This window comes from Bufo gargarizans, chromosome 6, assembly GCF_014858855.1.
Source record: "Bufo gargarizans isolate SCDJY-AF-19 chromosome 6, ASM1485885v1, whole genome shotgun sequence".
Lineage (NCBI taxonomy): Eukaryota > Metazoa > Chordata > Amphibia > Anura > Bufonidae > Bufo > Bufo gargarizans.
The window spans coordinates 29987481-30059569 of record NC_058085.1 but is presented as its reverse complement, the minus strand read 5'-3'; the positions used below and the strand labels follow the sequence as shown (position 1 = coordinate 30059569).

The 72089-nt window shown below is 44.6% G+C and overlaps 2 long non-coding RNA genes across 2 annotated transcripts; both read right to left on the bottom strand.

The window, feature by feature from the left end:
* Positions 1 to 20153: 20153 nt before the first annotated feature.
* LOC122942533 lies at positions 20154 to 35565 on the bottom strand. Its single transcript, XR_006390584.1, has 2 exons — positions 35536 to 35565; positions 20154 to 20273 (listed from the first exon to the last, which is right to left on the bottom strand). It is a non-coding gene; the product is annotated as an uncharacterized LOC122942533 (long non-coding RNA).
* Positions 35566 to 36810: 1245 nt separating this feature from the next.
* LOC122942530 lies at positions 36811 to 66834 on the bottom strand. The gene is made up of 3 exons (XR_006390581.1): positions 66729 to 66834; positions 36996 to 37139; positions 36811 to 36868 (listed from the first exon to the last, which is right to left on the bottom strand). It is a non-coding gene; the product is annotated as an uncharacterized LOC122942530 (long non-coding RNA).
* Positions 66835 to 72089: the final 5255 nt, after the last annotated feature.

The window sequence follows — 72089 nt, the reverse complement described above, 5'->3', positions numbered from 1 at the left end:
TATTGTTTCATAAATGCTTTTAATGTGTAAAACTGAAAAAAAAAGACATTAGGTATCACCATGCCTGTAACTACCTGCTCTATAAAAACATCACATAATCTACCATCTAAAGTCAATGCTGTAGAAAAAAATAATTAAAACTGCCTAAACAACAATTTTTTTGTCACCTTGCCCCATAAAGTGTAATATTGAAATGATCAAAAAATATCATATGTACCCAAACGTAGTACCATTAAAAACATCAACTCTTCCTGCATAAAAACGAGCCCCTGCACAAGACTATCAGCAAAAAAATAAAAATAAAATGGCTTTCAGAAAATGGAGACACAAAAACATGTCATAGGGTCTGAAAACCAGTCCAGCTTACCTTCTGCGCCCTGCCGTGTGCCTTTACAGCAGTTTACAACAAATGGTATGTTTTTGTAAATTTCAAAATTAGGGTAATAGATACAGAGTTTTTTTTTTTGCTGTTAACCCTTGCTGTGTTACCAAAAAATTGATTAAAATGGAAAATCCTCCCAAAAAGTAAAATTTTGAAATTTCATCTCCATTTTCCTTGAATTCTTCTGTAGTGATGAGTGGACCAGTGGATATTCGAGTTCGGCCGAACTTTGTTTCAAAGTTTGGTTCGGGTTCCGAACTTGACCCCGAACCCCATTAAAGTCAATGGAGACCTGAACTTTGGGGCTGAAAAATGGCTGTAAATAAGTCATAGAAAGGTTTAGAGGGCTCCAAAAGTGGATCCTTTTGCAGCCCTCTAAACCTTTCTATGACTTATTTACAGCCATTTTTCAGCCCCAAAGTTCAGGGGGTAAAAACAGTACAATTGCCCTGCAAACAAATGTGGATAGGGAAATGACTTAAAATAACATAAAATACATACAAATACAAAATAATAATCTTGAACCAGGAGGCAGAGGTCCAAGTGGAGTAGAGGCTGTAGATGTTGCGGTGTAGGTGGAAGAGGTGGAGAAGAAAGCCAATGCTGTTTTTGTGGGGGTCTTTTTCTTAATTTTTTTTATTTGTTGGTTAATTCTGTCTGTGACCCATAGCTTGAATCAGGAGGCGGAGGTCCAAGTGGAGTAGGGAGGTGAGGAGGCCGTAGACGTGGTGGTGTAGGTGGAAGGCAGGGTTTTTTGGCTTTTTTTTTATTTGTCTATTAATTCTGTGTGTGACCCATAGCCATTTTCTTGGGGGGTATACTTCTCTAGTCTGCCAATATAACAAATAATAATCTTGAGCCAGGAGGTGGACATGACAGTAGAGGCGGAAGAGGTAGCCAACATTTTTATTTTTTCTTACATTTATTAATTTTTTGTTGTTTGTGGAGACCCAAAACATTGGGAAAAAGCAAACAAAATGCACAAACTGCGCTGGAGTTGTGAGAGATTTTATTTCTCTATATACGGATGTAGCAGGGTTAACACTGATGCTTTATGAGACATGTTATCTAAACTAAATGCAACTAAATGCGTTAAGCAATTGCTTTTAAATGACTTTTGTTTCATAATAACGCGATGAGTTAAGACATTTGAGTTAAGTGTGTGATACCCCTGCTACATCTATATATAATGTGAACATCCTCTATTACTCTTTTCTGTCTACGAGATGGCAGCAAAACAGGTTTAGAGCCTTGTGTGTATTTATTTTGCTTTAAGGACACTGTGTGGGGGAGGGGGAGTTCGGTTGCTATTTTTAAATGTCCCAATCAAATTAGGGATAAAGTTGGCTACTCCCTTTTTGTCACAGAGCCAATAATCTTTCTTTAAGGACCACCCTTTTTGTCTACCTCACATCTCCTAAATAAGTGTATGTTACTTGAATAAAGGGGGGCATATTTTCCATGATACCAGCCTGTATTGGTCTCATTGAGAAAGCTGTATGAGCTCATGCTTAATCCTAATTGATTTGGCACCACACAATGAAGAAGAGAATCGCATGAATTGCGATAATTATTGGCGTCCCTGGTTGGGGAAGACAGCTTGCGTAATTTCCGATTCAAACACCATGCGAGGACTTGTGCAAAACCATCAGACGAGGTCACAAGCTGTAGCGAGGTAAGAATCTTTATTCTTACAAAACCTTCTCTGAACCTTTTGCCCAAGTACATTCTCAAGAGTTGAATTGGTGTTATCGCCATAGCAGGGTTCAAATTATAGCTGATTTGTCCTTTAGAACTAAAGAACCCATTTTAATATTCCTTCTTTGTGGGGCTTTTTATGCTGTATTGACGTGCTGGAACAAAGCGGAAGTTGTTAGATAGTTGATAGTTGCATATCCTGTGACGTAGAATTAGATCCCAGTCAGACTCTGACAAGAGTTTTTGGAAAAAGGAAGGATTGTATTCCCAAATCGGAAGAATCTAGATTAGGTAGATTTTAAGTTCCCCTAATCGGAAGAATCTAGATTATATAGTTTTGAGTTCTCCTAATTGGATGAATCTTTGTTTGATTAATTTATTTTTTATTTTTTGTGAATTCCCAATTAGGAAGAATCTAGGTTAAAAAATGTTGTGGTTTCCCTGACTAGGAAGAATCTATAATATTAATAAAATATTAACATATAAAATGGGTAACTCTAATATTGCAGGACATGATGAGGAGATGTTAACAGCAGCTCAGCTGATGAGAGAAAGAGAAGTGGAAGTTTCAGTAATTAAGTTAAAATCGTTCATGTGTGCAATTGGTATGTCAGAAACCGGTAGATTAAATGAAAAATTATGGAAAAATATATTGCAGGAAAAAGGGAGATTGGTTGAGAGATAATAATAGGCTGATGCAAGCAGAGTTATGGTGGAAGTTGTCCACTTATGTGACAGATGGAAAGTTGAAAGAAGTTGAGAAAAATTGACAATGATCCTATTTTAAGATGGAGGATTTGGATGTGGTAGCGAGCAAAGAACAGGACAGTCTGCCATGTGGCATCCCTTCCCCCACAACATCTGCTGTAACCTCCAATAGTAATTGTGGGTCTTGTAGTTCCACAAAAACTCCTATTGCTCCTTATGTCAACCCCTTCTATGCACTCTGTTCTGGAATGTGCTCCTTTCCAACAGGAACACCTCCCACCGTGTTTTCTTTCCTCATCCCCCGAAACACTCTCCCTCCTCAGGAAACCAACTCCCCACGTGGGGGATGGGAGTGTGTCTGCAGGCACAAAAATGCTGAAACTAGTAACGTGTGTTATCTGTAGATCTCAAAAACAGGGCAAAATTCCGGTTATAGGTCCCAGTACTGGATTATATCCAGTGATGTCTGCAAATAACCCTTCCCAATTAATATGTCCCACTAGTTAAAAATGTGCCTGCGGTGATTGCCCCTATGATGCCCACTGGAAGTGTCCCAGACCAATCCACTCAATCTAGGGCTGCTGTCACCACCAGACATCTGAGAAGCTCTGACAGACGTCCTTCAGAACCTCCTCCTTGAGGTTCCTTTTGTTTTGCTTTCATTTTCTCATCTCGTTAGCCTCTCTCAGCTGTCATGTAGTTGCACTGATTGCATCCCTTTAAATCCCTTCCCATACTGCATCAATTTGCGGTTTATATTCCTTCCTGGAGTGTGTGCATGCTGATGCTACTACTGAGTCTTCTACAGATAAGTTTTGTTCATTCATTTGTGTTTTCCTGTTTGCTGGATCCCAGGTGACCCTGACTCCCTCCGTATCAAGTGTAGGGAGCCGGTGGTCTCTGCTCTTTATCCTGAATTGGAGGCAGAGGTTCAGGCAGCCCAGTCAGAGGCTCCTGATCTTTGTCCTCCTGGGAGGTTGTTTGTGCCTCTCGCTTTAAGACACAAGATTTTTAAGGAACACCACGATACTGTCCTTGCTGGGCACCCGGGGGCAAGAGCCACAGTGGATCTCATCGCTCGGAGATTCTGGTGGCCGGCGCTTCGTAAGTCGGTTGAGGGTTTTGTGGCAGCCTGCGAGACCTGCGCTCGTGCCAAAGTCCCTCATTCACGGCCATCAGGTCCTCTCCTTCCCTTACCCATTCCTTCCCGTCCTTGGACACATCTGTCCATGGACTTCATTACGGACCTGCCTCGTTCCTCGGGGAAGACTGTGATTCTGGTGGTGGTGGACCGTTTTAGCGAAATGGTGCATTTCATTCCTTTTGCTGGCTTGCCCAATGCTAAGACGCTGGCGCAGGCATTTATTAATCACATTGCATGGTATTCCTTCAGACATAGTCTCTGATAGGGGCACACAGTTTGTTTCCAGATTCTGGAAGGCTTTCTGTTCTTGCTTGGGGGTTTGGTTGTCATTCTCTTCTGCTTTCCACCCGCAGTCGAATGGTCAGACAGAGCGCGTCAATCAGAATCTGGAGACATATCTGCGCTGTTTTGTGGCGGAGAATCAGGAGGATTGGTGTTCTTTTTTGTCCCTTGCTGAGTTTCCTTTAAATAACCGTCGTCAGGAGTCCTCTGATAAGTCACCATTTTTTGGTGCATATAGGTTTCATCCGCAGTTTGGGACATTCTCTGGAGAGGTGTCTTCTGGTTTACCTGATGAGGACAGATTCTCCTCGTCTTTGTCATCTATTTGGCAAAAGATTCAGGATAATCTAAAGAGCATGAGTGAGAGATATAAGCGTGTGGCGGATAAGAGACGCGTGCCTGGTCCGGACCTGAATGTTGGTGATCTGGTGTGGTGGTCTACTAAGAATATCAAATTGAAGGTTCCCTCCTGGAAGTTGGGTCCTAAGTTTATTGTGCCTTACAAAATCTTGTCCGTCATCAATCCTGTTGCCTACCGTCTTGATCTTCCTCAGACTTGGAAGATCCATAATGTTTTTCATAAGTCCTTATTAAAACCTTATGTCCAACCCATTGTACCCTCGTCTTTGCCTCCTCCTCCGATTGTGGTTGATGGTAATCTTGAATTTCAGGTCTCTAGGATGTCAGTGTCCCAGGAGGTGAAAACTTCACTTGGTTGGTGGCTCAAGACCAATAACCTGGAAATGGGAGTTCCTTGGAGGCAGGAGAAGGTGGTTTCTCTCACAACAGACGCCAGTTACAGAGGCTGGGGAGCTCTTATGGCTTCAGAAGCTTTTCAGGGGATCTGGTCCGGAGAACAGAGGAGGATGTCTTCCAACTACAGGGAGCTTCGGGCAATATGGGAGGGCCTCTAGTCAATCCAGGTCCAAGTCAGGAATCGCCACGTCCTGGTCCATTCAGACAACTCTACAGCCGTGGTATTTATCCAACATCAAGGAGGAACAAGACACGGTCACCTTCAGAAGCTCTCAAACCATATCTTCCTTTGGGCAGAAAGGAATCTAAAATCCCTGACGCCAGTACATCTGAAGGGTTCCCTGAATCTCCAGGCGGATTACCTCAGTAGGCAAAGTCTGGATCCAGGCGAATGGTCCTTGTCCCAGTCGGCTTTCCAAAGAATCCGGGATCGATGGGGGGGATCCCGTCCTAGACCTGTTCGCCTCAGGGAAGAATCACAAGGTTCAGAATTACTTTTCTCTCAATCCAAGAGATCCATGTGTGGCAATAGACGCTTTTACTCAGGATTGGACTTCGGGTCTGGTCTATGCCTTCCCCCCGATACCAATGATTCCAAGGGTGCTCCAAAAGTTCCAATCCGAAAGGTGCAAGCTAATCCTGGTTGCCCCATTCTGGCCCAGAAGGGGCTGGTTCAGGCTCCTGAGGTCCCTCAGCCTGAACGATCCTATCTTGTTCCTCCCGGAGGAGAGCCTACTGAGGCAGGGTCCCATCTCTCACTCCAATTCTAACCTCTTCAAACTGTCCGCCTGGATTCTGAGCAATCCCTCCGGTTAAGATAAGGTCAGTCTGAAAGGGTGGTCGGTACTCTCTTACTTAGCAGAAAATCCAACATCTCTAAAGCATACCTCAAAGTCTGGAGGGAGTTCGCCTCCTGAGGCGGGGTTAGGTTTAATCAGTCCTCTCATGATATTACTCTTATCCTGGAATTCCTCCAGGATGGGTTGGATTTGGGCCTCACTCCTAACACACTGAGAGTCCCAAGTGTCGGCCTTGGGAGCCCTATACAATACCTGCCTTTACGAGGTCTCCTGGGTGGCGAGATTTTTGAAGGCAGCAGATCGACTAAATCCCCGTATCAGGAATATGGTTGCACCCTGGAACCTGAACACCATCCTGTCGGGTCTGTCGGATGCACCATTTGAGCCCCTTCACTCCTTTCTCCATTAAATGGCTCACGTTTAAAACCATTTTCTCAGTTGCTATCTCCTCGGCAAGGAGGGTCTGTGAGCTCCAGGCTCTGTCCATAAAGGAGCCCTTCCTCAAAGTACTAGAAGAGAAGCTCATTTTTAAGTTAGACCCTTGTTTTCTTCCCAAGGTGGACTCTTCCTTTCATAGGTCACAAGATATAGTAATCCCATCTTTTTTTCCTATCCCTAAAGATGACCAGTAATCTAGATTCTATAATTTAGATGTTAGGCGTACTGTGCTTAATTTATTACACACCACAGAAGAATGGCGTAGAGAAATTTTTATTTGTCCAGTTTGCAGGCCCAAATAAAGGTAAAAAAGCGGCAAAAAGCTCTATATCCCTCTGGATTAGGTGTGCCATCTCCAAGGCCTATAAAGCCTCTGGTAAGGAGGCTCCTCTGTCCCTCAGAGCCCATTCAGTTAGATCGGTCTCAACTTCCTGGGCTGAGAGGGCCTCTGCACCGTTAGAACAAATTTGCAGAGCAGACACTTGGAAGAGGGCTCACACCTTCACCAAACATTGTAGGGTTGACATATTTGCCAATGAGGACTTGGCCTTTGGACGCAAGTTCCTAGGTGCTGTAGTCCCCCCCTGAATTACTTTGATAGTTCTCAGGTTGTGCTGTCATGGAGACGACTGGTGAAATAAGTATTACACTCACCGGTAATCCGGTTTCCTGGGAGTCTCCATGACAGCACACATTTCCCGCCCTTGTTTTTGTCAATAGATTAAATTGACTAGTTATGTTTTACCCCTTGTCCTGGTCCTGTTATAATACACTGGTGATGAGGGGAGGGGGTGGGGTTTTTAACCTCTCACTTTTCTGAGACTTTTCAGATTTTTTTTTCACAGGTTTGAGTTATGTGGAGCTTTGGTGCTTTCCTTTGGCTAGCTATGTAATTACAGAATCTTTATTTGTGAGTAGCAATATTCTTGTAATTGTATTTATGTTTTTACTGTTTGTATCATTTTTGATAATTTTTCTTACTAGTAACTAACCTTTTTAAATGTGTTATTATAGTGTCATTTATTTAAGTATTTAAAGGGATTGCACAATTTTTGGGTCTGGTTGCCTGATGGTCACAGACTGTGACATATAGGCTTTTTGCCCTCCTTTTAAACGGACTTTAATAAAGTTTTTGTTTTTTTCTTTTAAACGTTCATCAGGCTGTGAATCTATTGGTATTAAGGAACGTCTACCTACGTATCTGTATAAAGTGTGAGATCATTTAAAGGGATTGTCCTACGGAAAATATTCTACAGTTTGCAAACCAGCAGATGGATCTGAATACTTTTGTTATTGCATATTGCACTCGCTCCATACAGTAGTCAAATTAAGTATTATGCAAATCGACTTTGGATGAAGCATCCGAAGTTGATTTGCTCATTACTACTTATGACCTCAAAATGAACAAAAAGATGTTTGGAAATGTGTGTGCAAGAGAGTTAACTATTGTCTGTTCAGTTTATCTTGGGATTTACAGTGGATTAAGGTCTGTTATTATTTCAGATTGTAAAGTGAGGGTTTTAATTAGTTCTTCCCTTTTTAACGTCATGTTAATTCATAGTGATGTCTGTACCTGGATGCATTCCTGCAGTTTGAGGTAACTGTACATGCGTATTACAAAATATAAACAATTAGAGGGCACTCAATTATCCGGGACCACCAATATGAGGTGACAATAACCAAATTTAATGTATATCTAATAAAAAAAACTAGCATAAAACTATACATACATAGAATGGTACGAATGTACCCTGTTGGGCATAAAAGCCTGAACGGCGCAAACAAACAGTGTGATGACCGCAAGTGCAAAGTATGGACAATCCGAGTCCAAGTATAATACCCTAAGGGGATATGAAATGATGTTGGTCCGTGAGCTGGACCGCACTCAGTTACCATGCGTAACGTTGTAATGGTATGTAGGGGAGTATTGCCCCGTGGGGCAGAGTACGTTACCCCTCTTCTTGTGCTGAATAGAGTTAGAGGAATGTCTTTGCTTCGCCGCTCGGACTCACATTGGCGTCCCGTGTGGTCTCTAGGTCTGGTACGCGGCGTCCCACGTGACCCGGCGGCACACCACGTGATCCACGTGGCTCATTGGAGAACAAATTAGCTGATGGTGTGTTAGGTCCTAGAGTCCGGAACGTACAGTGTCAATAATCCACAAATCCAATCAGCGAGGGTCCAGGGGGCTGCCTTTAGGTGTCGGCACCTCAGGGACTTGAGCGGAAACTTTGCAAACACAATGGTCGTGTGCATATAGCCTGTTTATATAGGTAAGCCGCCAGCCTCTCCCAGGTTCTGCGCATGGTATGAGTTGGTAAGAGTACACATATATTTTGGTTTGGTTCTGTGCAGGTATATCTTAAGTTCGGAGAGGAAAAAAAGGGGTTACAAAGTAAATAAAAGTAAACTAAAGAGAAAATGTAGTGATGCGTTAAATAAGTGATTAAAAGTTGAAATGTTGCATTGTTAATTGTTTTTATTTGGTGTAACACAGATGTAACACAAGAAGAAAGAGTGAAGATTAATTATGTAGTATCTCTTCTTTGATAGACAAGGCTGTGTTCTTATATTTTAGGGAGATGGTATGACGTGCATGTGTGTATAATAGATGGTATATGTTTTGTCTTGAATAATTGGATTTGCATCTGTTTGTATAAGTTTCTGTTTTTAGCTCGTGGCTTAAAGAGGACCTTTCATCGGTCCAAACATTGTGAACTAAGTATCATGACATATACAGTGGCACCCAGGGATCTCGCTGCACTATTATCCCTGGGCGCTGCTCCGTTCTCCTGCTATGCCCTCCGGTATGTTCGGGGACTTGGTTCTAGTAGGAGGAGACAGCCCTTGTTCTCCTGGACGTCTCCTTCTCTTAGGCTGTAGCGCTGGCCAATCGCAGCACAGAGCTCACAGCCTGGGAGAAAAAGCCTCCCAGGCTGTGAGCTCTGCACTGCGATTGGCCAGCGCTACAGCCTAGGAGAAGGAGACGCCCAGGAGAACAAGGGCAGACTCCGCCTACTATAACCAAGTCCCCTAAGTCTCCGCCTACTATAACCAAGTCCCCGAACATACCGGAGGACATAACGGGAGAACGGAGCGGCGCCCAGGGATAATAGTAAGTGCAGTGAGATCCCTGGGCGCCGCTGTATATGTCCTGATACTTAGTTCACAATGTTTGGACCGATGAAAGGTCCTCTTTAAAGGGGTTATCCCATCATAATGATCACTGTTAAATCTGTTAATGATTTGACAGTAATAATTTTTGGAAATATTTGATTAACAGATTCCCACCGTTTAGGATAAAATTCATCCCCACTTACCTCATTGTTGTCATTCGGTCTCCCCTGGTTACAGCCACCGCTCTTCTCCGGAATCCCGGTGGCCGCGGTTGCGCAGAAGACTCCTTTTCTCCTGGCCGGGCCACTCGCTGTCCTGAACGCGCACGCCACCACGCATGCACGGTGGTGACTTCTTCCTGGCCAGAATAGTACAGAGCCGCGAACGCGCATACCGGCTCTGTACTATACTGGCCAGGAATAAGTCACCATGGCGCATGCGCGGCGTCGTGCGCATTCAGTCTAGACTTCAATCAAGATGAAGTCCGCCCCCAGCCAGAATACAGCAAGTGAACGGCGCGCTGGCAGCAGGTAAGTATGAAAATTTGAAGTGGGATAACCCCTTTAATGCTCCAAACTTAATTTTTATTTTTTTTCAACCCAACTCATTTTTTATATGACACATAGGGCATTTTATTAATATGTTTTTAGAGATTTTTGTCATTTTTTTTTTGTTTTCTTTGGGGAAGAAAATTATTAACTCAAGCGCCTTATTCTTTAAATGTGCAAATTAACACCAAAAGAAATGGTTAAAATTGGTTCCCCGTTTTGGTAATTTTGATTGTTTTCTCGTAACATATTGTACTTCATGACAGTGGTAAAATTGAGTCAAAATATTTCATTTTTATTTATAAAAAAATACCAAATGTAAAAATAAAATAAAAAATTCTAAAAAGTTCCAAATTTTACTCTCTCTTTTATAATAGATAGTAAGTAATACCTCCAAAAATAGTTACTTTACATTCCCCATATGTCCACTTCATATTTGGATCATTTTGAAAATTACATTTCATTTTTTTGGGATGTTAGAAGGCTTAGAAGAAGAAAATTTCCAAAACCCAATTTTTTATGGACCAGTTCAGTTATGAAGTCACTTTGTGGGGCTTACATATTAGAAACCACGTATAAATCACCCCATTTTAGAAACTACACCCCTCAAGCTATTCCAAACTGATTTTACAAACTTTGTTAACCCTTTAGGTGTTCCAAAGGATGAAAGGAAAATGGGAATTATATTTCAAAATTATACTTTGTTTTTAGCAGATTTAAGTTTTTTATCAATTTTTTTCTGCAATACTTCAAGGGTTAACAGCCAAACAAAACTCAAAATCTATTACCCTGAATCTTGAGTTTACAAAAACACCCCATGTGTGCTGAAAAACAGATATATGGGCGCACAGCAAGCTTCAGAGTGGAAGGAGCACCGTATGGCGTTAGGAGAGCGGATTTAGCTGAAATGGTAATTGGGAGCTATGTCGCATATGAAGACACCCTGAGGTAGCCCTACAGTGGAAACACACAAAAAGTGACCCCATTCCAGAAACTACACCCTTCAAGGAATATTGTAAGGGGTGGAATGAGTACTTTGGCCCAACAAGCATTTCATAGAAATTAGAAAAATATGGCTGTGAAAATGAAAAATGCAATTTTTTACCAGAAAATGTCACTTTCACCCACATTTTTCAGTTTTACAAGCGGTAAAGGGGAAACCCACAATTTGCTGCCCATTTTCTCTTGAATACGGCATCAACCCTATGTGCTTGTAAACTGCTGAATGGGTGTGCAGCCGGGATCAGAAGGCAAGGACCCCTTTTTGAAAGCTATACCCTGGTATTCATCTGGGGGTATAATGATAATTTTGAAGATATATATTTTTTTAGTTTGAATTCTATGGGAACATAAAATGTCTTGTAGCTTTCATTGGCCTAGTTAGGCCAGATTCACACGCTGTGGTACCGTCATGCTGTGCGATCTCTGCATCACATTGACTTCAATGGGTCCACGAAACCAAAGATACGGAAAAGACAGGGCATGTCCTATCTTTGGCGGAGTGGAGGTACAGATTCGGAAGCTTCTTTGTGTTTCCGTGGGCTTCCTGGGCTGTGCATTCGCAACCAGTGTCCGAGTTTTCCGACTGCCGGTTTGTGATTCGCAACACAGCTGCACCCAGCAGTATTTGTTCTGTATACATCTAGGGGTGTAATTAAATCTTTTGTTAAATTTGAGGTATAATACCAATTTTTTTTTATGGGAATGTTGCAATTGAGATATACGTAATGTGCCTATTTGTCTATATGGAAATGGTAAAGGAGCTTAAAAAATTAGCCAAAAAATGCTATTAATAATTTAAAGAGAATGGTACACACGAAAACAGTCTTTGATGCACAATCCTGGCTTATCAGGACAAGTGTCACACTGATAACCTGTGTCTTTGCGAATTCCGTTTTTATAACAAACACGACATTTTTTGTAGGGCCGTCGTTTTTTTTCAGTCGGGGGAACTTGAGTCGGGAAATGCTGCCCTGGTACGATTCTGCTGGCCTCACTGGCATATGATGTACTCGTCTCTTCAGCTTCCTGGTCTCCAAGCAGTAATTGTTTAATTACTTGTTCCTGGTATTCAAGATATGGTCCTTGCTTCCCCGTCTTGCGCTGGAAAAGGAATTGTACAACGCTGCCTGTATTATGTGAACTGCAACTTTTTTATACCACACTCATAACATTTGATCAGCCAGATCCACCCCTCCCATGTTTCGGCTATATCCTTGTACACATACAGGCTTCTGGACTGTGGCATTACTTCCTCTTACGCTGGGTTCACACCTGAGCGTTCGCGATGGAGCGCTCTGTATGTGCGATTGTACGGGCGTTTGCAATCGCGCATACAGAGACAAGTGAACGCCCATTGTCGCGCGTTCCCGCTAAAGTCTATGTACGGGAACGCGCGACAAGACGCCCCAAAGAAGCTCATGTACTTCTTGGGGCGTCGGGCGTTTTACAGCGCGATCGTACGCGCTGTAAAACGCTCAGGTGTGAACCATTCCCATAGGGAATCATTGGTTCTTGCCTGTTGAGCGTTTTACAGCGCGTAGGAACGCGCTGTAAAACGCTTAGGTGTGAACCCAGCCTTACAGGTAGGGGTGCTCATGTCAGCATGAATTGATGTGAGAATTAAAACATATTTTTTGTCTTTAAATTTTGTAAGCATAAGGCTGTCGTTACGCAAGGACCTGCTTTCTCCACGACCTCAATTTTTGATTTAAGAGATTTTTTGGGAGACCCTTTTGATTCCACCTTATTGTACCACAGGCCACAGTTCTTTTTTCATATAGACACTTGAAGAGGGGAACACTAGAATAAAAATGATTAACATAAAGGTGATAACCCTTGCCTAGCAAGGGGTATAAAAGGTCCCAAACAATTTTGCCACTTGAATTGAGGATGGGGAGGCATTCTGGGAGATTGATTCATAAATTCGGAATCTGTGAGTGTACCCACTTTCACTTTGACAGAGCTTATAAATTTTGATCCCATATCTAGCTCTTTTACTTGGCAGATATTGCCGAAATTTGAGCCTCCCCCTGAATAAAACAAGCGATTCGTCGATGGCAATATTCTTTTCTGGGGTGTATTCCTCTGAAAATTTATTATTAAAATGAGAAATCAGTGACCTAATTTTAACACGTTCAGGACCTTGGACGAGAATGCTCATCCTAACTTGCAGGTACTTAACGCACTAGGACGAACAATTTCGTCCTGCAGTAAAACTGTCACTGTGATTAAACACACAGTTGATAAGAACTGAGCGAAATCTAATTCTCCTTCTCTAGTGCTGAGGAGATCAAAGCTGTGGATTAGCCTGCCCTTCCTCCTCAGCTGCAGAGTTAACCCCCTTCAGTACTCCTCACACATCCATAGCCCTTCCTTAGTGCTATGTTTGGGGAGCTGTGTGACCAGTGAATGTCATTTACAAAATGATCCAAACATAAAGTAGACATATGGAAAATGTAAAGTAAACTATTTTAGGAGGTATTACTATCTGTTTTAAAAGCAGAGAAATAGAAATTTAGAAAATTATGAATTTTTCCCAATGTTTTGTAAATTTGGTATTTTTTTTTTAAATAAAAATGAAATATTTTGACTCAAATTTACCACTGTCATGAAGTACAATGTGTGATGAGAAAACAATCTCAGAATGGCTTGGATAAGTAAAAGCGTTCCAAAGTTATTACCATATAAAGTGACATGTCAGATTTGCAAAAAATGGCCAAGTCCTTAAGGTGAAAAATTGCAGGGTCCATAAGGGGTTAAATAATCTGTCCTGGCTTGGATCACCAGGGGCAGGGCAATGGCTATTATCATTGTAATGCAGAAATTTTAGCAACGCTTCAAAACGCTTTCTCGACATCACAGCCCTGTACATTGGCGTATCATATAATACATCAGTCGACCAGTAGGACCGTATTGTAGGTTTCTTAATAAGCCCCATATTAAGAAGGAGTCCCTCAAATTCTCGCATTGCTGTGGCAGTGGTGGCATGCCACATCTGGGATCTTGAATAATGAGATGTGGGATTATTGGCCAGAAATTGTTCTGCATACAGATTTGTTTAAGTCACCATTAAGTTTATAAATTCATCTGTAAAGAAAATTAGAAAAAAGTCCAGTTCCCTGTACCCAGTCGTATTAATTTGAATTCCTGGGACTGAAGCGAATTCAGGAATTTGGGGTGTAAGCAAATTTGGGGTCACCCAACTAGAGTCAGTTGACTGATTGTCATTCTGTCTCCTCTGTCTTTCTGGGGGCTCATCATTGTCACTAGAGGAGGAGGTTATAAGAAAGTGTTCCCCATCCTCACTGGCGGTGTCTGTGTCCGAACACAGGATGGCATAGGCCTCCTCCGCAGAATACATCCTTTCAGCCATACTAAGAATAAGATGGTACGTTATGTTAAAAAACTGCGTTTGAAATGTCAGCGCTGGGGAATGTTCACACACCTTTACTGAGATCTACGTGTGTGTGTGTGTGTGTGTGTGTGTATATCTGTATATATATCCTACCTAACCTACTGCTTGTATTTGTATATAAAACATACAGTACTAATATCTATATTTTTAAAAATATTTTACTATAATTCTTACAACATCGCTTGAAACATTGGCGCAGGAAGGTGTTTTTATATTTTACTATTATTATTTTTACAACAGCGCCGGAAGTGTTTTCACACTCGTGTATGTCTAGGTGCGTGCTTATATGTATATACAGTACAGACCAAAAGTTTGGACACACCTTCTCATTCAAAGAGTTTTCTTTATTTTCATGACTATGAAAATTGTAGATTCACACTGAAGGCATCAAAACTATGAATTAACACATGTGGAATTATATGCATAACAAAAAAGTGTGAAACAACTGAAAATATGTCATATTCTAGGTTCTTCAAAGTAGCCACCTTTTGCTTTGATTACTGCTTTCCACACTCTTGGCATTCTCTTGATGAGCTTCAAGAGGTAGTCCCCTGAAATGTTTTTCACCTCACAGGTGTGCCCTGTCAGGTTTAATAAGTGGGATTTCTTGCCTTATAAATGGGGTTGGGACCATCAGTGGCATTGAGGAGAAGTCAGGTGGATACACAGCTGATAGTCCTACTGAATAGACTGTTAGAATTTGTATTATGGCAAGAAAAAAGCAGCTAAGTAAAGAAAAACGAGTGGCAATCATTACTTTAAGAAATGAAGGTCAGTCAGTCCGAAAAATTGGGAAAACTTTGAAAGTAAGGGCTATTTGACCATGAAGGAGAGTGATGGGGTGCTGCGCCAGATGCCCTGGCCTCCACAGTCACCGGACCTGAGCCCAATCGAGATGGTTTGGGGTGAGCTGGACCGCAGAGTGAAGGCAAAAGGGCCGACAAGTGCTAAGCATCTCTGGAAACTCCTTCAAGACTGTTGGAAGACCATTTCAGGGGACTACCTCTTGAAGATCATCAAGAGAATGCCAAGAGTGTGGAAAGCAGTAATCAAAGCAAAAGGTGGCTACTTTGAAGAACCTAGAATATGACATATTTTCAGTTGTTTCACACTTTTTTGTTATGCATATAATTCCACATGTGTTAATTCATAGTTTTGATGCCTTCAGTGTGAATCTACAATTTTCATAGTCATGAAAATAAAGAAAACTCTTTGAATGAGAAGGTGTGTCCAAACTTTTGGTCTGTACTGTATCTACCTAACCCAGCTCACCTAAAAAAAACAACATATATAATTATTTTTTCATATATATATATATATATATATATATACAGGGAGTGCAGAATTATTAGGCAAGTTGTATTTTTGAGGATTCATTGTATTATTGAACAACAACCATGTTCTCAATGAACCCAAAAAACTCATTAATATCAAAGCTAAATATTATTGGAAGTAGTTTTTAGTTTGTTTTTAGTTTTAGCTATTTTAGGGGGATATCTGTGTGTGCAGGTGACTATTACTGTACATAATTATTAGGCAACTTAACAAAAAACAAATATATACCCATTTCAATTATTTATTTTTACCAGTGAAACCAATATAACATCTCAACATTCACAAATATACATTTCTGACATTCAAAAACAAAACAAAAACAAATCAGTGACCAATATAGCCACCTTTCTTTGCAAGGACACTCAAAAGCCTGCCATCCATGGATTCTGTCAGTGTTTTGATCTGTTCACCATCAACATTGCGTGCAGCAGCAACCACAGCCTCCCAGACACTGTTCAGAGAGGTGTACTGTTTTCCCTCCTTGTAAATCTCACATTTGATGATGGACCACAGGTTCTCAATGGGGTTCAGATCAGGTGAACAAGGAGGCCATGTCATTAGATTTTCTTCTTTTATACCCCTTCTTGCCAGCCACGTTGTGGAGTACTTGGACGCGTGTGATGGAGCATTGTCCTGCATGAAAATCATGTTTTTCTTACCTTGCAGACTTCTTCCTGTACCACTGCTTGAAGAAGGTGTCTTCCAGAAACTCGCAGTAGGACTGGGAGTTGAGCTTGACTCCATCCTCAACCCAAAAAGGCCCCACAAGCTCATCTTTGATGATACCAGCCCAAACCAGTACTCCACCTCCACCTTGCTGGCGTCCTGAGTCGGACTGGAGCTCTCTGCCCTTTACCAATCCAGCCATCTGGCCCATCAAGATTCACTCTCATTTCATCAGTCCATAAAACCTTAGAAAAATCAGTCTTGAGATATTTCTTGGCCCAGTCTTGACGTTTCAGCTTGTGTGTCTTGTTCAGTGGTGGTCGTCTTTCAGCCTTTCTTACCTTGGCCATGTCTCTGAGTATTGCACACCTTGTGCTTTTGGGCACTCCAGTGATGTTGCAGCTCTGAAATATGGCCAAACTGGTGGCAAGTGGCATCTTGGCAGCTGCACGCTTGACTTTTCTCAGTTCATGGGCAGTTATTTTGCGCCTTGGTTTTTCCACACGCTTCTTGCGACCCTGTTGACTATTTTGAATGAAACGCTTGATTGTTCGATGATCACGCTTCAGAAGCTTTGCAATTTTAAGAGTGCTGCATCCCTCTGCAAGATATCTCACTATTTTTGACTTTTCTGAGCCTGTCAAGTCCTTCTTTTGACCCATTTTGCCAAAGGAAAGGAAGTTGCCTAATAATTATGCACACCTGATATAGGGTGTTGATGTCATTAGACCACACCCCTTCTCATTACAGAGATGCACATCACCTAATATGCTTAATCGGTAGTAGGCTTTCGAGCCTATACAGCTTGGAGTAAGACAACATACATAAAGAGGATGATGTGGTCAAAATACTCATTTGCCTAATAATTCTGCACTCCCTGTATATATATTCTAACTATATATTTTTTACTTTTAGTTTTTGTATATTTCGATTTTTTTTTTTATTATTCACAGGTCACACTAGGGAAGGGGTATGGGTGTCTGATGGGGTTAACTGCAGAACAGCTCACTGGTCACACAAAGGAAGGGCTATGAATGTGTGAGGGGGACACTGAAGGGGTTAACTCTGCAGCTGAGGGGGAAGGGAGGTCTAATCCACAGCTCCTTTCTGCTCAGCACTTGAGAGAATCTTCTCAGCACTGGAGTCGGAGAATCTTCTCAGCACTGGAGTCGGAGAATCTTCTCAGCACTGGAGTCGGAGAATCTTCTCAGCACTGGAGTCGGAGAATCTTCTCAGCACTGGAGTCGGAGAATCTTCTCAGCACTGGAGTCGGAGACTCAGCGCTGCAAAGGGGGGTTGAGTACAAAGAGGGGAATGTCAGGCTACAGCTCCGATCTCCTTAGCAATTAGGAGTATACTGCTGAGTTTTTATAACACACTCTCGATCTCCTCAGCATTGTCACAGTAATGACAAAACTGAGGAGATCGGAGTTGAAATAGGTGCCTTCAGCTGTGATTGGTCAGTCAATCCAGACTGACCAATCACAGCGATCATCAGGTCATAGGTGCTGTAACCAATCAGCTGTCTGTTACAGCTGTTGTCACTATCCTGACACTGTGTGTTTACTCACAGTGACAGTTTAACTGCAGCACGAGAATGCTCGTCGTAGTGCCTGAAGTACCTCCAAGTTAGGACGAGCATTCTCGTCCTGAACGTGTTAAATATATTTTGGCAGATGGGACATTTACACATCATTGTAACTGGGGCATCCAAATGTGAAGCTTGTGCACCAAAACAGCCTCTGCCTGGCAAGGTAGAAACCACTATGTGCAAAACAGGCAATCGCCTACAGAATATATTAAGAAACAATGTCAGGGTGTACAGATTAAGATCATGTGAGAAGAGTGAACCACATGACTTCTACAAATACAGGGGTGGCGGGGACCCAACATTTTGGTCAGGGTGTACAGATTAAGATGATATTCCTTTAGGAGGACGAGTAATGGTTTCCTAGCCTGGGTCACTTTTTGGGAGAACTTGCACATTACCGATGAAATGTGCCCAGTAAGACCAGAGCTGATGGTTTCCTGACAAGCCCATATTTAATATAAATAAATAAAAATTTTATGTTACAAATACTTATAGGGGTAGAATAGACAGGGGCTGGAATAGCTTTTTTTTTATATATATATATATATATATATATATATATATATATATATATCAGGCCCTGGTTTTGTGCTTCGCCAGGTATGGTTGAAATATACACTACTCCCATAGATTTATGATGTGTCACGCAGACAAGCTTACTCTTACCAGTGGTGGCCCCTCTCTCTATTACTACCCCTTTGCTGTCCCCATGCTCAGTGGAAAGCCTGCAGACATCCTATCTGTCATTCCACTTGACGGCAAGTAACTGACCATCTACAAGTGTGAATGACGCCCGTTTTTCCACGTGTGGACAATAGCTCTTATGGGAATCCAGCTCTATTTTTGGACTTTCCCATAGACCTCTGTATTTGCAGTTCGACAGGAATGGAGAGTCCCCATACCGATCACAGGCTGGGTGGTGCCTTTGTTTTTTGTTTTTTTTATTTCCTCTCACCATTTTTGATTACAGGAGATATATAAAATTGGATCTGTCCTTTAATCACCAGAATACATTCAATACAGGAGACCATGAATATTTGTGGAGCTATCAGTGTTTGGGGAGCTCTCTACCTCTGGTAGCTAAAAGCAAGGTGATGTTTTCGCTCTCTGAAAGGGCTCTTGCACATGAACAGTCCGCAATGCACGGGCACCGGAAAAGTGCACGCCACTTGCAAAAGCAGACCCATTCACTTCAATGGGTCCACGATACGCAAGATACATTCTGCCCCGCAAAAAAATATGTTCTTTTTTTTTTTTGTGGTGCGGATGCACGGACTGAAATCCCACAGAAGCACTTTGATCTGTGCCTCTGCTGCAAACCTTGCTGTATTTTGCAGAATTCAGACACATTCAAGTCAATGGGTCCGCATCCATCTGCGATATGGAGTGCACATGGTTGGTGCCTGTATATTGAAGACCTGCTGTTTCTGGTCCGTTATACAGGCACCTCGGCCATACTACCATGTGCATGAGCCCGAAAAGAACATATCTGATGAAATAAAGCCAATTAGTGACCACCATCAAACAAGTAGGGGCAGTCACTAATGGGCTAAACAAGAAGATGGCTTCTCCCCATGTGAATTCTCTGATGACTAACAAGATGTGATTTATACAGAAAACGTTTCCCACATTCTGAACATGAAAATAGCCTTCCTCCTGTGTGAATTCTCTGATGTATAACAAGAGATGATTTATGGTTAAAACATTTCCCACATTCTGAACAAGTAAATGGTTTCTCCCTTGTGTAAATTCGCTAATGACTAACAAGATGCGATTTACGTTGAAAACATTTCCCACATTCTGAACATGAAAATTGCTTCTCCCCTGTCTGAATTCTCCGATGCGTATCAAGAGCTGATTTGCAGGGAAAACATTTCCTACATTCTAAACATGAAAATGCCTTCTCCCCTGTGTGCATACTCTAATGTTTGAATAGAGATGATATATCGATAAAAAAAAATCGAAATTCTGAACATGAAAATGGCTTGCCCCCTGTGTGAGTTTTCTGATGTGTGGCAAGTTCCGATTTATATCTAAAACATTTTCCACATTCTAAACAAGAAAATGGCCTCTTCCCTGTGTGAATTTTCTCATGTCTAACAAGATCTCTTTTACGTCTAAAATATCTTCTACATTCTAAACATGAAAACGGCTTCTCTCTTACGTGAGCTGTTTGATGTTTAACACCTCTTCTACGACTTTTATTCTGTGTTACAGTCTCTGATGAAGAAGTTTGGACCTGTTTAATATGATAAAGTGATTTTTTTTTTCTGTGATTGGATGAGGGTATATCTTGGATATTGGCATGCTCTTCATCTCGTGTGAAACCACGACCATCTACTTCAAAATCTGAAGATACCAGACGTTTCTCAGAGATCCCAGTACAGTTATCTGCCAAGGATAAAACACAATTATTATTGCTGAATAATATACCATAAAATTCAATTACAATTACAATTTAATAAAATTTCTGTATAAAAAAAAAAAATCCACAGAAAGTACAAGGCATGGCCCAAAAATTGGTGGCTAAACAGATTACAATCTAATAGTAGACACAGGAGCATAACTAGAAAAAGTTGGCCCCCACCTTAAACAACTTCCCTGCAACCCCCACCCAATTAATTATTTAAAAGATATATAAATAAAACACTTATTAGCGGTGAACAAGACCACACCATACCATAGTTATCTCCCCTCAGTATCCCTTTCACAGTGAACTTCCCCCTTAGTGCCCTCTTCACAGTACTGATGCTCAAAAAGTGCCCCCACTCAGTAGAATGACCCCTTGATGTCTCCAAACAGTAGTTATGCCCCCTTACAATAATGCTGCCTCTTAGTGGAACAACACATTAGTAATACCCCCCTTGGTGGGTTTTCTTCAATCAAAACTGGAGTGGATCGCCTCTCCACAAGCAAGTGCACATGAAAATTCGGCTTCGCAACAAATTTATTTTTTTTCCTGAAATTCAGATCAAAGTCAACTTTGGATACTTCGATTTCCACAACACTAGACCTGCACTGCCAGTGGGGTGACAGCACCCACTGTGGTAATACTGGGAACACATGGTGAAGTCATCGTGTTGGTAGCACAGGTTGTTCAGCATCAGGAGAGGCAAATTTCGACGAGAGTACCCTTTTCAAACTGACGTTAAATGGATGCACTTCTGTCTAATGGCCAATAAAACTGCACCTAAGAGGTTAACTGCCGTGGATTGCAGCACCCTGTAATAGAGGTGAGGTGCCGGCTATGGGATTCTGCCGCCGTCACCAGCCTCCTGTATTTGTATTAAAAGGTTACTTATCCTCATTGGTGGCGCAGTGCGCCCCATCCTTCCCTCAGTAATAAAAACATTTGTGGCGCAGTGCGCCTGCCAGTATTATAATCATTGGTGGCAGTGGCCATAGGGTCCCCTCCTCGCCTCTTCATTCATTGGTGGTGCAGTGTCAGCTTCTAATCAGAGCCCCAGCACTGTAATCCTGGGGCCCTGATCGGTTACCATGGAAGCCAGGACGCTACTGAAGCCCTGGCTGCCATGGTAATCTCCCTGCTGCTGTGTGTACTATGCACAGGGCAGCAAGTAGAGTGTGAGATCCTATTCACCCTCATAGAGCTCTATTAGGGTTAATAGGACAAGGGATTAAAAGGCTAATAGTTTTTAAATAAAAAGTAAAAAAAATAAAATAAACACCACCAAAATATTAAGTTTAAAGTATAACTGTCATATTTTTTTTTTTGTGGAGTATTGGATTGTGGTAATTAATATCACCTTGGTGGCCCTATTTCAACTTTTTACTGTGTATTCAATTACCCCTTAATTCCACAGTTTTGTTCCCTGTACTGCCTGCTTTTACCTGTGCTTAAAATCAGGTTGCTATGCAGGGTCCATCTATGTGTTGAAGGACGGAGGACGCAGAAGCACGCAGCCTGCAAGGTCACATTACTGACAGCCAGGGACTGTAAGTAAATGATTAAAGCCAGGTCCTCCCCAGCAGCTGATAACAGTGCCTGGGCTGTGTGCACTTCTCCCTGTCCCTGCGCTTGGCAGACGCTCCCTCACTCAGCAGAGCTGGAGAATGCAGAGTTGGAGCAGCGCAGACGAGGGAAGGGAGATCTGCCATCTGCTCAGTGTATAAATGAAAGCCACATGTGGCAAGAGGACCCCTTTGTGCTGCAGGAGATTAACCCTTTAGGGGGAGGGCTCTGGTTACCGACACTTTTGGGGGGCTATTGTTACTGGCTAGTGAGGGCAGGCAGATTAGCCTCAGGGTGAGGGCAGTGGCGGCCCTCTTAACTGAATAGTGAAATTGCAGTTTTATGCAGACTGGTTGCTAAGGGCTGAATCTTATTAAATATGGGGTAAGTCAGTCTAATAGTAACTGATTCTGGAATATCATGTTATTAGTAACTACATATATGAAAATTGAAATTATAAAATAAATAAACATATTACATATCGCCGCTCCCAAAAAAGTGCGAACTATTAAAATAAAAATAGATATATCCTATGCGGTGAACACCGTAACAGGAAAAAATATAAATTTTTTGTCACATTTGTCCCCCCTAAAAATAGGATCGGACTGTTCAATTATGGGCCAGACATTCCATAAAATGCGGAATGCACGCTCCTTTTTTAGTGATTATTTTTTTTGCGTGGTATCGAATGGTATCGAGTATCGTAATGCTGTTTTATGGTAACGAAATTAAATCAAAATTTCGGTATCGAAACAACCCTACTTGCGATGCATTTATACACACTAATAAGTAAACCAGTTTGGACAGAGTTGGTCCAAGTGAATGTCGACGGGAAAAAAGCACTAGGGAGGAAGAAGAAGGGGTCACACATGACCCTTAGAGGAAGTGGGGGGAGGGCTTGCCCTGATTGTCAGACTGGGAGCTGTTGTGGAAATCTCATTAGGATGTGTATTTAATATATTGTGTATTGTCATCATGTCTCTCAGTGTTAGGGTAAAACCATTGGAGTGGATATCTTTCTGTGTATGTCCTGTCACAGATGCTGGGCGCAGAGGTCTCCGTCGGTGAATGGTCCATGTACTATGCATTGGGCTGTGGGCAGGAGAGACTGATGTGTTCAGCAGAGCAGTGTTTTGTTGGATGATGTATGGCAAGACGCGGTTTCATTGGCTTGGCGTGGATGCATTTGTTAACAGAACAATATATGAAAGGAACGTGCGTTTGTTGTCTCTAGTGCGCCTGATCAGCCGCTGGAGATAATGATGTTGTCCTGTAAATAAACATGCATGAGGATCATAGTAACTTTATTTGGCATTGATCACTGAGCAAGGCTGGATAAAGTTCACTCCAGAGAAAATGGGAGATTATTGTATACATGTGTTTGTTAGCTGGCTATGTTATTCTAAATGATGGTGGTTTCTCATCTCCCTGTGTCATCACTTCCTGTATCCTTGTTACATGAAGTAAGTGGTCGGGTGATGGGCCGGCCCCTTTTCTATTGTTAGTGTGACTAAATAAAAGTGAACAGACTGGGCAGGAGGGGGAGGCAGTGCTCAGCAAAACTGAACATGCTAACACCTTTGTCTGTGTCGTGAAGAGATTTACCTTTCCTTACACAAAGTCTGATGCGAGCGGATTTCTACTATAAATATTTCTATTACAGAGCAAATCAATGCTGCAGGAGGCAGCGAGGTGCCCTAACACAATGAGCAGGATGCAATTCTGTGCTGACCTGTGAATGAGGGCAATTGTCACACAATGTCTGCCAGGAAAATGATCGTAGGGAGTCAGGGAGAGTCAGAAAATCAATCAATCAAAGATTTTTTCCAGGGAGAGTGAAGAATTAACTGCCACTCTGCCAAGAAGTTTCTTAGCCTGCCACCTACCCGCAAGACCCCGTCATTGGGGGCTGGGCTTTTTAGAGAAGGAAGAGGAGGGTTGGTTAAACATATAGTCGCTACCTTTATGGGAACCCCTCCATCTAAAGCCTGACTGGCCTCTACCTCTATCCTGGCCCCCTTCCCTTCGCACGAAAGGACCGGTATTGCCTAGAGGACTGAGGAAGAGGGAACCCTTTCTTCCTATCTCCCGCTTTTTCTAATAAATCTGTGAGGACCGAACTAAAAAGCAACTCGCCCTCACATGGTATGGCACACAATTTATTTTTGGAGCCGAGATCCCCCGACCAGTTCTTTACCCGTAAAGCTCGCCTAGCCGAGTTAGTCAAGGCCCCAGCCCTAGCGGACAGCCTTAGGGTGTCCGAAGAAGAGTCCGCCAAGAAGACGGCTGCTTGCCTAATTGCGGGAAGAGAGGCAAGCAGTTGCTCCTTAGGAACTTCATTCTGGATATCTTCTATGAGCTGGTCTATCGATAATATCATGGACCTAGCCACTGAGGTACCTGCTATGCTTAGTTTAAGAGCTGCCCCCGTGGATTCCCAGGCTCTCTTAAGGAACCCCTCTGCCTTTTTATCCATGGGCTCCCTAAGAGACCCAAAATCTTCAAAAGATAGAGAACCCTTTCTAGATATTTTGGCAATAGCCACATCAATTTTAGGCGGATGATCCCAGGAACTGGTCTCTGCGTCATCAAAGGGGTATTTCCCCTTTATGGCCCTAGGAATAAACGATTTCTTATCCGGGTTCTCCCATTCCCGTTTAATAAGTTGGGACACAGTCTGGTGAATAGGGAAAACTTTCCTTTTCTTTACTTCAAGACCCTCAAACATGATGTCCTGGATAGATTTCTGCTCTCTAACCTCCTCCAGACCCATAGCTGATCTTACTGCCTTGACCAACTGATCCGTATCTTCACATTGAAACAACGGTCTGCCTGACATATCATCTTCAGACCTTTCCGACTCTTCTCCTCCATAAACGTAAGAGAAATAGCTGGAGCAATATCATATACCTCGAAGAAACGGTCGGACAAGCCGCAGACTATACCCGAGTCCGAATGGGCCATAATTAAACCTTCTTCCTCAACATCAGATAGCACTGGGACAGAAGGGGCAACTGCCAGCTGAGGTGCAGGTGACGTAAGCGTTGGCAAAACTCCTCTTAGGGAGGCTTCCATTTGGTCATGTCCTGCATCTGCAGTAGTAATGACGGCGTTTCTTGCGCAATAACCTTATTAGTGCAGCTAACACAATTAGGTTTATTATAGTCAGCAGCAAGACTGACTTTGCACATGGCACATTCTTTGCTCTTAACCTTTTTAGATTTCCTGGGACCCTCATCCTAAAAAACTAACCATACCAAGGGTAAAAAAAAATAATACAAAAAACGCATACACTCACAACCTCACCCCACGGTACTGTAAATGGGACCTTGGTAGAAGATTCTGAACGAGCCCTCCTGGAGCCTGTATCCTCACTGGAGACACTTCTGGGCAAACAGCCCCTTCTGGAAGCTGAATCACCGACGCTGGCTGTTCAGTTCACTTAATGGAGGGAGAACTGCAGCCAAAGGAACTCCTTTTAAATCTGCCGCTCTGAGCAGAGAGAGTCGGCGTCTGACTTCATCAGTAAGCGCCGCCTCCCTTCTCCTCCCCAGCCCCATGTGATCTTGGTCCTGCCTCCAACATGGCCGCAGCCATCGGCGCTCCCAGCGCAACCACGCCGGAGCACAGGACCCGTCCTTCACACCACCCGCGGCGGTGGCGAGAAGCGGGCGGAGGGAGCAGGAGGTGGGCGGCAAGTCAAAGGACCTGCAGCTGGGGGTGAACGAACCGGCTCCACACTGGGATACGGGGGACCTAGCTACCCTGAACTACCAGGATTTCTAACTTCCTAAGTCCCCCAGCCAGACCCTACACAAAGCCCACCAGGCTATGAGATTACTCCAGGCTTCCTAGGGACAGGAAACCACTGAAGTGAAGTGCTTCCTTTTGTGCTCTAGGTTTCCTTTCCCTGGGGGAGGAGTCCATCTCTCTGGTGGTGCTGTCGTGAAGGGGGGAAAGACCCAGTGCCAGAATGTGGGTAGTAGCAGCAGAAGTAGTGGTAGTAGTATTGGTAGGCCGCAGTATAGTCGAGGAGAAAGAGGATGGGATGGGATTGTGGATTTCATGCCTCACTCCTCCTCTCAGTCACAGCATTCTACCATATCAATGGAGGCTCCATTCCTTGTTTTGGTTTAAAAGTCACTGGTGGAAATCACTGAAGTGTGGACTAGGCCTAAGAAGTAGCAAGCAAACCTCACCACACTCTATGGGAGACAGTCAAGAGAGTCTTCCTGTTGACGACTTGTATGAGAGCAGGCCGCTGACCCCAGGCATAGCCATGTGAGTGTGGTACAAGTGGACCCTGCAGCCACGGTATTGGTGTTGGGGGCAGTGATAGTGGCAGTCAGGGCGGAGCAAGGCAGAGCAAGGGAGCGGAGGCAGAGAACCCACCAGGTCCTTCTCAAGTGTGTATTGATTTTTCTATCTTGTAACTGCTGTGTTCATGTAATATGTCTGGTTCACCAGCAGGTGGCCTTTGGGCAGAAGTGGACCATTCCTTCCTACCAGAAGGGAGGGGCAGTTCTAGTTTATTCCAGTTGAGACTCCATATTGGATCGGGGAAGACATGAAAGACATAGCAGCCAGAGGAAAATATTATTTGGCTGGAGCTGGAGCAGGAGCCACCAAAGGGAAGTAGCTTATAGAGCACCCGGACTCCTCAATTCAAGGAGGGGGATAACAGCCCAAGGCACCCCAATCCAAGGATACCAGAACCAATCAAAAGTCCAGTAACCAGACCCAAGCAAAGTTTAGCACAGTAGAGAGAAAGTAAGCAGAGTTATTAAGCAAGCCTGTCAGCCCAGCAGAGAAAGAGAAAAAGCACAGTTACCAAATTTGCCTGCCAGTTTATGCCAAAGCCTGCTGAAACCAAGAGAAAGCCTGAATGTAAGAAAAGCCTAAATATTGTCAGGAATCAAGTTTACCCAAGAAAAGCTGCTGTTAAAGTTCTGGACTCAAGTTATTCTTCATCCCCTAACTCAACTATTCCCCTTTATTTACTTCAGAGCCTAAGCCTGGGGTCCCACTGTATCCAGGTAGGAGCACCGTGACACATAGAAACTATTAAGAGCCGTTTCATACCACTCGGCATTCCTCTAAACCAGGGTCAGCGTGTTGCAAATTGGTGTCACAAGCAGGATTCAAATACTTCTGTGCCTTGAAGACTCCCATCTGTAAAAACCATGTACAAGTGACTTTATAGTATCTACTTACTGCTGGAGAGTGTGAATCTGCATCAGTTGCAGTACTGTGGTAAAACAGTGGTTAATCGGCCATCTTGGATTTGAGCATCGTATACTGAAAGACATCCACCCAGCAGAGAGAAGGGAACCAAACAGTCCACCTCCACAGAGGAACCATCCTTACAGCTGAAGGAAATAAAGTGCTGAGTACAAATTCCAGGAAAGACAAAGAAACCTACTGTACCCCTACAGGAAGTAGAAGCGACAGCCATCTTGGAAAAGGGAAAATACAGTTCCAGCTTTCCTGGATAAAAACCTAGAATGTGTCGGCAGATAAGAACCATTTGGCCCATATAGTCTGCCCAATATACTGAATACTATGGATAGCCCCTGGCCCTATCTTATATGAAGGATAGCCTTATGCCTATCCCATGCATGCTTAAACTCCTCCACTGTATTTGCAGCTGCCACTTCTGCAGGAAGGCTATTCCATGCATCCACTACTCTCTCAGTAAAGTAATACTTCCTGATATTACTTTTAAACCTTTGCCCCTCTAATTTAAAAGTATGTCCTCTTGTAGCAGTTTTTCTTCTTTTAAATATTCTCTCCTCTTTTACCTTGTTGATTCCCTTTATGTATTTAAAAGTTTCTATCCTATCCCCTCTGTCTCGTCTTTCTTCCAAGCTATACATGTTAAGGTCCTTTAATCTTTCCTGGTAAGTTTTATCCTGCAATCCATGTACTAGTTTAGTAGCTCTTCTCTGTACTCTCTCCAAAGTATCAATATCCTTCTGGAGATATGGTCTCCAGTACTGAGCACAATACTCCAAATGAGGTCTCACTAGTGCTCTGTAGAGCGGCATGAGCACCTCCCTCTTTCTTCTGGTAATACCTCTCCCTATACACCCAAGCATTCTGCTAGCATTTCCTGCTGCTCTATGACATTGTCTGCCTACCTTTAAGTCTTCTGAAATAATAACCCCTAAATCCCTTTCCTCAGATACTGAGGTTAGGACTGTATCACTGATTTTATATTCTGCTCTTGGGTTTTTACGCCCCAGGTGCATTATCTTGCACTTATCAACATTACATTTTAGTTGCCAGATTTTTGACCATTCTTCTAGTTTTCCTAAATCCTTTTCCATTCGGTGTATCCCTCCAGGAACATCAACCCTGTTACAAATCTTTGTGTCATCAGCAAAAAGACACACCTTACCATCCAGGCCTTCTGCAATCTCGCTGATAAAGATATTAAACAATATGGGTCCCAGAACAGATCCCTGAGGTACCCCACTGGTAACAGAATTGGATCTTGAGAAGCAATGTCCAGAGGTCTGAGTGAGTACTGCTGGGGATAATAACATTGCTAGAGACCGGTAGGGGGCATGAACTGCCTGCCAAAGCATCACACTACCCAAAATTTAGAAGTTGCAGTGACTCTAAAAGGAGCCATTAACCAATTCTTCTGCAGTTGCACATAGCAACGTGCACTTAAATTGCCATCTAGCTTACATTGACCCCTCGAGTCTGGTACAGGGTATCAAGAGCCATGTCTGACAGTGAGGATAACACTCACCGGGACCGCAGCGATCCACCAGCAGCTGCCGCCATATGCATCATGCCTCCTAGGCTACTTTCACACTCGTGTTTGGTGCAGAACCATCATGGATCTGCACAAACGCATCCGTTCAGATAGTACAACCACATGCATCCTTTCAGAACGGATCCGTTTGTATTATCTTTAACATAGCCAAAACGGATCCGTCTTGAACACCATTGAAAGTCCATGGGGGACGGATCCGTTTTCTATTGTGCCAGATTGTGTCAGTGAAAACGGATCCGTCCCCATTGACTTACATTGTGTGTCAGGACGGATCCGTTTGGCTCAGTTTCGTCAGACGGACACCATGTTGTTGGCCCATTCTCTGTTTTGTCCGCACCCAGAGGGTCATGTTTAGTCACATGTCTTAAAGGTTCTCACTAAAATTCCAAAGACATTGCAGTGATGTGTAACTTCATTCTACCTCACAAGATCAATAGTGGGAGCCCCGCCTGTATTTTCTCAAGCCCATACCATTTACCATCCATGGGTCGGGAGCCTTCCATATATTTGCACTATTTCTTGCACTAAAGTTTTACTGTTTCAGCAATGTTGAAGCACTTTACCCCATCGTCAGCCTTGCTGGAAGATTCCTAACCTGCATTATTTCTCCCAAAAAGCCATCTTTGTTAGTACTCTCAAGTGATGGACAACACGGGGCACTTCCAGCGATTTTCACTGTACGACAAGGTTCACGCCATGGTAAACACCTGGAGCAGCTACTATAGGCAGGGACTGTACAAGTGTTTCTCGGCACACTGGGCCAATGTTTTTTCTGGAAGCAGTAAGGCAGCATCCTGGCAAAAAGGCCAGGTCCTTTTAACCCCCACCCCGCATGATTGTGTCGGCCTGGCTCATACACCAGGCATTTATCTGCCGCCTCCTCCGTGGACACAGTCCTGTCCCCAACAGCAGCTGGGTGCAGGGTCACTCGCACTACCCTATCACACGCATCAGGTCAATGTTACCACGCCGTGTTGGAGCTGATCAGCCTGGGAGAGGGTACCAACATCAGCGAGCAGTTGCTCAAGTACATCAAGCAACAAACATGCCACTGGCTGTCACCCTGCTGACCCCAACTGGGCAAGGTAGTCAGCGAAATGGGCACAACATCATGGCCTCCCTGAAACTGGGCAAATAAGACATGCTCCCTGCATGGCGCAAGTCATCAACCTAGTGGTGCTGGCAAAGTCCAGGAGACTGTCCCAGCACTTCAGTCACTCTTACATGGTAAGCAACGCTCTTCTGGACCTGCAGCGACAGAAAGACTAGCAGTAACACTGCTTGATCCACGATGTGCCAACTCAGTGTCTGCTCTACAGCTGTTGGGTGCACACAAAGGGAATCTGTAATGGAGGAGGAGTAGGGTGATGAAGAGGAGGATGAAGAGCAAGACGATAATAAGGATGGCACAGGCCAAGACACGTAATCTTCTCAGTCCGGGGCTGAACCAGAAAGATGCGGTTACTCAGGCACACTGGCCAGAATGACCACCTATATGCTCTCTTGCTTATGCAGTGACAGGTGTATCGTTGACATCAAGCAGTCTGATGATTACTGGACAGCCATGCTTTTAGACCCAGTCTACCAAGGCGAAATAGGGGAATGCTTTCCTCTGGCAGAAAGAACAAATTACGTTACTACCAGGAAACACTATGTGCGCAGCTTGCGGCAGCTAAAGGAAAGCAGATGCATGCTGCCAGTGTGTCTGAAAGGGAGGCCCCTCCCGCTGAATCACCACCCTCCCCCAGCCATGAGTGGCAGAAGACGCAGCAGCAGTCATTTCTGTCTCTTCAACATGATGGAGCAGTTTTTCCATGCGTTACGCCAGACTGAGGCCGCCCGCCTCAACACCCACATTCAGGCATACCTAAACTATGGCCAGTCTGTTGCATACCCAGTTCCCTGACTCTATGGATTTCTTGGCAGGCAGACTGGAAAAGTGGCCCGAACTGGCAAAGCATGCTCTCTCTCCTTTCTTGCCCTGCCTCCAGTCTCATCTCGGAGAGGGTTTTCAGCACCGCAGGGGAAGGGGTACTGCGTGGTGACACCCAAACGGAACAAGTTGTCTTCCAACAGTGTCTAAAACATCAGTTTTAGCAAAATGAACCAAGCCTGGATTCTGGAGGGTTTTCATACTCCTCCGGCTAATTACAATGTATAGCCCTTGCCCGCCTAGCCTTACCCATCCTGACACCCTTGCTGCCTGTCTGCCTAACTAATTAACTTCTTGCAAACTTCTCCTCCTCCACTTCTCCTCCTTTACGTGACCTCCAAACTTCTCCTCCTTCTCCTTCTCCTCCTTTACGTGACTTTGTCTGTACAGGTCCCTACCAAGTACAGGATCCCAAGGAAGCTGTAAAGGTTGTTTCTCTTCCGCTAGTCCTTGTTCCATCAGCATAAGCATTTGTTCAGATATGACTATGAGGGTGATGTTAATGCTTGCCCTAGTCTGGTGGACTCTTCGAAGGAGTATGTAACATGTCCCTGATGAGCTGCCACTTCCAGAGCTCAAAAGAACATATGCTTTTTTCTGTGGTGGTCTCGTCAATAAAATAATTGACCTCTTCATGCTGCTCATAGCAACGCTTCAGCATATGCAAAGTAGAATTCAAACGGTACAAAGGCAGACCATTTTGTCACTGCAAGTCCAGAAGGGCCATTTTAGCCACATAAGAGTGGCTGGACAGTCCCCTGGATATGACCAACACCTTTTGCAAGCCACAATACTTTAAAAAAAATTGCTGTGCCACAAAACTTATTATGTGCGCCATGCAGCGAACATATGTTATTTCCCCCAAATGAAGTGCAGCCACAAGGTTCCTGCCATTGTCACTAACCACGTTGCCCAGCTGTACTTGGAGGAGAAAAATCCAGCATGAAAATTGCTAGTTGATGCACATTACCAACTGATCTATGTAGCTTCTCTCGCCCAGGCTCATCAGCTTTAAGACAACATGGCAATGCTTCAGTTTGCACATATAAAAGGAGGGAGTAGATGTGGAGAACCATCTGCTCTGTTTTTGTTTGGGATAGGTGGATGTCCATTGAGTAGGACGTGGATAAGCACCTGGTGTAGATCAGTTTCCATCTACTTTTATAGAATATTAATAAAAGTGAAGTTTTAAGATTTAATTTTGCCAAATGTGAAATTTGGCAACTAATTGTAAATAAAGTATTTTGAAAAATACGCCACACATTTGACAAGGGTCCCTATTGTCACACCTGCACAGCATGAATTTCAAAGAGTGGCCTATATTCTCGGCCAAGTGGAGTACAAAGCAGGGATGGTTTTCTTTCTTGAGAAATCTTTCAACGAGGTGGATTGGGGTCCACTATGTGGAACGGCAGAAACGGCACCACCATCCAGTTGGCCAGGTGGAAGTTCGGTTTGCAGAGTGGATTACTGGGCGCATATAGTTGTTTTCTGGCCAATAGGGATCACTGATGAAGGAGCAGACAGTGACAACTGATGATGTTGATGACTAGGACACTGTAATGATTGCTGGCCACTTCCATTTTTCCACTGGATCTCATAATGCCTTATGTTCTGCATTAGAGTCATGGCTTCTACATTTGTGTTTGAACGCCCACGGCTTATTTTCATCAAGCAGATCTTGCACATGCCAACGGTTTTGCCTATAGGCGTTGTGGTTAAAAATAGTCATAAGGGAGATATCTGTACAGAGCTACCAGCAGCCAAGCTGGGTCTGACATGTTTTGAACCTTCACTAACAGTATCAGCGAAATCATTGTTCCCGATTGACCTAAAAAAAAAAAAAAGTCAGAACCAGATCTGCTTCTCTTATGATTTGTCTATACACTGGTTCTGCTCTTTATTGCCGCCCCCACCACAACCATCCTATTCTGATGTCACGTCCTCTTCATCAGCCTGATCCAGCTTGGGCTCTGTTGAAAGCACAATCATAACCATAGTCATTCTCCACCCTGCTACTTCTCTCAGACTATAATTTATCATGGATTCCTTAAATCCCCTCCCAATTCCCTCCTCTGAATTCACAATGAGTAGCAATATCATCACTGCTATCAGTGCCCCTACTGCCACAACCATGGGTACAAGTGCCTCTACTACCGCCACCAACAAAGTTATATATTTCAGTCATTAGGTCCCACGCTTCTTCCTGAACCTCCTCCTCATGCCTTATGACAATCGAAACTCTAAAGCCTCTTTAACACGGGAGTCGCGTGTGAGGGCCAGATAGGATGCGGGTGCGTTGTGGGAAAATGTCAGATTTTTTTCGCGCAAGTGCAAAGCGTTTTAATGCGTTTTGGACGCTCGTGAAAAAAAAATCGGCATGTTTGGTGCCCAGACTCGAACTTCTTCACAGAAGTTCAGGTTTGGGATCGGTGTTGTGTAAATTTTATTATTTTCCCTGTTATAAGGGAAAATAATAGCATTCCTAATACAGAATGCTAAGTAAATTAGGGATGAAGGGGTTAAAAAAATTCTATTAAATTAAACTCACCTCATCGACTTGTTCGCGCATGCTGGCTTCTCTTCTTTCTTCTTCTTTCATGTGATGGACCATGTAATGAGCGCAGTGACGTCACCAAAGGTCCTTTTCTCCCAGGTCTTCAAAGAAGAAGAAAGAAGAGAAGCCGGGCTGCCTGAACAAGTCGATGAAGTGAGTTTAATTTTGTATTTATTTTTTAACCCCTCCATCCCTAATTTACTTAGCATTCTGTATTAGGAATGCTATTATTTTCCCTTTATAACCATGTTATAAGGGAAAATAATAAAGATCAGGTCCCTTTCCCGATAGTCACCTAGCAACCATGTGTGAAAAATCGCACCGCATCCGCACTTTCTTGCGGATGCTTGCGATTTTCACGCAGCCCCATTCATTTCTATGTGGCCTACGTTGCACGAAAAACGCACAATATAGAGCATGCTGCGATTTTCACGCAACGCACAAGTGATGCGTGAAAATCACCGCTCATGTGCACAGCCCCATAGAAATGAATGGGTCCGGATTCAGCGCGGGTGTAATGCGTTCACCTCACGCATTGCACCCGCGCAGAAAACTCGCCCGTGTGAAAGAGGCCTTACTGTTCTCCCACAGCTCATCAACAGGAAGACTATCTTCAGAGTCTTCCATAGCACTCAGGGTGTTCTTGGTTCTTAGAGAAAAAAAATATGGCGTTCCACTAGGAGGAGGCAGTGAAGACAGTTATGGTGCAAAGAAAAAGCTTCACTGGGGCTGCATGGAGGAGGAACAACAAAAATGTGCTGAACTCTGGTTCAAAGGCTCATTATCAGACTAAGAGGTAACAGCATCATCCTGCTGTGACTGAGATGATGAGTGAGCCATCCAGTGCACAATGTTATCCTCCTCAATAATACTCTGTCACCTACTGAAAGAGAGGGAGCAAAAGGGAAGGGTTAACTCCATCAGTGCTGCAAGGAAGTTTACTGAGCACTAGTCCCAATACACACATAAGGAGAGTGGAGCAACGACCAGGGATAAGAACATTTCTGATGGAAGATCCTCAGGTTTTGTTCTGCAGTCACAGATTGGTGACAGTAGCGCTGATGCAGTAGTATTATAGTAAGGAACGGAGTCAAGGGTCGTCACTAGGAGCTCGGTCAAAATGCAACTGGTCAGAAGGACAAGAGCATGTTCAGAAACGTAGCCAAGGGCCACAGACAGAAAATAGATTCCTGATATACAATTCAACAATTCAATTCGACAAGGCAGGAGTGTGGTCAGGATGAGAATCAAATACAGTAGCCACTAGCAATACATAGGAAGAAGCAAGGAAAGAATTTAGCTCCAGTACATGCCAGGAGGATTCCTCAGGACTATATCCTTTCTAATCATTGAGCTAAATGATTGTCTTTATATGGACCTACTTGCAAACAAGAATTTGCTCAAGGTTTAAAATCTGCTGTGGATTTGAGGTTGGAGGCAAAATGTGACATGATTTTTTTTTTTAAACTTGTTGAAAACCAGAGACTGCAGAAGGGACATGGAATTTCAATTTTGATGAGTGCAACGCCGGGAATAACAAGTCGTAAGGTTATCATTGGAGATGAGCGAATGTCTTAAAAGTTTGATTCGCCGAACATTACAAAAAATTAGCATCGTGATGATGTAGTCTCGCGCCGCATGACATTTCGGCCGAGATCTTCAAGCAAGATGGAGGCTGGCGGCCGTCTCGAGCAAATGGAGGAGGTAAGTTTGAATTTTTTAGTTTTTTATACTATTTCAGGTAAAATCGATTCGCTGACATGAAGCATGAGGAAATTCGGCTTCTAGGCGAATCGAATTGATCCTGAAATTCGGATCGAACTCCACTTCGTGGGATTCGATTCGCTCATCTCAGTTATCATAATAGAGGAAGTAGCAGGAGTGGAGAAGATCTGCAGATGATGAAATTGTCCAGCAACTAGTTTCAATCTGTGGCATGTGGGAGGGACATAAAAGCCAGATTGAAGAAAGTTGTTTTAAATACATTCTTTCCACTTTTTTTTTATCATTTGCAAATCATTAAAGGGCTTCTCCAAGATAGGTCATCAATATGAGATTTGCAGGGCTCCGAGTCCCTGCAACACACCAGTCAGCTGTCTTAGAAAGCCTCAGGGTTCGGCGGAGCTCCAGTGCACGCCGTGGCCTCCTCACAGCTTATTAAGCACAGCACCGTATATTAGATAGTGGATGTACTTCGCATTGCCTCTCAGACGCATTCAACTGATTCAGACCGATCACGATCACATTTTCATTCATATTTAATTTTAATTTTAACTGAATCTGTGAATATAACGATGAAAAAAACGAAAGACAGAACCTAAAAATGTAACATAAAATTGTAGTATCCAGTGAAGGAGTAGAATCTGTGAGTCTTCTCTGCTTTACTTAGTGGTCACTACTCACCTGGGCGGTTATCTGTAGGAATGTCCTCTATGCTCTGCTCATCACCCCTCACATCTGTCTCTGTAGGATTAATATTGTTCAGATCTTCACCCGGATTCACAAGCTGTGAAAGAAATATTGTAGAAGTCATCAGACGGTTGGAGAAGTCATGTGGAAGGTTTTATATGACCAGAGATCAGTAATTAGAATGATGCCAGAAGTGACCAGAGAACAGGACTTATCTGACCCAAATATCTGCAGGCCTCCTGTATGAATCCAATCTGATTGCTTTATTATTCCAACCAGAAGTTTGCAATGCAGAGAGAGTAGCCCTTATATTCTACCCCTGACATTACATTGTGTGTATGTATAATATTATATTGCTTGTGCACCTGTTGCCCTTGCTGGCCGCCCCAGGGCTGTGGGTACCCTGCATATCACAGTTTATAGTATAAGGACAGGGGAGAACCAGGGCCGATGCAAGGATTTTTGCCGCCCTAGGCAAAGATCCATTTTGCCATCCCCTCATGTCACTCATTCACTGACAGACACACACTGACAGACAGACGCACTCAGACACTCACTAAATGACGTACACAGAAACTCACTGACAGACACACATACACTCACTGACAGACCTACACCTTACCCACTGAAACACAAACACACACACATATACTCACTGACAAACATAAACATACTCACTGACAAACACACAGACACTTACTGACCGACAGACATCCACACTCACTGACATACACTCACTCACTGACATACACACACACACAGACACTCACCCAGTCAAACACTTATCTTCACCTACCTGATCATCCTGTGAGAGAAGAGGACTGGGACATCTCTCCGGTGTTCTTATCTCTTCCTTAACTGTAAGAAACACATCCAGTGACTGAATTCCTTCCTTACATACAGATAATGAGAGGACGTGTGTATTTAGTCATGTCTATTACCTGGTGATGTGAGGGTCCGGTGATCCTCCATCATGACGTTCTTGTACAGATCTTTGTGTCCTTCTAAATACTCCCACTCCTCCATGGAGAAATAGACGGTGACATCCTGGCACCTTATAGGAACCTGACAACACAATGATACAGTCATCACCTAGATCCCTTCATAGCATTCCTGAATATTGTCCCAGCATTCCCAGCAGTGTCACCTCTCCAGTCAGCAGCTCAATCATCTTGTTGGTGAGTTCTAGGATCTTGTCTCTATTGATTTCTTCATGTATCAGGGGGTGAGGTGGAGGCTCCATGATTGAGCTCAGGGTTCTTCCCCATCCTTCAGACACAGGGGCCTGATAGCGCTCACTAGAGGTCTTCTTCACTACTGTGTAGTCCTGGTTATGGAGAGACACAGTAATAAATATCACTCCATACATTTGGAGTCCCTCACCTCTTCAGTCATGTCCATCTGTTAGAAACATAGATAAGATAACGTAATGTGACATCATCAGAACCTCTCACCTCTCCAGTAAGCCAGAAGAGGATCTCTAGGGTGAGATTTATTATACTCTCCGCCATCTTGTCCCTGTCCATTCTTGTCGGGTAAATCCGTAGAAGTATCTTATATAGAAGATATCCACTGAGCGGATCCTATATTGTAGGAACCTGAATGGAATGAAGATGAGACAATGTAAAATCATAAAGAATCTGATGTAAAAAACAATTACTGGAGATAACAGGAGGAGACATTGAAGGAGATAATAAAGTGTAGATGTTATGTTCTCTCCTTTTGTATAATTTGAAACATGAGTTGAATAGCTTAGTCAAGGCCGTTCCATGTGTGAGGTCAAAGCAATTTCATGGTATGTCACACCTTCCTACAGTGAATGAAAGATGTCATTAGTGATGCCAGTATTAACAGCACATGACCACCATAGACCCCAATGGTCAGGTGATATACATACTGCCATTGGAGCTCCAACCAATACTGTCCCTGCAGTGATGTAAACAGACTGAAGGAGACCACAGAAGCCTCAGTGCTGGAGCAGTGGAGGATTCTACAGGTCCTATGTTATCTGGGTAATTGTAAAACGCTGCGGAATATGTTGACGATACATAAATAATATTAGATTATTATTACTATCTAGACAGACATTGGGTTGGCAGATTTTGTTTTGACAGCTCCTCATGACTAAAGATCAGCAAATCGAAATTCGATCAGAATTTCAGGAAAAATTTGATTCGTCCCAAAGTCAAATTTCCTAGCACTTCGTGGTAACGAATCACATTTTTTCTAAAATGGCTGCTGCACATGTTACAAAGTGAAAGTAAGAAGCCTGGGAATGAGGGAGCACCCACAATGCTATGCATGCAGTCAATCAGCAGATAGCGAGCCCTGTGATGTCACAGCCCTATAAAAGGCGTCCTCATGCCTGATCTCTGCTATTTTACAGTGAACTTAGTGCAGGGAGAGACGTTACAGGCGCTAAGGAGAGTGATCAAGAAATACTTTATTCCCCAAAAAATTGATCAGTTCAGGGAAAGATTATTCATAATGTAGGGAAAGGATAGGGAGGCATTAGCCACACTGTAGGGAGAGAGCAGGGACCAATAGGAGAGTGTAAAGCCTGGGTAATAGGGGCTATTCTATTAGATCTTACTGCACTAATTGGAGTTACTAAAAGTGATCTATTACTACAGATTTTAGATTGTTTTAAACAGTAATTGCAGTAATCCTAGCATCTGTTATTGGGGTGAAAGTGCGGTGTCATGGACGATGACGATGATAGTCGTGTAGGAGCTGGTGTTGCAAGCAGTCAGACACGTGGCCCTGAGACTGGTGAGGGTGACATCAGTGACGTGCAGACAATAATGTGGCCAATCGCACAGGGAAGAGGGTGCTTGTCATCATCAGCAGAAGAGGGTGGCAGCTTGCGAGTGAGGCAGCGGCTGAGCCAGCAGGGTGGTAGCGTGGCTCTGAGTCAGCAGGGTGGAAGCAGTGTGAGATCTGTAGCCAAACGTGCCCAGGGTAGACCACCGGCTATGCAGGAGCCTACCTGTCCAGAAGAAGTAGCAGTGCACGAGTTCACAGAGGCAGTGGTAGCAGGCAGTCAGCTCGGTGGGTGGAAAATGCCATACTCATCGGTGTGGACCACCGGAGGACGATTAGCATGGCCCATTCTGTGACTGGGCCACTGTGTTGAAGACTCATGCGATTCCCACCCTCACCACTCGGTGACTGGGCCACTGTGTTGACGACTCATGCGATTTCTCATGCAATTCCCACACTTACCACTATGTCATGGGGGCCTTACTCGTTTCAGCGTGTAACAGAACAGGTTCTGCAGAAATCTATGTGGAATCAGCTGACGGTTTAAAAGAAGTGCTCTCTTTCAAGCTATAGTAGGATCTTGGGCCGCTGCATGGTTCTTCATACCTGGTGCTAACATTGACCTGTAAGGCAGAGTTCACACTTTTGTTATTTGGTCAGGGGTTGCCCCGTAACTGACCAAATAAGTAAAGTGTGCAGCCATTCTAAGAGTGACACCTGTCATCTGCGTGTCATACTGACTCCCCATTGAAACCCATTGAAACCCCCAGGCCGCCCGATCATCTCAGGCATCTCATCCCTTGCCTGCAACCTCTCACATTATGTTGACGTTCTCCTACAGAAGTATGTCACCACCTTACCATCATACCTCCGAGACTCCTCCTCCCTGTTACAATCACTCAAGGAGATCAAGTGGGAAGGCACCTACAGATTGATGACATTAGACGTCACGGCACTGTACTCGAACATTGAACACGAATTGGGTATCAACTGTACCAAACAATATCTGGACAACGACCATCTCTTGCCCACCAACCAAAAATCCTTTATTCTTGATTCTATTAGGTTTATCCTGACGCACAACGTGTTTCGCTTCCAGGATCAACTTTACCTGCAAACCAAGGGGACCACCATGGGCACGCGTTTTCGCGCCGAGTTTCGCGAATTTGTTTATGGGGGCTTTCGAAACCAGATTCATTTATAACTCTAGTTTTTGGGATCAAAACATAATCTTTTAATCGACGGTACATTGACGACCTGTTAATCATTTAGAATGGTGATATTTGCTCTATTAATAATTTCGTTGCACACCTCAACTCCACTGATTGGGGCATCACCTTGTCCGGAACCCACAATCAGACGCAAATTGAGTACCTGGACCTGGAACTGAACGTCATTAATAATAAATTAGAAACACGCACGCATTTCAAAAAGGTGGACTGCAACAGCTATCTGGACTTCACCAGTTCTCACTACAAAAAATGGAAAACCAATATTCCCTTCGGCCAGTTTAAACAAATTAGAAGGAACTGCTCCCTAGACAAAGACTTCATGTCCCAGAGTGAGATCATCCGTAAGAGGTTCATACAAAAAGGTTATCCTCTTCCAATCATAGAAGCGGCCTTCAACAAAGCAAAAACCCTCACACAAGAAAACTGCCTACCCACTAATAAAAACGATAATAGAGATGACATCACTGAAAACATAAAAAAAAAAAAGAAAAAAAGAAATCTGAAAATAAATGGAGTACTAACTTTATCACGACATACAGCAATAACCATAAGGATATTAGGAGCATACTATCCAAACACTGGCATATCCTAAGAAGCGATCCATTCCTATCCAAATCATTACCCAGCCACCCCCCCTTGACGTTCAGGAGAGCTAAAACTTTAAAAAATCTATTAGCTCCAAGCAAACTGCGTGCCGACAGATCCGACCACAAACCTTCCGCTACGAGAACCCAACACTCCGAACAACCTGGCAGCTTCAGATGTAACCAACCCAAATGTCTCTGCTGTACCGCTATACGGATGTCAACTTCTTTCCAAAGTAGATCTAATGGGGGAACCTTCTCCATCAGACAACATTTAGACTGTGGATCAAAGAACGTTATCTATCTACTGGAATGCCCCTGCGGCCTACAGTACGTGGGGCGGACAATCCAAACCTTGCGCAACAGGCTCAACAAACATCGGTCGAATATCAAAAAGGGTTTTCTAAAGCACAGCGTGTCTCGACACGCAACCATTCGCCATGAGGGCCTCGCCACTGGCTTTTCCATCACGCCCATTGAACAAATCAGCTCCGATTGCCACAATATCATGCAGTCGATCAGAAGGCGCGAGATGTTTTGGATATACAAACTCAACTGCCTTAATCCATTCGGTCTTAATGAGGCCTTCGAGATAAACCTCTGAAATACCCCGGGTTCAGTTATGTTTCAATCGTGACATTCCCTATTTCAAACAGCCGAGGTCCCCCAAGGTTGTATAATGTAGTACTTTACATGCATATCCCACTGCCACCGTTTTTCTGCACATATGTAAGCATGACGCTCCATATATCGAGCCAACATTTTTATTATTTACATATATATTTTTCATATTTTTTATTTATTTATTCATTTATTTTATTTCATTTATTCTATATCATGGATTTGTTCATTTTATTTAATTTTTTTACACATATATATATATATATATATATATATATATTCCTCATTTATTATTGATTTATATATAATAAATCCCCTTTCCCTTTATCATTTATTATTTATCATTTATTCATCTATATATATATATATATATATATATATATATATATATTTTTTTGATCCATTAATATACCCATTATCATCAATTGCTGTAATCAACAACATGTACATGCATCATTATGGAGTAATACCTTCCTATTCATTTATCACCTCCCTCCTCACCATCCCATCTTTCTCCAATCATTAGCCCCCAATTAATTATTGGTTGATAATTATTCTATCAGTTGGTTCTTCTACTACTAATTATGCATCACTAATTAGTTACCCTCTAATGGACAATATTTTTTTTATTTTATTTTTTTATGCTATTATATCATTATTAGAAGTGATTAATCCTTTTAGCACCAAGTATCATCAATTTATCTGTTTTGAGCGTCTCATATTCCTACTCCCTTCAGCCCCTGATCCGGATATCATGACAGAGCCTCCCCTTGCTATTAATACAGGGAGTGCAGAATTATTAGGCAAATGAGTATTTTGACCACATCATCCTCTTTATGCATGTTGTCTTACTCCAAGCTGTATAGGCTCGAAAGCCTACTACCAATTAAGCATATTAGGTGATGTGCATCTCTGTAATGAGAAGGGGTGTGGTCTAATGACATCAACACCCTATATCAGGTGTGCATAATTATTAGGCAACTTCCTTTCCTTTGGCAAAATGGGTCAAAGAAGGACTTGACAGGCTCAGAAAAGTCAAAACTAGTGAGATATCTTGCAGAGGGATGCAGCACTCTTAAAATTGCAAAGCTTCTTAAGCGTGATCATCGAACAATCAAGCGTTTCATTCAAAATAGTCAACAGGGTCGCAAGAAGCGTGTGGAAAAACCAAGGCGCAAAATAACTGCCCATGAACTGAGAAAAGTCAAGCGTGCAGCTGCCAAGATGCCACTTGCCACCAGTTTGGCCATATTTCAGAGCTGCAAAATCACTGGAGTGCCCAAAAGCACAAGGTGTGCAATACTCAGAGACATGGCCAAGGTAAGAAAGGCTGAAAGACGACCACCACTGAACAAGACACACAAGCTGAAACGTCAAGACTGAGCCAAGAAATATCTCAAGACTGATTTTTTCTAAGGTTTTATGGACTGATGAAATGAGAGTGAGTCTTGATGGGCCAGATGGATGGGCCCGTGGCTGGATTGGTAAAGGGCAGAGAGCTCCAGTCCGACTCAGACGCCAGCAAGGTGGAGGTGGAGTACTGGTTTGGGCTGGTATCATCAAAGATGAGCTTGTGGGGCCTTTTCGGGTTGAGGATGGAGTCAAGCTCAACTCCCAGTCCTACTGCCAGTTTCTGGAAGACACCTTCTTCAAGCAGTGGTACAGGAAGAAGTCTGCATCCTTCAAGAAAAACATGATTTTCATGCAGGACAATGCTCCATCACACGCGTCCAAGTACTCCACAGCGTGGCTGGCAAGAAAGGGTATAAAAGAAGAAAATCTAATGACATGGCCTCCTTGTTCACCTGATCTGAACCCCATTGAGAACCTGTGGTCCATCATCAAATGTGAGATTTACAAGGAGGGAAAACAGTACACCTCTCTGAACAGTGTCTGGGAGGCTGTGGTTGCTGCTGCACGCAATGTTGATGGTGAACAGATCAAAACACTGACAGAATCCATGGATGGCAGGCTTTTGAGCCACTGACGGGTGGGAGATATTAATACCCAGGGCTGTACATTTAGAAAGGTTGATTTTAAAGTTGGACAAGGATCCATAAACGTCTAATTGTTTTAAGAGGGCCGGTATTGCCTCTTCTGGTTTTGTTAAGAAAAGAAGCATATCATCTGCGAACGCGGCCACAGTATGAACATCTTTACCCACTGTTAACCCTTGGATTGCGGGGTCTTGTCTCAGAGCTTGAATGAATGTCTCCAAGCACAGTATAAACAGTGTGGGCGAAAGTGGACAACCCTGACGTGTCCCGTTTGATATCTTAAAGGAAGGCGACAAGATACCATTAACTTGTACTTTTGCGGAGGGGTTAGAGTACAGAGACAGCACCGCGTCCACGAATTGAGAGGGAAGGCCAAATTTCAGCAGTGTGGCTTTCATATAGTCCCAATCCACTCTATCGAATGCCTTTTCAACATCAGTGCTGAGGAACACAAGCTTCTTCCCCTTCTTCAAGGCGAATTGTTGGGCTTGCAAGACTCTATAGGTGCTGTCTCTGCACTCCCTGCTCCCCACAAAGCCTGATTGTTCAGGGGAGATAATCCCCGGCAGCAAAGGGGAGAGTCTATTGGCTAGAAGTTTCGCCCACAGTTTCACGTCTGCATTTAGCAGTGAAATCGGTCTGAAGCTAGATGGGACTTCTATGTTTTTGCCCGGTTTCGGCAACACAATAATATGTGCCTCCAGCGCCTGTTTAGTCAGAGGCGTCCCATTCAGCAAAGAGTTGAAGAAGGTTACCAGCTGTGGGCCTAAGACTGAGAAAAACTTTTTATAATAAGCCACAGTGAGTCCATCAGGGCCTGGGCTCTTGCCGGGTGGCGTTGTTTTTAGGACTTTTTTCCACTTCTTCCAGGGTAATAGGGGCTAACAGGGATAATCTAGAGGAGTCATTAAGAGCCGGTAGATTCAGTTTCTGCAGGAAATTGTCTATTTCCTCTCCTCGTGTTGACTTTACGTCCACTTGTTCCTCCCGTCTAAGGTTATACAAATCATGGTAGTAATCCCTGAAGATTTTAGATATTTTTTGAGCGTCTGTTGTAATGGACCCTTCCTGTGATCTCATACGTTTGATGAAGACTTGGTCATCCCGTTTTTTGATGAGCGCTGACATAATCTTACCCCCTCTGTTCCCATGGACATAATTTTTGTGTTTGACTTTCAAGTAGGCCCTGGACGCTTTAATATTTAACAGCTCCTTAAGTTCTTGTCTCACTACTTTTAATTCTTCCAGGTCTCAGTGCAAATGAGCGCTTATGTGACGATTCTAGTTTGGCAATACGGGATACTAGGTCTGACATTCTACTCATTCTGCCTTTTTGAATATAGGATCCCAGCGCAATAAATTCCCCTCTGATTACTGCCTTATGTGCCTCCCATATTATGGCATTGGACATACTGGGCTTTGCATTGATGGTGAAATACTCCTGTAATTTTTGCGATATGGATTCCACTTGAGTTTGCGAATCCAGAAGGGTATGATTCAGCCTCCAGGTCCACTCCCTGCCACATAATTCCGGGAAGCTAATGACAAAGGAGACCGGCGCATGGTCAGAGACCGTGATGTTGTGAAGTGTAGAGGACTGTACCGCTGGTAAATATCTGTCAGATATGAAGAGGTAGTCTAACCTCTGATATGATCTAAGAGGATTAGAATAGAACGTGTAATCACGCCTGTCACCATGTGCCGACCTCCAAACATCACTGAGGTGTAAAGTTCTGAGGTGTGTCTGGGCCGATTTGAGAGCGCGAAACGAGACGGCTGATTTCTGGGTAGAGGAGTCAAGCAGGGGGTTCAAGGTAAGATTGAGGTCTCCCCCTACCATAATGATGCCTGTAGCGAATGCACTAAGTTTGCCCAATACATCTTTTAGCCAGCTAACCAATCTCGCATTGGGCGCATACACATTACAAAACGTAACAGTAAGATGGCCTATCTCTCCTCTCAATAGTAGATATCTACCCTCTGGGTCTTTTACTTCAGAGTGTAGTGTAAAGGGGGTGCCCCGCTTGAAACCAATGCTGACTCCCCTAGCCGCAGAGCTGTCGGAAGTGGCGTGGTACCAAACATTAAAAGGGGAGTTGCTAAGATTAGGTACATGTGAGTGCGAAAAATGGGTCTCCTGGAGGAGTACTATGTCGGCCCCGATTTTCTTGAGAACTTGGAATATTCTGCTGCGCTTTTTGGGGTTATTACAACAGTGTACATTAAAGGTGGATAAATATAATGTTAATGGAGCCATCGTAACTGGGTGCAGCTCCACGAATTGAGGTCATATATCTGACCAGATATCAAGGGTGTACATAACAAGTCAGTTAACATCTTAAAACTGTAAACATAACTGAAAGGGGATTCCTGATATATTCTGAATTTTGTGCTGGGGGGAGTAAAATAATTGCACATGCCGATACCATGTGAATCCCGACCAGCCCAGAACCCCTACTCCTAGCCTCAGTCATCATAAACAAGATATATTATTACTATCCTTGCAATATCTTTGTTAGGCAAGGAGAGACATAATGAAGAACTACAAAGTTATAGGCACATTAAACTGCAGTGTGTGAATAGCATACTACCATCTTATGAAATAGAGAAAAAAGAAAACAGGGTTTGTGAAAAAACCAAGACACAGCTATCTCGGCTGGGGAGTTGACTTCAATGATGCAGTCTAGGTAAATCAGTGACGCTATAGCTGGAAAAGGGAAAAAGAATAACATTAGCGGCAAACCCTCATTCTGGTGCTCCTTGGGACCATGCCCTCTTGTTCTTCCCGGATCTCTGGGGTTTCGGTTTTATCCATCTCGACGCCGATGGTAGTGCTGGTAAGTCCTCCATATGTGGGATAGGCAGCCAGGAGGGAATCTCCACTGGTGGCTGTTGCAGCGCTTCCCAGACCGGCAATAGGTCTTCAGGCGTACAAACAGTTATGCGGCGGTTCCCTGCTGTAATTAAAATCCCGAATGGAAAGAACCACCTGTATGGGAACTTGGAGGATCGTAGAAGGTCGGTAAGCGGCTTCAGTAATCTCCTTTTTTGTAGGGTAGATGCTGCCAAGTCCTGGTAAATCTGAATACTGACTCCCTGGAGCTTCACTTCACCTTTTTTCCTTGCTGCTTGTAGAATTAATTTGGTATTCCTATAACTCAGAATACCGCATATTATATCCCTTGGATTATCGCGGGATGCCGGTTTCAGTTTTAGGGCTCTGTGCATTCTCTCAACGGTAAAATGGACTGGTTGTTCTGGGCCTAGCAGCATGTGGAAGAGGGAGTCCATGACTTGGAATAAGTCCTCTTTATCATCAGCTTCTGGTAGCCCCCTGAGCCTGATATTCCTTCTTCTGTTCCTATTCTCCTCATCCTCCATTTGGAGCGGGAGTGTGTTTATTGCTCTAGTATGGGAGAGCAGGGACTCTTTCACCGTTGAGTTAAATGTAAGTACGGCGTCTTGGGATTTAACTTTTCTTTATGATTTTGTCGCAGAGGATGCCTGGTAAGAAGCCCGGAAGCACAACCTTCCGGGTTTTTCACCCTTTAACGGCATTGAAAGGCTTTAATGACCGCAACCGACCCGCTCGAACGGGTGCCATGTTTGCCCATCTCTCCAGCACTGTACTTGTATGGCGCTGGAAGCGAAGGGTTTAAAGGGTTTCTCTGTCACCGGGACATAGATATAGGGTAAGCTTCTGCTTTGGGGCCCAAACTCACAAGGGGCCCACTCAGAAGGAAGATGAAAAGATTTTATTGTCAGGTCCCCTCAACAGTATACAGTGACATCTACAGTGCCTCCATAAAAGGGGCATCCACAGTTTCCCTTATAACAGTGACATCCAAGGTGTTAAATGAATTTGGCCACGGATCTCACACTGCCAACACACAGAGGGTGATACCCCACATCTTATACATTTCAGTTCAGCCTGGCATATATTCATTTAACCCTTTAAAAACACCAGTTACTTATTGAAATCAGTGACAGTGTCAGTCTGTCCACTTGCTGCCAGTTCTTGTGCCCAAAACCTGTTTGGGGTGAATTCACCTGCATATGGTATGGGCCCATTCCTCTGTATGTCACCAGTGTCAGATCAGTGCCCGGATTATCACACTTATCTGCCCATTTTATGCCCGTCATTTGTATTTTAATGTCGCCTTCACCTGATTATACCTTCGTTCACTGCAACTTTTTTTATTACTGGTGATAATGCAGTGTCCTAACACACACTGCTTAATATGGCGATGTGTTTCATGTAAAATGTCCTTTTGCCCAAGTTCCCATAAAGTTGCACAGGGAGGAGGAGGTTCTAACAAACCTCCCAGGGCTGACTCCCCCCTGCTCTCTGAGAGAAGAGGAGAAGAAGGAGGAGAGTGTGATGTCTGAGGAAAAGCTGCACCTCAGCATTTTGGAGAGTTATCTAAACTCCAGAGTTAGTTCCATGTACCAGCCCATGGAAGGGAAAGATTACAGAAGATCCAGGCAACCCAGAGAGGGAATGAGAATATTGGCAAAGGAAGGTAATTATGGTTTATCAGGCTTTAGCCTCCTCTGTATCTGGTGAAGAGATTCTAAGCTACTAGCTGCCCACCATAACCAAAGACAGAAAGACCACCTGTCAGGAGATATTATTCCTAGAGAGGATACAGAAGTATATGACTATACAGTACAGCAGACATAGTACATCCTTCCAGCCTGGAGAAACAAGGGATTGATTGTTATAGAAAACTACCCCTTATGCAACTTTTGGCAACTAACCTGAACCTTTGCAGAAGCTGCCTTTCTGTAAATGACTTTTGAGCACATTGATGACCTTTGGATCAGCTTCAGTAAAGTTCGAGGAATTTGTTAAAGGGTTTCTGTCAACAGATTTATTCCTATTAAACTGGCTGATATTAGCGATTTGCTAATGTCAGCAGACCCCAACTCTCCTAATCTTATGCTTCTGGATGCCCCCATTACTGCACAATTTAAACTTTTGTAATATGATAATTAGCCTCTAGGAGCAGGGGAGTGGTGCCCCTGCTCCTAGAGGCCCAGTTTACCCACCTCAAGTCACGCCCTGCCGTCCTTGATTGACAGGGCCAGGCAGTGCTCTTCTCCTCCGGCCGGCCCTATGTGCTGGGACTGCGCATGCGAGAGAGTTAGAATTGTGCAGTAATGGGGGCATCCAGAAGCATAAGATTAGGAGAGTTAGGGTCTGATGACATTAGCACATCGCTAATGTCAGCTGGTTTAATAGGGTTAAATATGGTGACAGATAGTGATGGACAAACATCAGCCGGGACGGTTCGCGAACCGCAAGTTTGCGGCAGGCCCCTTTCATTTTAATGGCAGGCGAACCTGTAAAAACTTCAGCTCATATTTGCAGCCACCAAATACTTAGTAGAAGTGCACAAATAGTCCCACAACATGGACAGTGACATACTAGAGAGGGATCAATGACAAAAATGCCAACAAAAAAAATGTGTATCTTAATCAGGGGACATTTTTATGCGTCTTAAAGGGAAATTCTCTAAAATATGCCCTGTTGGAGCCTAGAAATTTTTTATTTTAGGCCACGGGAGTATGAGCCTTAAAAATTGGGCATTAACCTGACATAAAATAAATTCCGATTATGTGGCTCGAGGTACATTATGCGGTCAATGGATAAAAATTTTACTGTAGGCCACTGGACTACAGGCCCCAAACATTAGGCATTCACCGGACAGAAAAGATCAAATGATTATGTGGCTGGAGGTATATTACACGGTCAATGGATATAAATTTTACTGAAGGCCAGTACAAACACAGGTCAAAAACACATGTTTAAAAGAACTAAAAATATAAAATTTGATTAAAAACATGGCTAACGAAATCCCCCTCTCTTGAAAAACCCCCAAATGATAATAGTTGAAATTCAATAAAACGTGGTCGTCACTGGTGTTGAATTCCTCCGAGGCCCCAACTATTAGGCATTTACCGTACAGAAAAGAACAAGTAAGTATGTGGCTGGAGGTAGATTACACGGTCATTGGATATCAATTTTACAGCAGCAAAACCGCAGACAAATGCTGCACTACCCAAATGCACTATATAGAAAGTATATTATTGGTATATAACACCCCTGCTTCAATCAGTTTTTTGGGGGGGCAACTGGTAAATCACACCAGTAGAAATTAATTGTTCCAATAGCGTTTGGCACTCTGTGTAGCTGCGGTAACGCAGCAGAACCGCACACAACTGCTGCACAATACAAATGCACTATAATGAACTTTCTATATTAGAAAGTATATTATGAGTATATCGCACCCCTCAGTATGTCACACCTATCGATAGTGCACCTATACCAGTCCTTAAAAGGACTTTTGTGGCCCTATTAGCTAGCGATTGGTGTCCCTAACAGCCTGTCCCTGCTCCACACAGCAACCTCTCCCTACACTAGCAAAATACTGAATGTAAAATGGCGGCCAGATCGGGTCTATTTATAAGGTAGGGGGGTATGTCCATGTGCTGAAACGTCTCAATTGGCTGTACTGTACCACCTGATGGATGTGTCATGGGTCAAAGTTCTTCACAATGTAAAGGAATATGGTGGGCGCGAAAAGCGCCATAAGTTCGCATGTTTGGCGAATCGCAAACGTGCAAAGTTCGCCGCAAAACGACCATCGGGCGAACCACAAGGCCATCTCTAGTGAAAGAAACCTTTTAAGAGAACTCCATATTGTGCAAACTTATCACCTACTTGCACCCAAGGGTGCTTGTGTAACTGACTGAAGCTTCTCTCACCCCCAGTCAGTCACTAGACCCTGCAGAAATGGCTCCCTGGGGCTGACTGAGGGGGAAGAGAAGCGCCCTGGCTGCCCCCAGCTCACCTTCCCCTCAGAAACTTCTTTGCTCTCCTCCCCCCGTTTTTCCTGCCTGCGATGCGGCGTGGCTTTACAGACAGCAATACAATTACGGCTACTTTCCCACTGGCGTTTCTGGGTCCGCTTGTGAGATCTGTTTCAGGGCTCTCACAAGCGGCCCAAAACGGATCAGTTCAGCCCCAATGCATTCTGAATCGATAAGGATCCGTTCAGAATGCATCAGTTTGCTTCCGTTCAGCCTCCGATCCGCTCTGGAGGCGGACACCAAAACGCGTTTTGATGTCCGCCTGACGAAAATGAGCCAAACGAATCCGTCCTGACTTACAATGTAAGTCAATGGGGACGGATCAGTTTTAACTGACACAATATGGTGCAATTGAAAACGGATCCGCCTCCCATTGACTTTCAGTGCAAGTCAAAACGGATCAGTTTGCATTATCATTAACAAAAAAAATAAAAATGCAAACGGTTCCGTTCTGAACGGATACAAGCGTTTGCATTATCAGTGCAGATCCGTCTGTGGAGATACAAGACGGATCCACACTGAACGCAGGTGTGAAAGTAGCCTAAATCTAATGCCCTGCACGAGCTGAAGGACCTGTGATGACATCACAGTCCATGTGATCAGTTCTAAATGCAGTAGCTGAAAATGTGAAACAAAATCACTGAAATATAGTGGCAAATATGGGGGAACTGCTCAAACCCCAAACACTGTAGCGTGTTTCTCATTGGGGGAGCAATCCCACCGCATGTGGACCGCAGCAAACGACCATCCCGAGCAAACAATGCGTACAATGGAGGTTGCCGGCGAGGTCCACATGCACCACAAAGGCATCCTACACAAAACGGAGCATTGTGCGGATGAAAATATAATATAAATCACAGAGAAAATGCACCAAACGGATATGCCACTGACTATACTAGCTGGTCATACAAGCAGATATTAAAAGCTGAGACTTTTGCCAATATATTCCTGTCAGGAAGACATCGGAGTCCATCATGCACCAGTGAGCTGAAAAGGTGACTTGCGGTGATGTCACCATCATGTGACCAGTGCAGGAGAGGACAGCTCAGCAGGGAAGAGACGTCCTGGGAAGAAGCTAAGGTGAGGTCTGCTAAATGAGAAGAGGTAGATTACTCAGTGTGAGAGGCAGAGCAATGTTGGGAGTTGTAGTTATTTAACAAACTGTATTTTAGGGCTGAAGGGAGTTATGTTATTTACATGGGACTGAATATTAAGGGGGTGATGTTATTTACATGGGATTGCATGTTGGAGGTGGCTGGGGCAGGGTGATGTTATATACATGGGACTCAATGTTGAGGGGGTGATGTTCTTTACATGGGACTGCATGTTGGAGGTGGCCGGGGAGGGGGTAATGTTAAATTCATGGGACTGTTTATTTAAGGTGGCTGGCGAAGGGGTGATGTTATATACGTGGGACTGTAAATTGAAGAGGGCTGAAAAGATGGTGTGATGGTATTTACATGGCACTCTTCGGCGGAGGGAGGGAAATAATGTTATTCACATGAGACTGTATGGAGGAAGGGCTGAGGAATAATAATTTATGAGGACACTAAATGGAGGAATATGGCTACAGGGGGCATTATAAATACTGGGGGTACTTCCGGGTGAGCATTATAAGAGTGAGGGCTATTATAAATACTGGGGGCACTGTAGGGGCATTTTAAATCCAGATGTTATTATTACTGGGGGCTCTATACGAGAGAGAGACTTATAGATCTGCCTTATTTCTACTAAGAGCACTGTGGGGGCCTGATTACTAATGATGGATCTGTACTGGGGGAACAATAGGGGGGGCTTATTTCTATTGGAGGCTCTGTAAGGGCATTATTAATGGGGGCACTCTGTAAGGGCTCTTCTACTAATGGGGGCACTCTTGGGGAGCATTATTACTGTTGGGGGCACTGTAGGGGGGCAGTATTACTAATGAGGGCACTCTAGAAGGGAATTACTATTGGTGGGACTTTGAGGAGCACTATTACTATGGGGCACTATTATTTCTTCAGGATAGTATTTGGGTGTATTGGGGGGGCACAGCGAGCAGCAGGATAACACTGTTGGGACTCCAGGTTGGGGGATGATGATGGAAAAGTGAGGAACCCAAGATGTCTGTGTGTCCCACTCTACAGAGACAAGGCACGGCTGAAAGACGTTGTCTGGACCAAACGCAGAAGATGATGACAGAGAAGATCTACATCAGAGGAGACGTCTCCTGGGAGGCACTGGATGTGAGAGGTATATGCTGCTATATAGCAAGTACAGTAAAATATCTTCAGTGCTAGTGTTTGCGGGGAGGGGGTTCGTTTGTCGACTTGCAGAATTGGGACATATGCATTGGGGCTTGGGCCCCGGATCTTTTGAAATCCTAACAATGCCCCTGGCTCTAGGACCATTACTGAAGCCCACAGTATTTGTAAAACCCCATAAAAGTGACTTTATTGCATTTATTTGCTTCTGGAAAGTGTGAATCTCCATCAGTTGCAGCACTGTGGCAAAATAGGGGTTAATCAGCCATCTTGGATTTGTTCTTCACATACTGAGGGACGGGAAACAAACAGCCCACCTCCACAGAGGAACCATCCTTGCAGCAGGAGGAACTAAAGTGTTGAGTGCAAGTTCTCAGGAGTACAAAGAAACTGACTGTACCCCTACAGGAAGTGAAAGCAGCAGCCATCTTGGAGAAGGGAAAAATACAGTTCCAACTTCACTGGATCCTGAGAGTCAGCCCAGAAGGTCTGAGTGAGTACAGTTTGGGAAATTAACCTTAATAAGGACTCTTTGGGACTAAAATCTGACGTACCGAGCACCATACTCTATATCAAGCTGGTGCTGCGACTCTTAAAGGGCCAGACGCCTATGCAGCGACCGGGCCACAGGGGCAACACGTGAGCTACGGTGGGCCAATGGGGGTGGTAGTAGTTTTACTCACGGTTAGCAGCGCTCCCTGGGCAGGCGTGCAGTGAAGGGAAGGACAGCACCAGTTCCTTCAGGCACTCTCTGTTTGTCCAGGGATTCCCGCCAGATGGTGTATGAGATGCCGAGTGGAATGGGTTTTTGTTAAGGTGCTTTGGCGATAGGGTCCCTGGTGTGGAGTCCAAACCATGTGTGAAGTTCAACAGCAGCTTTACTTAAATGAACATTTCTTCAACAGTTTACAGACTTTATCTTGGTTCCAGCATGCGTTAGCATTAACTGTGGCAGGTTAACAAACTCAACTATGCTACATCTGTTGCTCTATGGCTCTGCTGTGCTGACAGGCTCAAATGGAATCTTTGACTTTTGCTTTAGGCCGAATGCACATGGCCGTGGATGGTCCGTGGTATCCCGGCCTGGCATCCTGCTGAGAGCAGGAGCGCATGGAGTCATTGGTTGCTATGGCGTTGTGCGCTTCATTCCGCCGCAGTACAGTAATACACTGGTATGATCTATACGAGTATATTACTGTAGTGCAGCAGCAGCATGAAGCGCACGGCGTCATAGCAACCAATGACGCCGTGCGCTCCTGCTGTCAGCAGGAATCCAGGCCGGGATACCACGGACCATACACGGCCGTGTGTATTTGGCCTTAGGCTGCAACTTCTCTCTCTCTGTAGTCCGACTCTAAATGAATACCAAGGAACTTGTCTTCCTGGCTTCAGAGGCTCCAAGCTGTGACCTCCACATACAGCTTAGAGCTAAAGGTGCTCTAGCTGGCCCAGGCAGGACCCGTCTAGCAGGGACATGGACCCACTTCCTCCCCTGACGGGGCGATTCGCAACTAACTAATCTCCTTCTCTCCTTAGAGAGGGAGTTTAGAATGAAAAGAGGGATTCCATCCTATGCACCATTAGCACTGCCATGTTTGTTGCCATCTCTGGTGAATCAGGCACATTACATCTGAACATAACCTTTAGGCCTCCTGCACACAAACGTGTGCGCCCCGTGGTTGTGCTGCGGGCCGCAATGCGCGAACACCATCCGTGGGGCAGCTGCAGCGGATCGTGAACCCATTCACTTTAATGGGTCCGCGATCCGGCCGTTCCGCAAACAGATAGGACATGTTCTATTTTTTTGCGTAACGGAAGTACGGGACGAAACCCCACGGAAGTTCCGTTCTGTGCTTCCGTTTCGCATCTCTGGATTTGCGGACCCATTGAAGTGAATGGGTCCGCATCCGTGATGAACAGTGCTCGTGTATTGCTAATCCGCAAATGCGGTCCGCAATACGGTAACGGGAAGCACACGATCGTGTGCAGGAGGCCTTACTTAATCACTTGGCTCAGAGTCATCAGTACAGTTCATTTATATGGTAACAATGATATCTTAACTGTAATCCTTGTAACAGGCTTGACAATGGGTTACTTTAAGATCGTACTTTAATAGGCAGGAAAGGTTCTTTCTTATATCTGTCTACATTATGTCCACATTCTAACAGGGCGGTCTCCCCAACGGCAGGCAAAAGCCTCTGCTCCATTATTTGTACAGGATGCTTTCATATACTCTGATCCACAGTGTCCATAGAGGAATGTGGTAATACACAACTTTGCACCTAGTCTTCCGGGTGTGTCCAGGTGCTTTAGGCTACTCCCGGTCACCGATGCTTGTGGAGCCCATAAGCTAATGCTTCTTCTACCTCCACTAGACTTACTCTTGATCCATACATTGACTCTTGTCTGTGCTAGGTAGCTATAAGGATTTAGTCCACACTCCCAAAGCTTGATCAGGGCCAAGGGGTTAATGTGGCAGCTACATCTTGGACTTTTGCTGTTCTGCCCTGCCTAGGCACACCCTCAGATATATAAATAGATATATATACACCTAGGGGTGAAAAAAGGTAAAGACACTAAGGCTAGGTTCACACCTGAGCGTTTTACAGCACGTTCCTACGCGCTGTAAAACGCTTAACAGGCAAAAATCAATGTTTCCCTAGGGGCATGGTCCTCACTTGAGCGTTTTACAGCGCGTACGGACGCGCTGTAAAACGCCCTATGCCCCAAGAAGTACAGGAGCTTCTTTGGGGCGTATTGTGGCAGTTTTTCATTGGATGCCTCTGTGGTTAATCACACAAAAACGTCCCAAAATACACCTCAAAAACGCCTGATAAAAACGCCCTGTAAAAAGCACTTATCGAATACGCTCAGGTGTGAACCCAGCCTGCTATGAGGAATTAAAGCTTGATACAACAATACATTTGATATACCTATGCCCAAAGTTTTACAGGGGCCCACAACCATCACTGAGTGGGACACTGCACCTACACAGTGGTGGTTGCCCATAGCAATGCAACACAAAAAGTGTGTAAAGCTGCATTTAACTTGCATTATATTGAAAGACTGTCATTGCCATGTCTGAACAAGGAAATAGTGAGCAGCCTGACCCTAGCAGGTTCCCAACAACAGCCGCAGCTAGCGCATCACCAGCCACTGCAGCACCAAGCATCATGCCCTTAGCAATGCCTTATTTTCTAGGAGCACTTTGGTTCCCACGATATGCTGGGGAAGCTCATACGTTAAGAGAATTTAAAGATTTTTTTTTAATGTATTCAGATTGTACTCTATGTCAGCAGAACAATAAATGGAAATCCTCATTGCACAATTGGAAGATGCTGCCCTCAGAGAAGTGAAATCCTGGCCAAGCTCAGAGAAAAGAACAGTGGAGTAGATATTTTAATGACTCCACGCCACTTTTGAACCCGGGACTGTGTCAGAGGTCAAGATGAGATTCTTCAGCAAGAGACAGCAGCCTGGTGAGTCACTCAGACTTTTCATTATCCTTACAGGAAGCCTTGAGAGCTGGTATTCAGGTAGACCTCAGTGAAGCAGAGGATAAAGATAAAACGCTAAGAAAGCAATTCATTGAAGGTGTTAGGACAGAAACCCTAAAGAGCCAGTTAAAGATATTAACTGCACATCACCCAAGTTCTACCTTCCTAGACTTCAAAGAGCTAGCTATCCGTATTCTGGGGAAAGACCCACAACCAGAGCCTGCTAGGCCTGCTGAAATGTCTGTGAATTAGCCTTTTACATCTCAGAAACATTACCCTATAGTTAGTCAGAAAGCTGCGGTTCCTGATGCAGTTGGTGCCCTGACAGATCAAGTCAAACTTTCTATCCAAAAGTCTGGAGAAAGTATGCCGAAAACTGTGGGAGAAACCCCTATTGCTGGAGGATGAGATACTGTTACCAAGGAAATATTTCCCTCCTGATGACAAAGAGACTTATCCCAGAAACCCTGGTCAACGCCCCACTGACCACTTTAATGAGCAAAAGTGACCTATTTGTAGATACTGTCACAAGCAAGGCCATACAGAAAGGATGTGCTGCCAGTTTAAAAGGTTGACCCCCGTGGCCAAAGACCACCCCTTGGGAGTTAGAACAGTAGGTCCAGAAGATCCTAGGTGGATGCCCAGATATTTAGGACCCTGTTTAGAAGTAGTTCTTCGAATCAATGGGGTTCCCTTTGTTGCGTTATTGGACACCGGGTCTCAAGTCACAACTATTTGACAGACTGCATTTGAGAAATACTGGGAGCATGACCAGCTGACACAGCCACCTGAATCCTGGCGGAGCATTATAGCCAGCAATGGCAAACCCGTCCCAGTGCATGGTTACTAGGAGCCAACTCTTCAAGTGGGAGGAACCACACTACCCCAACAAGGCATAATTGTTTTGCAAGTCGGGGAAGATAACAACCCTCCAGTAGTCCTAGGAATGAACATCCTTAGGAACTGTTATACTGAAATGCTTGACACAAGTCCATGCCTACCGCTTCACTGACCTCAAAAAAGGTGATACAACAGACCATCCGTGTATTAAGTGCACAACAGAAATTTAGTAATGAGAATGGAGAGATTTGACATGCTCGCAACCAGTGATCCTGAAATCCTGAAACCCAATACTGAAACACTCCTATGGTGCCGAGCTGCTCTTAGAATCCAAGGTCAAGACTACCGGACATTGATAGAACCCATAAACCTGGAAGACCATCCTCTAGTCCGAGCTGCAAGAAGCCTAGTGACCATTTCCCAAGGTAAAGTGTCAATTAGTCTCCTGAACTTAAGTAGTAGCAGTATAAGCTTGACCAAGCACTACCCTGTTGCGCAGCTGTTCCACGTTACTTTTTAAGATGTTATTAGTGTACCAGCAGCTACAACTGGATATTCTACTCAGAAGCTGAATACTCAAGATCATACCCCAAATACATTTATGTGGAAAGAACTCCATGTGGAAGATACTTCTACACCTGAGGAACAAATTGAAGGAGTCTTAAAAGTCATGAAAGAACATCATCAAGCCTTTAGTAAACATCTTTCAGATTATGGAGAGGTCAGTGTAATCAAGCACACAATCCCTACCTGTTCACACCCTCTAATTAAAGAAAGGTACCAGCCTATACCACTAACTATGTATCAGTCTGGGAAAAAGATGATCCAGGAGATAAGGATTCATAAATCATTAAAGACAGCCATAGTCCATGGGCTGCACCTCTAGTTCTTGTGCCCGGAAGAAAGATGGGAACATTCGATTCTCTGTAGACTACAGGAAAATTAATCAAATTACGCACAAGGATTTTTCCCTGTATATGGAATCATTCATTTCAATGGTTCCGCAAAAAAAAACACGGAATGTACTCCGTATGCATTCCATTTTCGCATTTCAGTTTTTGTGTTCCGTTGAAAGATAGAAAATGTCCTATTATTGCCCGTAAATCACGTTCCATGGCTCCATTCAAGTCAATGGGTCCGCAAAAAAAAAAAAATCGGAACACATACGGAAATGCATCCATATGTCTTCCGTATCTGTTCTGTTTTTGCGGAACCATCTATTGAAAATGTTATGCCCAGCCCAATTTTTTCTATGTAATTACTGTATACGGAAAAACGGAACAGAAACGGTAACATAACGGAAACAAAAAAACTGAACAACAGATCCGTGAAAAAAAAAAAAAAAAAGACAGCAAAACACAGAAAAAGCCATATGATCGTGTGAAAGAGGACTTAGGATGATCAGCTTACTTTTCCACTCTGGATTTAACCAGTGGGTACTGGCAGGTACCCATGGCTCCTGAAGATCGTGAAAAACAGCATTTACTACCACTATTGGCCTATTTAACTACATGCCCTTCGGGCTTTGCAATGCACCTGGAACTTTCCAGACTAATGGAACGCTGTTTACGCCACAAGAACTTTGAAACTGTCTTGCTATACTTGGATGATGTTATCATCTACTCTGAATCCTATGACGACCACTTAAAACATCTTCCAAAAGTTTTTCAGGTCTGTATCAAGCACGGACTCGAGATCAAACCCTCTAAGTGCTACCTACTGAAACCAGAAGTCAAGTAGCTGGAACATATTGTAAGTTCTGAAGGTGTCAAGCCACAATCCAGAGAAGATAGCTGCAGTCCAGTTTTGGCCCACTCCTACCACAGTAAAAGAGGTGAGAAGTTTTCTTAGTTTTGCAGGATACTACAGACGCTTCATCCCTCACTGCCTAGATTGCTGAACCGATACAAGAACTCCTGAGAGGACATCCCAAGAAGTACCAGAAAGCCCAGATACCAATCGAATGGAATGAAGACAAAGAAATCGCTTTCCAACTCCTCAAGAAGTTGACTAAACCCCCTGTCTTAGGCTATCCAGATTACCAATAGCGTTGAGCACGAATATTCAAATCAAGAATATTTATCTTGATTATCGCAACTTTGAGAATTCGCAAATATTTCGAATATAGTGCTATGTATTCGCTATATCAAATATTCAACATTTTTTAACATCTGAAAACATGATTCCTCCCTGCTTCTTGCTTGTGGGCCACTGAGTCATTGTCCCACAAGCAACTTAAGCAGGGAGGAATCATATTTTCAGATGTTAGAAAATGATGAATATTCGATATAGCGAATATATATCTATATATTCAATATAGTCCTATATATTCGTTTTTTTTTTTTTTATATTCGTCATATTTTTTCCTTCTTAAGTCATGATTCCCTCCTGATTAAGTTGCTTGTGGGCCAATGACTAATTGGCCTACAAGAAAGAAGCAGGGAGAAATCATGTGTTTAGATTGAAAAAATGATGAATATTCTAAAAACTAATATATAGCACTATATTCTAAATAGTACTATATATACGTTTTTTTTTAGAATATTCATCATTTTTTTTTCCATCTGAAGTCATGATTCCTCCCTGCTTAAATTGCTTGTGGGACAATGACTGTTCACATTAGATGGAAAAAAATGACGAATAGTCTAAAAAACGAATATATAGCACTATATTGTATAGTGTTATATATTAATTTTTTACCCACTTCGCATTACGCAATTTTTACATTACAGGTTTTTCGCAATCGCGAAATAATCTCGAATACGAATATTCTACCACATATTCATGAAATATCGCAAATTCGAATATGGGACCTGCCGCTCATCACTAATTACCAACAGCCATTCCATCTCTACACCGATGTTAGTAAGAAAGGCCTGAGAGCTGTCCTGTCTCAACTGCAAGAAGGAAAGGAGAGAGTAATTGCTTATGCCAGCAGATCTCTTATAGGGTTTCTGTCACCTGAAAAATGGGTATTAAGCTGGCTGACATTAGCTGCCACAGTTATTGAGAAAAACAAACTTTTATAATATGCTAATTAGCCTCTAGGAGCAGGGTGGGGCTATGTTCTGCAACCATTATGCTTTATGCCCATACTCATTCCCTGTGAGCCTCCTGAGAAGTTTCCTTTTTGTTTACATTATGGACTATACTGGTCTTTACTGTCCGCTGTGCCAGGTCAGTGGCCTCAGATCCCCAGTTACAAGAGAAACTACGGCCCTTGTTACCCAAGCTATATTGTGATGCTCCTGATGTATATGCTTAACCCAATTCTCTTGCCGCCAAAGAAGAGAAAACACAAGAATGGGGTAATGGTACTGTGTATATACATGCATGATCTTTTTATATTTTCCAGGTGACGCATCATCGTGGAAAGAGTGCACCGAGGGCGGCTTACATTAAAGTAGGAGGGGGTGCAGTGTCCTGAAACACACTGCTTAATATTGTGTTTCATGTAAAACGTCACGTGCCAGAGGCTCAAGGCAGACCTTCGGGACGTCAAGCAAACAGGACACAGGCAAAACAGACCAAGCACATGAAAGTAAGTAGGATAGGCAATAGTGGTAGCACTACCACAGAACCAAGTGCACTGGCAGACTAGAGGCAAAACCCAGAGGGCGAGGAACCAGCGAGTCCCGTTCTTTACAGAGCCCCTGGTGGTGGGGATGAACTGGGCCAAGGGCTCACTTGTTGCACTTCCAGGAAGGACCCGGTACACTTGGCCCCTACCTGCAAAGAACCATGCTGGTGCAAGCACTGGAACCCATACAAACACAGCACATGGATCAGACAACAAGACAAACGGGATCAGCACAGAAGCAGGTACCTGGACCCCAAGTGGAATGGAAGCATGGCGGTCTCAGGCAGAGCTGCACACAGAGTGGATCCAGACAGAGAACAGGTACAGAAGAACAGGCATGGACAAGGATAACAACATCAACATCATCACAGGACAGGTACAGAAGATCAGACAAGGACACAACATCAATGCTTTACCAGACAACACCACAAACAAGGGCAGATGGCAAAAACCCCTGGGTCAGCAGCAAGGGGCTACACCTTGTAAGACACAAGACAGACTGACCCCAAGCCCAACAGCTCACAGATAGAAATAGCTGCCTAACGAGGGCACCTGAGAAACCACACCGAGAAACAGATCAGGGAACGTTAACCCCACGAGAACAGAAGTACCAGAACCACAGAACACACAGGCTGCAGTACAGGATGTTGCCCCTGACAACCAGCACACATGAAGTCCACCGCAGCCAGTACACCAGAGCACAAACAACCCGTGTGTCACAGTGAAAAACAAAACAGCATCCATATTCAGACCCTGTTCACACCCAAGGCCGCTGCCAGCACACATCGCAGAACCAGCACGCATGGGAACACCCACAACCAGTACACAAAGCACATTCAGCCTGCATGGCACCAGAGACAGGAACCGCAGATATGCAGACACGGAAGCCACAAACACAGGCCACAGTTTACACACACCACCGCATCCAGCACGCAGTCCCAAGCAACCAGCATAAACAGGTCTAGGCCTGCAGCCAGTACGCAAGGGAGCATGCAGCCAGCCTACACGGCCAAAACGGTCACAGAGAACCGCACTGCGACATAAAATGTGCTTTTGCCCGAATTCCTATAAAGTTGCATAGGGAGGGGGAGGTTCTAACAAACCTCCCAGGGCTGACTCCACCCTGGTCTCTGAGAAGAAGAAGGAGGAGAGTGTGATGTCTGAGGGAAAGCTGCACCTAGGGCTGCTGTAAACGATTATATTTGATGATTAATCAAGTAATCTAATAAGAAAGAATTAATTAATAGACTGTTTTACTTAATAAAAACTCATCAGACCCCCTGCCATCAGTCCCCAACACCCTTTGTTCCCCCCTGTGTGATCAGCCCCCCCCACCCCAGTGCCTTCACCTCTCCCCCACCCCAGTGCCTTCACCTCTCCCCCACCCCAGTGCCTTCACCTCTCCCCCACCCCAGTGCCTTCACCTCTCCCCCACCCCAGTGCCTTCCCCTCTCCCCCACCCAGTGCCTTCCCCTCTCCCCCACCCCAGTGCCTTCCCCTCTCCTCCACCCCAGTGCCTTCCCCTCTCCTCCACCCCAGTGCCTTCCCCTCTCCTCCACCCCAGTGCCTTCCCCTCTCCTCCACCCCAGTGCCTTCCCCTCTCCTCCACCCCAGTGCCTTCCCCTCTCCTCCACCCCAGTGCCTTCCCCTCTCCTCCACCCCAGTGCCTTCCCCTCTCCTCCACCCCAGTGCCTTCCCCTCTCCTCCACCCCAGTGCCTTCCCCTCTCCTCCACCCCAGTGCCTTCCCCTCTCCTCCACCCCAGTGCCTTCACCTCTCCTCCACCCCAGTGCCTTCACCTCTCCTCCACCCCAGTGCCTTCACCTCTCCTCCACCCCAGTGCCTTCACCTCTCCTCCACCCCAGTGCCTTCACCTCTCCTCCACCCCAGTGCCTTCACCTCTCCTCCACCCCAGTGCCTTCACCTCTCCTCCACCCCAGTGCCTTCACCTCTCCTCCACCCCAGTGCCTTCACCTCTCCTCCACCCCAGTGCCTTCACCTCTCCTCCACCCCAGTGCCTTCAGCTCTCCTCCACCCCAGTGCCTTCAGCTCTCCTCCACCCCAGTGCCTTCAGCTCTCCTCCACCCCAGTGCCTTCTGATTGGAGCCCCAGCAGTGTAAACCTGGGGCTCCGATCGGTTACTATGGCAGCCAGGACGCTACTGCTGCCATAGTTGGCTTGATGCTGCTGTGTAAAGTCCTATTCACCCTGATAGCGCTCTGTTAGTGAGAACAAGGGATGAAAAGATCCCAGGTTCTAGCCCCTAAGGGGGAAAATAGTTATTAAATAAAAAGTAAAATAATAATAAATAAATAAATAAATAATAAAAATATAAAATTTAAATCACCTCCTTTCCTAATTTTACATATAAAATATAAAAACAATAAATATTACATCACCACACCCCAAAAAGTGCAAACTATTAAAATATTTAAAAATATCTCCTATGCGATGAACGGCATAACAGAAAAAAAAATAATTTAACGTGCAATTTGCCATTTTTTTGTCACCTTGTCCCGACAAAAATTAGGTTAGGACTGTTCTTTTATGGTCCAGACGTTCCATAAAATCTGAAATGCACGCGGCTTTTTTGGCGTTTTATTTTTTTCACGTGGTATAGAGTATCGCAATACTTTTTTATGGTATCGAAATAGAGTTAAAATTTTGGAATCGTGACAACCCTATGTTTTTTTTTATTATACTGTAATTATATGTATTTTAAATTTGGCAACTAACAATTTAGATTTGGCTCCTAAATTATTCATGTTGGGAGCCAATGGCTCCTTGATATTTTTTTTTGTCTGGAGCCCTGCTGTAGTGTAGTACAAGTCACTTGAGGTTACTTTTGGAGAGTTATCTAAACTCCAGAGTTAGTTCCATGTACCAGCCCATAGAAGGGAAAGATTATAGAAGATCCAGGCAACCCAGAGAGGGAGTGAGAATATTGGCAAAGGAAGGTAATTGTCGTTTATCAGGCTGCATCTGGTGGAGAGATTCTAAGCTACTGGCTGACCACCATAACCAAAGACAGAAAGGCCACCTGTCAGGAGATATTATTCCTAGAGAGGATACAGAAGTATATGACTATACAGTACAGCAGACATGGTACATCCCTCCAGCCTGGAGAAACAAGGGATTGATTATTATAGAAAACTACCCCTTATGCAACTTTTGGAAACTAACCTGAAACATTGCAGTAGCTGCCTTGCTGTAAATGACTTTTGCGCACATTGATGACCTTTGAAACCAGCTTCAGTAAAGTTCTGGGAGTTAGTTAAGAGAACTGCTCTCCTTACTGTGCAAACTTATCAACTATTTGCACTAGAGTTGTTGCGATACCAAATTTTTGATTCGGTTTCGATACCATGAAAAAGTATTGCGATACTGAATACCATTCGATACCACGCGAAAAAAATAAACAAAAAAAGCCAAAATGCACTTTTAAAAATGCCGAATCGCGCAGTTTTTATTTATTTTTTTCTGTTCCGGCATTCACCACCTAGATTTTCTTTTATATTTTAATAGTTTGGACTTTTCTGATGTGGCGATATGTAATATGTTTATTATTTATATATTTTATATGTGAAATTGGGAAAAGGGAGTGATTTATACTTCATATTTTGGTGGGGGTTTTTTTTTACACTTTTTATTTAATAACTAATTCCCCCCTTAGGGGCTAGAACCTGGGATCTTTCATCCCTTGTCCTATTCAGCCTGATAGATCTCTATCAGGGTGAATAGGACTTCACACTGTCCCTGCTGCTCTGTGCTTTGTGCACAAGGCATCAGGGATGTTACCATGGCAACCAGGGCTTCTGTTAGCGTCCTGGCTGCCATGGTAACCGATCGGAGCCCCAGGCTTACACAGCTGGGGTTCCGATCAGAAGCTGCCACTGCACCACCAATGAGGGGGAGGGGAGAGGACCCTGTGCCCACTGTCACCAATGATTCTGGGGGGTTGAGAGGGGCCGGCGCACTGTGCCACCAATGATTTTAATGGGATGGGGGGTTGAGGGGGGGCACACTGCACCACCAATGATAATTACCCCTTAATACAGGAGGCGGGTACTGGCAGATCAGCGGCAGTTAACCCCTTAGGTGCCGCACCTGAGGGGTTAACTGCCGCTGATCGCAGCTCCCTGTCAGGGGCAGGGTGCCGGCAATGCGATTCTGCTGCCGGCACCCGCCTCCTGTATTGTGTTAAAGACTGACTATATGGGACTCCAGACTTTGACTATTAGGTTACACAGAGCGGCGCCCAGCGATGTCCCAGCACTCACCATTAGTCCTGGGCGCCGCTCCGTTCGCCCGCAGTGCCCCATTACTGTCTCCTCTCCTGCTCCACATGCTGCTGATTACTATCGGAGCGATGGGAGGAGACATCAGCTTCACTAGTGGGCGTTCCTTCTCCCTGGCTGTAGCGCTGTCCAATCGCAGCGCAGGGAGAAGGAACGCCCACTAGTGAAGCTGATGTCTCCTCCCATCACTCCGATAGTAATCAGCAGCATGTGGAGCAGGAGAGGAGATAGTAATGGGGCACTGTGGGCAAACGGAGCGGCGCCCAGGACTAATGGTGAGTGCTGAGACATCGCTGGGCGCCGCTCTGTGTGGGAAATGGGAATAGTCCCATCATTGGTGGCGCAGTGCGCCCGCCCCTCCTCCGCCCCTCTCTTCTCATTGGTGGCGCAGTGCGACCGCCCCTCTCTTCTCATTGGTGGCAGCGGCAGCAGCACAGGGGGGAGGGAGGAGGACTGCTTCCTTCTCCTCGTGCTGCTGAGAGAACATGAGCGCACCGATAGCAGCACGCTAATGTTCAGAGATACTAGACTGCGCAGAAGCGCAGCCCAGTATCGAAAAAACTAAAATCCTGGTATCGTATCGATACCGGGACAAAAGTATTGATTGGGTATCGAAATTTCGATACCCGCAACAACCCTAATTTGCACCCAAGGGTGCTGGCATTACGAACACCGGGAACCCTGCCTCCCCTGTACCTTAAAACCACACCACCAAGGTCACCTCAATCACCATCTGGCGGGAGTTCTGGATAACAGAGTGTGCCCTGAAGGAACTGGTGCTCTCCTTCCATTCACTGCACGTCGGCCCAGGAAGCTCTACAGAACTGTCTTCTATATAACTCCTGGATATGTCTTCCATATAACGTCCCCTTCTCCAGTCCACGTCTGTGAGATCTCCTGGATATGTCTTCTATATATAACGCCCCCTCCTCCAGTCCACGTCTGTGAGATCTCCTGGATATGTCTTCTATATAACGCCCCTCCTCCAGTCCACGTCTCTGAGATCTCCTGGATAAGTCTTCTATATAACACCCCCCTGCTCCAGTCCACGTCTCTGAGATCTCCTGGATATGTCTTCTATATAACACCCCCCTGCTCCAGTCCACGTCTCTGAGATCTCCTGGATATGTCTTCTATATAACGTCCCCTCCTCCAGTCCACGTCTCTGAGATCTCCGGGATATATCTTCTATATAACGTCCCCTCCTCCAGTCCACGTCTCTGAGATCTCCTGGATATATCTTCTATATAACACCCCCCTGCTCCAGTCCACATCTCTGAGATCTCCTGGATATGTCTTCTATGTAACGCCCCCTCCTCCAGTCCACTTGTCTGACATCTCCTGGATATATCTTCTATATAACGTCCCCTCCTCCAGTCCACGTCTCTGAGATCTCCTGGATATGTCTTCTATATAACTCCCCCTCCTCCAGTCCACATCTCTGAGATCTCCTGGATATGTCTTCTATATAACGCCCCCTGCTCCAGTTCACGTCTCTGAGATCTCCTGGATATGTCTTCTATATAACGCCCCCTGCTCCAGTCCACGTCTCTGAGATCTCCTGGATATGTCTTCTATATAACGCCCCCTCCTCCAGTCCACGTCTCTGAGATCTCCTGGATAAGTCTTCTATATAACACCCCCTCCTCCAGTCCACGTCTCTGAGATCTCCTGGATATGTCTTCTATATAACGCCCCCTCCTCCAGTCCACGTCTCTGAGATCTCCTGGATATGTCTTCTATATAACACCCCCTCCTCCAGTCCACGTCTCTGAGATCTCCTGGATATGTCTTCTATATAACACCCCCTCCTCCAGTCCACATCTCTGAGATCTCCTGGATATGTCTTCTATATAACGACCCCTGTCCCAGTCCACGTCTCTGAGATCTCCTGGATATGTCTTCTACATAACTCCCCCTGCTCCAGTCCACGTCTCTGAGATCTCCTGGATATGTCTTCTATATAACACCCCCTGCTCCAGTCTATGTCTCTGAGATCTCCTGGATATGTCTTCTACATAACTCCCCCTGCTCCAGTCCACGTCTCTGAGATCTCCTGGATATGTCTTCTATATAATGCCCCCTCCTCCAGTCCACGTCTCTGAGATCTCCTGGATATGTCTTCTATATAACGCCCCCTCCTCCAGTCCACGTCTCTGAGATCTCCTGGATATGTCTTCTATATAACGCCCCCTCCTCCAGTCCACGTCTCTGAGATCTCCTGGATATGTCTTCTATATAACGCCCCCTGCTCCAGGCTTTTGTTGCACCTGAGGAAGGTCTTGTATACTAGAATCAACCTCTTGTGATTTGTATTTTATGTTATCTTTAAGCTGGTGTCCTGCCCCAGAAGCTGCGTCTTTACCTCCTGCTTCATGTTCTCTGGAGTTTGTAGATTAGGCTGAGTTCACACTTCAGTTATTTGATCAGTTATTTCCATCAGTTATTGTGAGCCAAAACCTGGTGCGGGAGAAAAACACAGAACAGGTGCAGATCTTCCCATTACACCGGATCTCTGAGTCGCTTCACTGCTGGTCTGGGCTCAATAACTGAAGGAAATAACTGAAGTGTGAACTTGGCCTTAAGGGCGGATGAAGCTGTGTATCTCTGTGGCTGTGGAGCCTTATATGTGTGGATGTGACGAGTGTTCCACTTACCTGGGGGCAGGCGTGTCCTCCTCTGACAACCCTTCACTATGGAGCCTCCTGGGCTGTAATTCACCATGTACAGGAGTCAGGCTCCAGGCTGTGCTGCAGGAGAAGGTACAGGACCTGTGATGATGTCATGACCATGTGATCATGTGTGGGAGGAGTCAGGCTCCAGGCTGTGCTGTAGGAGGGTACAGGACCTGTGATGACGTCTGGCCATGTGATCAGGTCTGGGTGGAGTCAGGCTGTGCTGCAGGAGAAGGTATAGGACCTGTGATGATGTCATAACCATGTGATCGTGTGTGGGAGGAGTCATGCAGATCACATGACCATGATTATCTGCTCCCTGTACACAGGTCTCTGCTGTACTGCTTGTAAGCCCAGTCTGTATGTAGCAGAGCTGTAAGCCTGTAATGTTTATGTAGATAAACTGCATGTGTGTAATGTCTGTATAGATGAGCTGTATGTGTGTAATGTATGTGTAGTTGAGCTGTATGTGTATGCAACCAAGCTGTTTATGTGTAATATGCCTCTGAAGACTTGTATCAATGTGTGCAACAGAGCTGTGCATGTGTAATGTTCAGTTACTACAGCTGAGTCTTTGTGATGTCCATGTAGCAGAGCTGTGTATGTGTAATGTTCAGTTACTACAGCGGAGTCTCTGTCATGTCCATGTAGCAGAGCTGTGTATGTGTAATGTTCAGTGACTACAGCTGAGTCTTTGTCATGTCCATGTAGCAGAGCTGTGTATGTGTAATGTTCAGTGACTACAGCGGAGTCTCTGTCATGTCCATGTAGCAGAGCTGTGTATGTGTAATGTTCAGTTACTACAGCTGAGTCTCTGTCATGTCCATGTAGCAGAGCTGTGTATGTGTAATGTTCAGTTACTACAGCTGAGTCTCTGTCATGTCCATGTAGCAGAGCTGTGTATGTGTAATGTTCAGTTACTACAGCGGAGTCTCTGTCATGTCCATGTAGCAGAGCTGTGTATGTGTAATGTTCAGTTACTACAGCTGAGTCTCTGTCATGTCCATGTAGCAGAGCTGTGTATGTGTGATGTTCAGTTACTACAGCGGAGTCTCTGTCATGTCCATGTAGCAGAGCCGGCGATGTAATCTGCTGGTATCGGGGCTCTGTGTGTGCTCAGGAGATGTTTAGGGGTAACTCTGTCCCTTTTCTCCATATCAGTTATTAGAAATGATGTCAGCGATACCTTATGTCGGGGCAGATGTAGGATTTCCGCTGTGGGGGAAAAGGAGGAATAACCTTCTCTTCTGTTATTCCTAGTGTTAGCACATAAATGGCCGCGCTGTGTCTTATCGCTGGGGATTGTCTCTGTAGTTGATCTGAGCTTGTCTGCTGCTCCAATGGGGGAACATGGGCCCCGTTCTCCTGACTGGCAGGGGCCCCCAGCAGATGGACCCCACAATCAGTGGACAGGAGATAAGTTCCCTTGTCTCAGTCTTGTATCATTGGCAGAATTTCAAAGATGAGATTTTAGTCTTTGGAGATTAGAAAAAACGCATCCGGCGACGCTGGAGAACGGCGGAAATGTCGGACAGATTGTGATCGGAGGCAGGACCGGCTCGGGGGGGTAAAGCGGTGATTAGTGTGACGGGGGAGGGGGAGAAGGCGGGAAGGTTGTCCTCAGTGACAGCGGTAAAGCAGGTTATGTGGGACGAGCAGCGAGTAGTAACGTAGAGAGGCTGAGAGGACGGTGGCTCCGAGCTTCATCTAACGCTGCCAATGGTTTAGAGATAAGAGGCATAGTCCTCAGCTGAGATGAGGGGTGTCAGACAGGGTACGGGGGGCAGAGGGAGGGGAAGGTATGAAATAATGATTTGGGGTTGTGGGACAGAGAGGACGTAATAGAAGTGAAGAAGTCCTGCTGTGAGGAGGTGAGAGCAGACATGAAGCTGCTTCTCTGTAGGCCATGAAGTCTTCCTTGGGTGGGATTTCTTCTGGCTTCGTTCTGGACTCTGGAAGCCTCAGCTTTTCTGTTTGGTTTGTGTCGGGGCTGGGGATGGATTTGTTGGGTTCTGCTCCGTGTGAGACGCAGGGGTGAGAGCTTGTGGTGTTCTAGAAGACAGCGGCTGCATCTGCATCATGAAGAGAAGATATGACTTGTGCTGATGACCTGGCCACAGACAAGATTGGTTCTATCCGGCAGGAATCTCCAAGTCCCCAACCAATTTTGATCCTCCTCCCTCCCACATGCTCTCTCTCCTCTATTGAGCCTATAACTGATGAAGTTTTCAGGCTTCTCTCTTCTTCTCGACCCACCACCTGTCCCCTCACACCTATCATATCCCCTCACACCTTCTCCAATCCATCTCCCCAGCTATAATTACTCATCTAAGTACAATATTTCTCTCTTTTCTGGTATCTTTCCGGACTCAAACCTTCTGTTATAACGCCACAAGAAAAAATAATAATCTCCTCACCCGACCTGTGCTGCTCTCTACCGACCTGTTTCTAACCTCCTCTTTATCTCTAAACTCCTGGAACATCTCTTCTACTCTCATTTAATAAGCTGTCTTTCTGCAAACTCTCTTTTTGACTCCTTTAAACCAGGGATGCTCAACCTTCGTCCCTCCAGCTGTTGTAAAACTACAACTCCCACCATGCCCTTCTGTAGACTGATAGCTGTAGGCTAACCGGGAATGATGGGAGTTGTAGTTTTGCAACAGCTGGAGGGCCGCAGGATGAGCATGCCTGCTTTAAACCATGCCTTCCCCTCTCTCCACTCTACAGAAGCTTTCTTTACTAAAGTATCAAACGATCTCCTGACAGCAAAAAGAAATGGCGACTATTCTCTTCTGATTCTTCTGGATCCCTCTGCAACATTTGATACGGTAGACCACAAACTCCTTTCACCATGCTCCACTCAATTAGCCTTAAGGACACTGCACTCTCCTGGTTCTCTTCCTATCTCTCTGGTCACTCCTTTAGACCTCTTGCACACGTTTTACGTTCCGTATACGGAACCATTCATTTCAATGGATCCGCAAAAAAAACTGAAGGTACTCCGTATGCTTTCCATTTCCGTATTTCCATTCAAAGATAGAACTTGTCCTATTATTGTCTGCATAACGGACAAGGATAGTACTGTTCTACTATCAGGGGCCAGCTGTTTTTGTATTTTTTGCAGATCCGTTTTTTGCGGACCGCAAAATTGTGAAAAATCCATATGGTTGTATGCAAGAGGCCTTGGTGTATCATTTGTTGGTTCTACTTCTTATCTCCCTCTCGGTGTCTGAGTTTCTCATTGTTCAGTCCTAGGTCCTCTACTCTTCTCTCTCCACACAACCCAGATTGGACAGAATATCAGTAAATTTGGTTTTCAGTACCATCTCTATGATGATGACACCAAAGTATATACTTCATCCCCTGACATCACCCCTGCTGTACTCCAAAACACCAGTAATTGTCTGGCATCTGTCTCTAACATCATGTCCTCTCTGTATCTAAGGCTACATGCACACAAACATTGTTTGTTTCCGTGTCCGTTCCGTTTTTTTTTTTTTTTGCGGATAGAATGCAGACCCATTCATTTCAATAGGTCCGCAAAAAAAAATGCGGACAGCACACCATATGCTGTCCGCATCAGTATGTCCGTTCCGTAGCCCCGAAAAAAAAATATAGAACATGTTCTATTCTTGTCCGTTTTAGGCATTGTTACAATGGATCCACAAAAAAACTGATGTCATCCGTTTTTTGGACACAAGGGTACAGGAGCATATTCGCAACATAAAAAAAGGCCTGGAGACCTATAGTGTACCCCTACATTTCAATCAAGGTCATCAAAAGAATCCTAAAGGATTAAGGTTCACTGGTGTAGAACTAGTTAAAACACACTGGCGTGGGGGGGAGGGGGGGGGTACTTCTGTGCCAAAATCAACAAAAAAGAGGTGGAATGGATAGTATAGTATAATTTGGGCACTTTACAACCTCACAGACTGAACATTTAGTGCGATTTAAAACCTTGCATCGTATAGTCTGGTGTATTGTACATCCCCCACTTCTCTTACCTGTGACCAGGTAGGACCTGTGATGGGAGGAGTTCTTCCTAACTGGGATAGGATGAGAGGTGGATTGAAGGTCTGTCATGGTCTTACCTTCTTGCTGTTCTCCTTCGTTTGACATGTGCTGGCGGCCATCTTGGTTTCTGGGTTTCTTGTAGCCTCCCACCCTGCGGCTTCTCCTTCCCACTGGGAGGAGCTGGATGCCTAGCTCATATATATAGGAGGTCTGTGGCTTCAGTTCCTTGCTTGGTCCTCCTGTGTTCACATGCTTCTAAGACTGCTGCTGCTTCTGGTTCCTGATCCTGGCTTCGTCTGACTACCCTGCTGGTTCCTGATCCAGGCTTCGTCTGACTACCCTGCTGGTTCCTGATCCAGGCTTCGTCTGACTACCCTTCTGGTTCCTGACCTCCGGCTTCGCAAGACCCTGCTTCGGTTTAGCCATCCTGTTTGGACTTTTGCCTTACAGCTTGATTTTCAATAAAGCCTTCTTATTTCCACTTATCTCTTGTTGTACGTCTGGTTCATGGTTCCATGACATTAGGACCAAGCCATGAATTCTGACGGTACAGGGCCATCCTCGCTACCTACGCTGGTTGCCAGACTTGATCAGCAGGATCACCTGTTGGGTCGGTTCGCTGTGGCGTTGCAAACCCTGCTTGAACACACGGCTCATTTAGCTTCCGTTGCCGATGGGTCGGTTGTCGCTCCTGGGCCCGCTCCTACTGCCGCTCCGGTTGTTGCTCCAGAGTCTACCCCGACACCTGTTGCTGCGCCTGCGGTGTTTCGGGGTATGACCGGTTCTGCCCCCCTTCCACAGCGCTTTGGGGGAGAGCCAACTCAGTGCCGAGGTTTCCTTAACCAGGTGGGCATTTATTTTGAGTTGCTGCCACATGCCTTTCCTACTTAGAGATCAAAGGTGGGCTTCTTGATCTCGCTGCTCTCGGACAAGGCCTTGACCTGGGCCAGCCCTTTATGGGAGAACAACAATCCGGTGGTTGCCGAGTTTTCCGGTTTTGTTGCTTCTCTTCGGAAGGTATTCGATGTGCCGGCTCGTGCTGCCTCTGCTGCGAAGCTCCTTATGTCCATCAGACAGGGTTCACGATCCGTAGCTGAATACGCCATTGAGTTTCGTACCCTGGCAGCAGAGGTGGGCTGGAATAATGAGGCTCTGGTCGCTGCTTTCTCTCATGGTCTCTCGGATGCCTTGAAGGATAAGGTTGCAGCTAAGGACCTACCAGTGGAGCTCGAGTCTCTTATTTCTTTCCTGATTTTGATTGACACCAGACTCAGGGAGAGACCTTCCTTTAAGGAGAGCCTGCGGAGGTCTTCTAACAGATTGGCGCCT